At 50.7% G+C, this 70,700-nt stretch overlaps 1 protein-coding gene across 1 annotated transcript; it reads right to left on the bottom strand.

The window, feature by feature from the left end:
• Positions 1-7,414: 7,414 nt before the first annotated feature.
• On the bottom strand, positions 7,415-53,913 carry LOC116637044. The gene is made up of 5 exons (XM_032412239.1): positions 53,715-53,913; positions 31,110-31,249; positions 25,140-25,240; positions 18,377-18,484; positions 7,415-7,815 (listed from the first exon to the last, which is right to left on the bottom strand). The coding sequence occupies exons 1-5, from the start codon at positions 53,883-53,885 to the stop codon at positions 7,772-7,774; spliced, it is 564 nt and encodes a 187-aa protein (XP_032268130.1). The 5' UTR covers positions 53,886-53,913; the 3' UTR covers positions 7,415-7,771.
• Between the last annotated feature and the right edge of the window lie 16,787 nt (positions 53,914-70,700).

The following is a 70,700-nucleotide window of genomic DNA, read 5'->3' on the forward strand; positions in this document are numbered from 1 at the left end:
CAGACCAGAAAGCCGGCGAAAAGCTCCCAGCTCCGGGAGAAGCCCAGGGCCCCGGCATGCGGGGCCCCCTCTGTCTGCCAAGACCCTTGTGTGGGACTGTGCAGGGGGCTCACTCACGGGCCACTGGCTCACCACACCTGCAGAAGGGGCCCTCAGGTTCATGCACCTAAACTCCACATTCATCGGCAAAATCTGCGTTATTCCCCTGTTATTTGAAAATTATTGAGCTGGCAACTGCCCTGCCACCTTTCTTCCTTATTTTATTTTATTTTATTTTTTGTGGCAGGGGTAGGGGGCAGTGGGGAGGGGCAGAGGGAGAGGAAGAGAGAGATACTCCTAAGCGGACTCCCTGAGGATCACGGAGCCCAGTGTGGGGCTCAATCTCACAACCTTGAGATCATGGCCAGAGTGGAAACCGAGAGTCAGACGCTTAGCCGACGGAGCCACCCAGGCGCCCCTTCTCTGTCCCCTTCCTTATGGAAACGCAGCGGAAATACTGAGACTGATTGAAAGAAATCTGAATAGCCTGGGGTTGTTGCTATGGCTTCGGGCCGGCTGCTCCACCTGTCCTCCTCCCTTGATGCGTTTTCTCTTTGCTGAACTCTCTGAACGTGAGTGACAGACATCATGACACCCCAAACCCTTTAGCCTGCATCTTTGGGAACGGGTTTGGAGAAACTGGACACCTGCATGAATCTCCAGATTTGCAGACAACCTGTCGTAGGGTGGCACTGGCTCCCTGTTTTCCTTTGGAGAACAAAGTCGACCTGAGTGTCCCCCGGCCTCTGCTGGAAGTCCTGGGGGGGCCCCCTGGCTGCCTGCACTCCTAGAATGCAGACCCCCGGGAGCTAGAGGGGCCTGTGACAGCCTTGTTGCATCCTCTGGGTCCAGCCAGGCCCCGAGCCAAGAGAGTCAGTCTGGTTGTTTTTGGTTTTGTTTTGTTTTGCTTGAACCAGGTTGAGCTACATTCTCCTAAGTTATATCAGCATCTCATTAACACCCCGCCCCCCGTCCCCAGCCCAAATGGCCTCTGTTAAGTAAAGATGTTACATTAATGAGACTGTTGGTTGAAAATGGTTTGTGGGATCATTTTAAAATGACTTTGGCCATTAAAATAAACTCTACACTATAGTTACTTTAAGTGATCAGTGTGGCAATGTGAACTGTGAACCCACCTAGTATCTTTGTATCAAAGGGATGGTAAAACAAACAATTGTATTTCCTTGTGAGGAGGGCTGAGGATGTGTGTGTGTTGGGGAAGGTAGCTGCCCTTGGAGAGGGACCTCAGCGACTCCAGGAGACCATGGACCTTGAACTAGTTTGTTGGTGATTACAGTTGCCGGTGGTCTGCTTGGATCTGTCGAGACCTCTGCCTCCTTGCTTAGAAAGAGGAAAAGAACCCAGGAAAGAAATTCATCAGAAAGGAAAATAAAGAACAGAGAAATAGAGGATGGTGGTGAGAGGCTCTTCTAGGGGGCCCAGAGACGGCCAGTGCTAGGGGGTCCCTTTGGATGTCACTTTGCCTGTCTGATTCACATCTGTAAAATGGACGCAGAGGCCACTGGGCCTCACTCATTCCACGCACTCAGGACCTCTGGAAGGACGGTCCCCTGCAGAGCCCTCAAAAATGTCTCCTGAGATGAGGATGCTCTTCGACCAAGACTGGGGAGCTTTGTGTCCCCAATCCCAAAGGTTCTACCGTAGAGGAACATCTGTTGTGAGTCTCTGCAGCTACCCCTCCCTGCGACCTTAGTGGAGATTGTTTCTTTCTTTCTTTTTTTTCTTATTATAATAGCCTGCGTGTCTTTAAAAAATTAAAGAGCCCTGAATTTGAAGTGGGAAGACCTTCACATTTACAGAGTTTTCCTTGATTCGATTTATAGGAGGTTTTTTTTTTTCTATTTTATTAGTTTCTTTTCAAAAGAACCAGGCCTGTTATTTATTTATTATTTTCATGCTTTTATGTTCCCTAATTTATTTATTTGCTTTTATCTTTATTATTTCCTTTCTCCCATTTTTCCTTTGGGTTTGTTCTTTTCTTAAAAATCTGAGGTTGAAAGCCTCATCTGTTCATGTTCTCTTTGTGTGTGTGAGTGGATTTTTGACAATAAAAGCATTTAAAGTCACGGAGAAGCCTCTGAGGCCGGCGAGGACTGTCCCAGAGGTTTTGATATGTGGGGCTCTGTTTTCATTGTTTTCCAGGTAGTCTGTTGTGTGCTTGATTTCCTCCTTGACCTACATGTTATTTAGGAGAGGAGTTTTAAATCTCCAATTTTCTTTCTATATTTAGAAAGAATTTATTGCCAGCTTTATTTTATTGTGGTCAAGACTGTCAGCTCTAAAAGATCTGTTCAAACATCTTTTTTGACATTTGCACCGTGACTGACCAAAAGATCAGCTTTTAGAGCTGTTTCACGGAACTCACTCGCATGGCACGTTCCCTGTTGGGCATAATGATCGATGTTTATGTATTAATTCTGTCCTCTTAATTACAGAGCTCAGATCCTCCTTGCTCATTTTTTGTTTCCTTAATATTTCATAAAGGAGTATTAGTTAAAATGTCCCACCACAATTGAATTTCTCTATCTCCTTTGATATCTCACACGTAAGGTGTGTTTCGTAGCTATTTTGCATATAAAAGTGTGAGGAAAAGGAAAAGTCATGATTAATTGCATCTTCTCCTGATTCTCCGGGAGCGCGGACTCCGGCGGCTGAAACTCGGGGGTCACCCCATGCTGCTTCTGTGGCTCCCCGGTGTGCCTCTGTTTTCTCGTCTCGGGAGTGGGGTGGAGTAGTGTCCACTGCACGGAGCTGTGAGGAGGAAGTGGATAAGCCCGTGGAAAGCGGTTGGCCAGGGCTCCAGAAGTGAGTCCTGACCTCGTTAATGCCGTCAGACAGTCAGCCTCTGAACAATACTCTGTATGTTTGTTTCGTGGATATTACTAGGGCCAGCTTTGCTTTCTTTTGTTTAAATTTAAATTAAACACACGCATGCACATGCACCCCCTCCCACACACACGCATGCATGCAGGAGTCATAGACCCGTGTGGCTCTTCCTTGACCTTACCTTCCCCGCTCCCTTTCTGCACTTGATGTGGAAGCCTGAATCGTATCCTTCCCTTCTGCCATCCCTCTCTCCGATTTTGCTGTGCGCCCCATAAACAAAGGAAAGGTTCAGCCCGCTGACCTGCGTCCTCCCGCCTGGCCTCCTCCAGAGGCTCCTGGCACCGCCCCCTCCCCGACCAGGGTTGTTCTGGAGGCGTCTTTGATTCTCTCTGCTTTCTGTTCCTGGCCTGAGAGGTGCCACCTGGACCATTTCTCTTCATCTTCCTGACTTCCCTCCTTCCCGGGGAGGTTGTGCTGGTCCAGGGGTGTCCACCTCCTGCCAACCCTCCAGGAATTTTTCCGTCTTAGCAAGAGACAGATCAAAGTGCCTATGTTGTTCTGGACTTCTGATCTTTGCTTGAGGAGTTGTCCCCAGGGCTGAGGGCATTCTTGCTGGATCCGGGGAGCCTGCTGGCTTGGCTGTTCAGAGGCAGAAGCAAACCAATTTAAGAGACAGCCCCTCCTTCCCTTCCCTCCCTGTCTCCCACCTTCCCTCTCTCCTGTTCTGTCTCCTTCCCTCCTTGCTTCCCTCTCTCCTTGCTTTGACAAATACTTATTAAATGTCTGCCCATGGTGTCAGGCATGGAGATAAAGGGTGAGTACAAACTGATGTGATCCAGAGTGGCCACGACCACTCATCCGAACGGCTACGGCGAAGAGGACAGACCCCAAGGGGACAGTGTGGCCGAGAACGTGGAGCCCCCTGGCCCGGGCCGGCGGGAGTGTGACTCCGTGCAGCCACACGGGAACCCGTGTGGCAGTCGCTGTTTACTAAAGTGGAGCACACTTTTATCTCACCACCTGGCAATGGCACGCCTGAGTCTACACGCAACAGAAGCGTCTGCACACGCTTATCAGAAGACTTGTACTTGAACGTGCATGGCAGGGTAATCCGTAACGACCCTGGACCGGAAGCAGCTCACGGGCCCTTCGGCCGCAGATCAACTTCCGGATGTCCCTCCGGTGGACTCGCACCCGGTGCCGGGAGCGGGCCGCCCGGATCCGAGCTCGCACGGAGCAGCTGCTGTGTGACTAAACGTGTAGAAAGTTTAAAAGCTGGCAGCATGAATCTAAGTTGGTGGAAGTCGGGATGGTGGTCACACCGGGGGGGTGGGTGACGTGAGAAGTTGCTGGAGTGTGGTCATGTTCACACGGGTGTGTGCACTGTAGACATTCAGTGAGCTGCACTCTTGTGGCTTGTGCTTCTAAGTGTGTTAGAATAGAGTAAGATAGGATAGGATAAGATAGGATAGGATAGGATAGGATAGGATAGGATAGGATAGGATAGAATAGAATAGAATAGAATAGAATAGAATAGAATAAGATAGAATAAAAGCAGGGGCTCCCGGCCTTTCTGGAGCAAAGAGTTGTGTGTGGGGAGGCAGACATGGGTTCGAGGCTTGGACAAATGACCATCAGAGGCACCGGCAAGTGTGTCCGAGGTGAGTGCATGTGCTTGCGAGGGAGGCCACTTCCTGAGGCAGTGATGGCCAAGCTCCCATGGAAGATGAACAGGAGTTAACCAGGTGGGGTGGTGCCAGCGGAGACAGTGGGTGAAGAAAAGCCTCCCGGGGAGAGGCGACAGCCTGTGTGAGAGCCTGGGGTGGGAGGGACTTGGTGGGTTCCAGGCAGGTGAACCTGGGGCATATCCACAGGGAGGTGGGGGCTGGGGGTGGTGCTGTGGCCATAGGAGGGGCCAGGCCGACTACACAGGGCCCTGCAGACTATGGGAAGGGTTTTCATCTTTACTCTAAGATTGACGGGAAGCCCTTGACGTGCTTTAAGTAGAAGATGTGTGTGTGTGGCAGGGGCTATAACTTGGGGTCCTTGGGGTGCAATCCAATCCTTGGGCTCCCGTCTCCACCCCACCCCCTGTGGATCCTTCCAGGTCATCCCTTGGCACCTGCATCTGCTTCCCTCTGGTGGGGACCCTCTTGAGGGCTGGTCCCAGATGCCCACCCCTAACTGGGCTCAGTTCCAGCTGGTAGGAGCCGCTCCCCATCCCCCCTCTTCCCAGGCACCTGGGGGCAGCATGGTACCACTGCCCGTCCTCCTGCTGAATCAGGCCCAGGGCCCTCCTTGCTGCTTCCTGCTGCTGTGCTCTCCTCTCCTGGGTCTCAAACATCTGTTACTATTTTACACCGTTAAACTTTTTTTCTTGGAAAGGTCATATAAATGAGAGTCAAAATATAGTGCTAACTGTCTTCCAGCCTTGACAGCTAGTTCCTGTTCTCAGAGGCAGCGACTCATCAGTTTTATGAGCATCTTTCTGGAGATATTTTACACAGACACACAGACCTATTTCCCCCCTGCCAACAGTAGCATGGCATACAGAGCGTTCTGCCTCGTGCTTTTTTATTTTAATAGTCTTCTTGCCAGGTTATTCTGTATTCACACATATAGATCTGCTTCCCTCTTTTTAAAATGGCTGTGGAGGGCTCCACTGCAACTCACGTGGCCAGTCCCTTTGGATGGGCACTGAGATGGCTTCTCTGTCCTCTGCTGCCCTGCCACCTATGTACACACATCTCCGAGTTCAAGTCCTTGTACCACTGCAGGCGGGCTTCTCACAGGCGGATGCTGGATACAGGGCATGTGCGTCTATAGTGTGGGCAGACATTGCCAAGATGCCCTGCATGGAGGGTGGCATGTCTGTTTGCCTGCATCCTCATCAGTGTATTATCAAACTTTTTGGTATTCACCAATCTAATAGATGAAAATGGCAGCTTATTGCATGTGTGTGTATATTATTATAAGTGATAATGACCATCTTCTAATATGGTTGAAAACCTCTATTTCCTCCCCTGGGGTTGGAGCAGGGAAAAGCTCTGAAGAATAAATCTCACCAGAGTTGTCCTACCTTGAGGGGAGGGGGCTGGGCTTTTGTGCTCCCCTCCACCAGACGTGGCTGCCCACTCTCTTGGGGGTGTGGCAAAGTGGCACGTGTAACCTCCCAGGCGTCTCCACCAGGTGGTGTTCATCAGCCAAGGGACATTCTCTGTAGACCACCACAGGCGGGAGCCTGGGGATCCCCTGGGAGATGGTGTGCCAGCAGGGAAGGGTGCCAACAATGTTGAAGATGGTTTCCTTAATTCAGACACAGTTCAGGCCTCTGCAGCTGGCATGGAGGAGACTCCCCATGTAGGGACTGAGGCTGGCTCTTACTGCCTGGCTCTTGACCTCTAAGGTTCCTTCCCCCGGGGAATCTCTCCTGGGTTTCATCTGTCTCCATCATGGTACCCTCTGAGGAGCACTGGGTCCTGTCTGTGCTTTGCTTCATAGCCCCATGTGCTGGGGACTTCCGACAAGCGCTGAAGGAGATGGGCATGACACAGGGAAGTAAGCTCCAGCAAACACCGACAAGGCTAGCCCCTCTCCGGGGCTGTCTGTGGCCTTCGCACAGCCAGGGTACCGGTGGGCCTGGACTCCTCACACTACCACATCTGCGTCAAGGGCCCGCCCCCGCCAGGTCTGTTGTCAGGGCTGAGAGTCTGCGTCCCAGGCGGGGAGGTAGACAATACACGAGATAGGAGTTTGGTAGTGTGTTAGAGGGTCATATGTGCTCCGGAGGAAACCACAGCAGGGGAGGGAAAAGAGAATCCAGGCGGGGTGGGGTGGAGTGGTTGCCAATGACCTGATGGGCAGAGATCTCCAGGAGGAGGCCATGGGGATAACGATGTCTCTGTGCAGACAGTGGCAGGGCAAAGGCCCTGTGGTGGGAGTGCAGATGGGCTGAGTAGCTGGCAGCCGGGAGTGGGGTGGGGGAGGGTAGAGTACATGAAGGGAGAGAAGTGGGGGGCCAGGGTGGGAGCCACAGACCAGCTGGGCCTCTGTGGAAGCCTTAGCCTTGCAGACTCCAGCCAGATAACCACATTGGATGGATGCTATCAATTCACACACATAAAGGGGAGGGCACAGTGAGGGCCACTTTGAGACCCATTCTCCCTTTGGAGGGCTGATCCTGGGGGTCCTCTTTCAAAGATGCTTGGGTTCTGCTTTCTTGGCTGCTGGACTGTGTGCAAACACAAAGGGTCTGCATTAGCCAAGCTGTTGTCCTGCTGTCCCGCCCCTCTCTGCGTCCCCTCCCTGCCGTGCCATGTCGTCTCCCCCCCACCCACACACCCCTGCTGTCTCTGGTCTGTCTGTAGGCCCCAGCTGCCTGGCCTGGCTGATAGGACGCTGGTTCTCCACCTGTCAGGCCTAGGACCGCTCCATCCTTCTTATCCCCCTTATCCACGTAGCTAGAACCAGGCATGTTTCTTTCAGAAAAAGTAATTTATTTTCTAATTACAAAAGACGATGGGTTGAACAAAAGGAAGGCAGATCAGAGCTCAGTCAGAAGGGCCTTCTGCAGACCTTTCTCCCCCCCTCACCGACACAGGGGGGGATGCCGGGCTCTCTGGAAGGGGGAACTGAAGCTCAAGGCGTGGGGGGGGCGGGGGGTGTTGATCAGAGCCTCCGGCTAGGCTGGAGACCTGGGTTTTAAGCTTGGTCCCGTCATTTATTTGAGGACTTGGGGCCCACTTAGGAGCTCAGTTACCTTTCTGTGAAATGGGAGGTCGAGTCTGTGACTCCGGAGTCTTTCCAGCTGGGATAATCTGTAATTGTGGAGACTCATTCTGGGAATCACTTAATCATTCTTGCAGATTTATTTCTCTGTCTTCTGTTACGACTTTACTCCAAATACTGCCCCCGCTCCATAACTCCGTACTGTGAAGGAAATAGCCATGAAGTTGCCATGAGGTCTTTGACAAGCCATTTCCTGAAAGGGAAAGAACAAAATCCACCATGAGGGCTGCTGGGTGGGCATCGGAGGTAACACAGTGGTAAGCCTGGCATACAGAGGGCCGCTCAGGAAAGACTAACGCAGCCGCCCCCCCTCCTTCCCTCCTTCCCTGTCTCTTTGCTCTCTCCCTTAATTCTGAGCCACGTTGCTGGGCATCCTATACAGAGCCTTGAGGACATGATCATCAGTTTGAGCTGAACTTTGTTTTCCTTTATGTGTGCCTGCTATGAAACTTCCCCTTTCCTCTCCCCGCTCCTGCTGAGCTCACACCTCTCTCTGACACTCCTAAGCAAATGCACATTCAGGTGTGCCAAGCCTGTTGAGAAGGTGGAGTGAAAGAGCAATTGGAGATGGCTGGAGACCAGGCTCTGCCCCCAGGAGGTTCTCCTAGCCCAAAAGGTCTAACCCAGAGGGCACAAGACTGGGGCTTCCACAAGAAGCCCGCTTGTAATTGGGTTGAAGGAGGGGGACACACAGAGGAGGTGGTGGGGGTGGGGTGGGGAGGAAAGTGGACCTTGAGTCCTGGCCAGAGATCTCAACTCCGGCAGAATTCTTGGGTCTGATGTGCCTGGACTCTGATTGGTCCTGTTAGGATGACCCTCCTACCCCCTGAAGCAAGCACTGTGGCCAGGGGAACGTGGGGGCTGTCATTGGCCAGGGTCCACGTCACTCAGTGTTGCGTCACTGGGCATTGGGAGGCTGGGGATGGAAGGTGTTGTGTGTATGTGCAGACATCCCTCCAGCTCTGTGCTCCCTGCTTCCTTTCTTGGTGTGCCTACCCTCCCCCACCCCCACCCTGGCCTGTTTCGCATGCCCTGACCATGACCAGTGCTGCCTCTGACCTAAGCTCCAGTGTTCTCCTTCCTGACCCCCTGGATCCCTCATTGCTCTCCAGTCCTTGTCATCACAAGTCCTTCTTACGCTAAGCCCTAAAATGACCTAGTTAGGCTAAGCTTGGTTTGAGTGCCCACCCCTCTCATTGGCCAGGGACAGAATCCCAACTCAAACTGGCTTAAGCAAAAAGTTCAGATGGATCAGGCAGTGCAGCAACTAGGGGTTCAAACAAGGTCTTTGGATCTCAACATGGCTCCATTTCTTACCTCTGCTTTGCCCTGGATTTCTTTCATTCATTCATTCATTCATTCATTCCCTGGTGGTAACAAAGATGGCCACCATGATAGACCCTGTAGACACTGCACAGATCCCCCTTCGATGAAGGACTCATTGCCCCTTCATCTCCTGGAAGGGCAGTCAAGCAGACAGTTCTCAACTCTTGCTCTGCGTGCCAAGAACTGTGTTGCCTAAGGTCACATACTTTCCCTTGGTGGCCCAGACCCAGTGGCTGATAGATGGGGAGAAGAAAAGGCTTGGCTATCTCAGCCCAACTCAGGACAACCCTGAAGAGACCACTTGAGCTCCAGGGGTCCCCGTGGGGTGGCCAGGCCTGTTGTTTCTCCCTCTGCTCACCGCGCTGTCTTCACCAGCCTTCTGAGGGCCTGATCCCCAGGACTCTCTTTAATGAATGTCCCCTTCACTGAACTCTGAGAGTCAACTTCCTGGGGAACCCAACCTGCTTCAAACACCGACGATCTCCTTGTCATGTCCTACCAGCTTAGGGACCCCCAGTGAAAAGGAAGGACCTCCTCTTTCCCCAAAGTGTGGCAAAATCTTAGTCGGATACGCTCTGTCTCTGAATGGCTCTGTCTGGGTCACATGATCACTCCTTGACCCAATCGCAGTGACCAGGGACATACAGCACTCTCATTGGCCAGGCCTGGGCCATCTGGTCAACCTAGAGCCCCCGTCCATTAGCTCACCTGAGACCAGATTTAACCCGGGCAGGCTGAGGTCCCATTTCTAGAATGAGGGAATGGATGCCAGCAGAACCACAGCTGCCCCAGCACAAGCCCTGCTCTCAGAGGGCTCAGACAGAGGGTGACAGCAGCAGTGTGGGGCTTTACCAGGCGTCAGCAGGGCAGGGATCCCCCAGGGTTAGAGAGAGCTGCCCCTTGCCTGGCAGAGCAGAGTTGTTTGCCTTCAATTCCCTGTCCTTCGGGGGTGGGAGGGGGAAGCAGGGGAGAGTTTTAGGTGGGGCAGGAGCACAGCCAAACATTTTGCCAGCCTGTCCTTGAGTGGCTGCCACTCAGCCAGGAGCAGCAGTGCCCATTCCCACCATGGGCACAGACTCTGCATCCCCTGCCAGGAGACGCTGAAGCCACCTCTTGATCAGAGCTCGCGGCTTTTTCCAATTGATCACCCAGGTGACACACACCAAATCAAAGTTGACACTCCAAATGGGCCAATCAATAGCTCCATTTTCCCCTTCCCACCCTAGTGGGGGAGAGAAAGCTAATTTATGAAACTTTTCTCCCCCCTCCTCTAGCAAGGACCAGAAAGCTCAAAGAAATTTGTTTCTCAGTGGCCCTCTGAGCTGGAGGTTTCCTCTTCCCATCCACCTTGGAAATGTTTTGGGAAGCACCCATGGGGGCAGCCAGAATCCTACTTCCTGGTCCGAGCATCTACCTTTCCCGGGCACTGGGTAAGGTCCATGGTGGCGGCGGGGAGCGTTGTCTGCGCCTCTGCCTTTAAAGCAGATGGTGCCCTTGCTCTGCCAGAACTCGGGTCCCCTGTGGCACCTCGGCTGGATGGCAGTCCTTTTTCAGGCCCCTCGCTTTGTTCCTCTGCGTGATCAGACCGTGCCCTCTGCCCCCCAGGCTTGGCTGCTCACCTCTTCCCTGGCACCAATGGAGGCCTTGGCCCAGCAGGGCTGACACAGTCTCCTTGGACACAGGACATCTAGAGAGCCTGCCCTGCCCCACGGCCCATACATCTTGTGTGTGTGGCTGATGGGCCATCCACGCTTTCCCGTGCCTCCCCTGAGCTCTGGCCCCAAAGCTCCCCGACCTCTGACCATCTCACCAGGTATCCTGGAGCACCTCAAAGCCAGCAGGCCCCAGACCAGGCTCAGCATCCTCCCCACACCTGTCCTTTCTCCATGTCCTCACCAGGGGGATGGCCCAGCTTCTGCCTGGTCCCAGGGGCAGGAATCTGGATATCAGTCAGGTCCCCTCACCTGGCGATTCCCACCCCTCTGTCTCCTCTGTATGTCTGTGGCTGCTTCTTGCTTCAGGTCCATGTCTTCCACCAGGACCACGGCCATGTCCCGACTGCTTTCTGGCCTTTGGACCCCTGCCCCAAACCCAGCTCCTAGCCAGGACATCACAGCATCCTCAAGACCCTAACTGTGACCACACTGCCCCTTACTGAAGACGACCCATGGCCTGCTTGTCCTGGTCCATCTCAGTTTGGATCCCGCTGGTGACCCTCCAGTGAGAGAATTGCTTTCATGTGCTGTCCCTTCTGCCTGGAATCCCAGCTCCCACAGCCTCCTGAACCCACCTGTCCTGGAGAACTTACCGCAGGGACTTGGGACTGCTCCTTCCTGCCTCCCCAGACTGTGAACTCTTTGGGAGGGGCCTGGGCCCCCTTCCTCCTGGACCTGCCCAGGCAAGACTCAATCCACATTTGTGGGCCAGCAGGGGAGCTGCTTGGTCACGGATGCTGTAGAGCGAATTCTCCCATGGGGAGGGGCCTGGCCTACAGGCAGCTGGGATCATGGCCTTAGAGAGCCTGCAGCAGGCTGGAGCTCCCTGCCCTAGACGAGCCTGCCTACCCTGGGCTGGAGGTGGAGGAGCCCTGGTTACGAGTCCTGTCCTGTGGGCCCCCACCCCCTGCTTAATTAACGCCTGGAGCGGCCGTCTGCTTCTTTGCTTCATCTCATCTCCGACATTTTTCATGTCTAATCCACCGAGGAGATCTCCTGAAGGCTTTGAAGTCTCCGGGCGCACGAATAAAGATGTCACCCTGGCACACGCAGTGCTTCTTAATGAGGACGGGTGTGATGTGGAAGCTGTGGGCCTGGAGGCAAGCAGCTCTCCTTCCTACCCCTCTTCTGCACGAGGGCGGCCAGGCCTGCCTGCAGCAGGCGGGCAGGGGTGCAGAGCCCAGGTTTGCAGCACAGCAGGCTAAGTGGGCTCTGGTCCCAGCAGGTCCTGGGAGAAAAGGGAGGTAGACAGCACTCCGGATGTCTCTCTTCATCCCTTTGGGTCAGGGACCCCCAAGGCCAACGCCCAAACTCGGAGACCCAGCTTAGTCAGGGAGAGTTGGCTGCAGGGGGAGTGCATGTCAGGGAAAGATGCCGAGAATATGGGGTACTCCAGAGGAAAGGGGCTGCAGATGGAGCCTGGGGGTGAGATGGTGCTTTGGGGGACACAGGGGAGGAAAGGGACCCTGGGGGAGGGGACCAGGCAGGAGATGGAGCCTGGGTGGGTGCAGGGAGGAGATGGAGCCTAAGGGAGGGACTAGGGAGGAGATGCAGGATCCTGGGTTGAGGCAGTGGAGGGGAGAGCTTCTGGAAAATGCCCCCCCCCACCACCTTCCCAAAACAGTGGGTAAGAGGAGCACAGACTCAGGCAGGCTTGCTGGGAAGAACCATGGCTCTGCCCCCTGGGTGAGCACCTAATCTCTCTGTGCCTCAGTTTCTTTATCTGAAAGATGGACTGATTCTGGGCTCTACCTGATAGAACCTTGTGGGGACTAATGAAGTCACCTGTGTAAGGGACTAGACATTCCAGACACAGGACAAAGCTAACCAAGTTTGGGTCATATGCATATCTCAGAGCCTAGGCCTGCTTGGGGCTCAGAACACTCCCATCCTCCTTCCTCAGCTCACCTGTCAGCCGCTCATCAGCTGTGCCCCTGGGGCAGGCTCTGTTAGCTGCACCCTAACCTTCAGTTTGCTTGGACTGTCATGGGTATGGGAGGGGGCTCCCTAGTGTCTCTCATGAAGTCAGCCATGGGGATATTATCTATCCCCACCTGACTTTAAGCTCCTGCCCCTCAGTGGCCCTGACATCTGGGATGCTGACCATTCTTCCAGCCTAGCACTATCAGCCAGCATTTTCTGAGCACTTACTATATGCCTGGACCCTTTGCATGGATGAGCAGTCCTCCCCCGCCAACAAGCCAGAAGGTAGGTACTGTTGTTAGCCCCATTTTACAGATGCTGCAAAGGAGGCACAGAAGGGCTAAGGAAGTTGCTAAGGTCACAGGGCAACTGGTGGGGAAGCAAATGAGGAGTCATTCTCTGATTGACTGGAGTATTAGATGGACCCTGGGATTCTAAGCCCCTTGCCTAGGATGGGCCTGTGCCAAAGCCCAGATGGCTTCATGGCTATGCCCACTCAACCTTGGAGTACTCCTGGATTGGGGTGGTGTGGATTGCTGACCTTCACCCATGTGGAGTCCAAAAAGGCCAGCAGTGTTCAGAATGAAAAGCCCTCCTCTCCCCTGGTATCCACTGGGGGTTTCAAGGGGTCCTGGAGTCCCAATGGAAGATCATGTCCTTGGACCAGCATGGAGCCCAGAGGGCAGAATCCAGCCCCAGGCCTGGCAAGGGACAGCAACCTGCAGCCCTGCATACATGGGGTGTAGGTCTATCCTTTGCTCTGGGCCAGTGCTTGATGCTTAGAGGGTCCCCAGCACTGCAACGTAATGACCTATCCTGTTTTTGTCATCACTTCCCTTTAACCTCCTCCAAATCCTCTAAGAGAGATATTACTGTACCCAGTTCTACTGAGAAAGATCAGAGAGCTTAGGTGACTGGTTTGAGGCTGCATAGCATTGGTCTCCTTCCCTTCCTTGTCTCAGCCCCATTTCCCTACTGGTGCTACCTAGATCCACTTCCTAAATAAAGGACGTGAACTTGACCCTTGTCTCAGGATCGGCCCCACCCAAGAGAGACCTGGTCCGTGTCTTCATGAAGGCAGCTGACATTGCAATGGCCGTGGGATGTTGGCTTAACAGAATGCTAACCTTGGTCTTCCAGGGGACCTGATCATTCTTGTCCAGCCCGGCTGGGGCTGAGCTCAGACACCCCAGAACTCTGCATGCAGTCTGTGTGATGGAATGGCACTTTGGAAGTAATTGCTAAGCACCTGCCGTGTGCTGGGGCCTCACCCCCTTGTTTGGTAGGTGTGGTGCCACTAAAGGGTGCTGCCCTCTCTGATGACCACAGAACCATCTGGGAGGACGGGGGTGACTCTTGGGGAGAGCTGGGGCCTGCAGGGGCCCCTGGAGTTGATGCCCACTGGCATCAAAGCAATTCCACCACACTCCTGGAAGAGCCCCACAAACCACTAGACTCAAGGAAAAGTCAAGAGGATTAGAGCCGAGGAAACGGGGGCAGAGGACATCCACCCTGTACCATGCACCTGTCTCTGCAGAAGTGCTGGAAGGCTCTTTTCCCTGTGGCCCCCTGGAACGGAGCTCTGCCCCAGCCCCCTCAGGTGGAGACACTCCTCAGAGATAGCTGCCTCCACCCCCTTCCTCATCTGGAGAAATCCTCCCTGAGTCCAGCTCGCTCAGCTCACCGCCCTGTGCCCGCACCTCCGTAGCTCCTGGAGGATGCAGGACGGAGCCTGTGCTATTACTGCATATGGCTCTCAGACCCTACGCCTTGGCTCCCACTGACCTGCACGCTTCTGCCTTGTTCCCTCTCTCAGGTCTGGCAAACTCCCTGGCACCCGTTCAGTTCTGCTCCTCTGCACCTCCAAGCCATGTCCCTTCCGGCCACACCTCCCCTTTCCTGCCCGTCCAGCTCCTTGCTCTGACCTTTCGGAGAGGCTTATGGAATTGAGCCTGGCATGCTGGCCTCCCTGATTTCGCCTCTGACCACCCACTCTTTCCAAGCTCCTCTTTCTCCCTGCTTTATGTCCCCGATACTGAATCACTTAGAATTTCCAGAATGTGCCTCCTTGCCTTCTGCCATCCTGTCTTGGCACACACTTTTGGCCCTTCAGGGAGATGCACTTAGTGACCCAGAGGCCACTTTAGCGTTTCTAGTCTCAGGGATGCCAATGTTTGGAAAGGGCTGTCCCTCTTCTGTTACTCAACGCTGCCCTGACTGAGCCCCAGGCTGATCCCTGAATGCGGGGCAGAGATACTCTCCCTTCACCAGTGAAGCCCCCTCTCGAGAGCTAATCCTCCACATGCCTTAGGGATGACTCCGAATTCTGTTGGGTGCACAGGGTGAGGCAGGAAGGAAAGGCCCACAGCCCACACAGGCTTGGGGACCGGTCAGAGCAGGGAGCCAAGGTTTCTGACTGTCCGCAGCGTCTCTGAAGACACCCGGGGATGATCCATTAAGGGTCCCCAGGTATATGGGAAAGGCTGAGCAGTTGGTTGGGGGCAGATAAAGTGCGGGGAGGGGCTTCTGATGGCAAAGTGGCCTCAAGTTCAAAGATATGGGCAACAAAGGGAAAATCCTGATTCTAAGAAAAGAACTTGGAGTGGATTAAGATGGCTGGGCTACTTTTGCAAAGGCAAAAAACCTAAACCACCCCCCCCAAAAAAACCAACAAAATCCAGAACACTCCATACACAGATGCTGTGAGAGGCAGCATAGCACTGTGGTTGAGAGCAGGAACTTCGGAGCAAGACTACATAGGCTCAAGTCCTGGCCTTGCCCCTTATTTGCTGTGACCTTACCTAGGTCACCTACCCTCTCTGTGCCATGGTTTCTTCAAAACTGCAAAATGGAAATAATGGTAATGTCTATCTCATGGTTGGTTCATGTGAGGGATTAAGTGAGTTAATCCCTATTCTAAACACTTGTTTAGGAGACTGCTGTGGTGAGTATTTAATTATCAACTAGGGAATGGGTGGATAAAATATGGTCCATTCATACTACAGAATACTATACAACATTTAAACAGAGTGAACCAGATCTATATGCATCCATAGAGATAGATATTTACAGTTTAGGTGAAAAAGAATGTTGCAAATTAATATATACTTCCCACTAGATGTCTTACTTCTCTGGGAACATATATATTACATGTAAATTAATGGGAACTGATTAAATTAATGTATATGTTAATTAAGAGGAAGAGGTCTGGAAAGATGTGAAATGTGCCGGCATTTGTGGTGGTCTGGGGGAGGTGAAGATGACATCTGTGGTGGGGCCTGGGGGAAGGATTTGCAATGGGGGATGGTGGGCATGCAGGACTCTACCTTCTCGGCAGTGTTCATTTAAAAAAATATTTTATTTATTTGAGAGAGAGAGAGAATGAGAAAGAGAGAGAGGGCATGAACAGGGGCAGAGGGAGAAGCAGACTCCCCACTGAGCAAGGAGCCTGATGCGGGGCTCGATGCGGGGCTCAATCCCGGGACTCCAAGATCATGACCTGAGCCAAAGGCAGATGCTTAACTGACTGAGCCACTCAGGCGCCCCTTTCTCTGCAGTGTTCAAAAGGAGAGTACAATTACTTGTGTAATGACAACTGAATTTATGGAAAGAAATTGTGACCACTGGAGAAGGGTATGAGGGCATGGTCCTGCCTGGGGGTATGGGTCGGGGGCAAGATGGCCTGGTGGAGCAGGGAATGCACCAGAATCTCTGTGAAGAAATACCCAGTTTGAAAAAGCATTCCTGTATTATAGAATACTGTAATATTTGGAAAAAGAAAGGAAATCAGTTGCTCTTCTTGTAATGGAAGCAACAGGAAATACAGCTATACAAAACCCTCTGGGCAGTGGGGCTTAGATTTGAAAAGACAGAGCAGTGCCTGGGTGACTCAGTTGGTTAAGCATCCAAGTCTTGGTTTTGACTCAGGTCATGATCTCAGGGTTGTGAGAGCGAGCCCCGCACCCGGCTCTGTGCTCATCGGGGAATCCACTTGGGATTCTCTCTTCCTCTCCCTCTTCCCCACCACCCTGCTTGCCCGAGTGCATGCTCTCTTTCTTTCTCTCTCTCAAATAAATAAATCTTTAAAAAAAAGAGAGAGAGAGAGAGAAAAGCAGCCAGGGGGCTGGGGGCCAGCTTTGTCGTGGCATGCAGTGTGTCCCTCTGACCCTCATGCTGCTCCTGTGGAGTGGGGTCACCCCACTTGGTGCCACAGACACCCATGCATTGAGTGGGGAGTGAGTTGCCCAGGTCACACAGCAAGAGGTAGGCAGGACAGGGACTCACATCCCCGTCTGTGCTAGGCGTTTCCACTGCACCGTCGTCTCTGTGCAGGGGAAGGCCAGCGGCTTGGATGTTCGGCACCAGGAGTCCATCCCCTTCCCTGACACTAGCCTCCTTCTATTATTATTCGCAATAATAAGCAGACCTCCACTTTACCGAACACTTACGTGTGCAAGGAACCTCATGAGCTCCATCTCACAAATCTTGCAATAACGCCATAAGGCAGGCCGTGGTAGATTGATTACCAAGGTGGGTCCAATCTCTCATCCCTCCCTGTATTCATGCCCTTTGCCGATGCGATGCAGGCCCTCCCATCAAGAGGTGCAGTCCATTTCTCCACCCTGGACTCCGGGCTGTCCTGGGACCTGCTTTGGCTGGTAGAATGTGGCCAGAAGTGACGGTGTTCTCATTCCCAGCCTGGGTCTCAAGAGGCCCTGTACATTTCCACTGTGGCTCTTGGAGCTGTCCAGCTGCCACGTGACCAAGCCCAGGCTCCCCTGCTGGAGGACCAGAGGCATGTGGTCCAGTCACCTGTTGCCCCAGCTGACAGCCATGTCACCAGGCATGTGAGTGAGTCACAGCTTTAGCCAAGCTACCGGCTTACTGCCAAAGCATGAGCAATAAATGGTGGCTTTTTAAAAGCCTCTGTGTTTTGGAGTATTTGTTAGGCAGTACTATTTGTGGTAACGCACACCGATGCAGTGTGGCTCAGCCCCCTTTGACTGATAAAGAAGTTGGTCTCAGAGAGGTTGGGATGCCCTGAGTTTGAACCCCAGCCTGGATGACCACACTGAAGAGCTGATTTGCCTGGGGATAGGGAAGATTTCTCCCTTTGTGTCTGTTTCATCTTCAGCATATTAAAGCACTTTCTATTTCCTGCCCTGCCTATTTCTCCTGTTGTATTTCGAGGCTCCAAGGACAATTCACATGTAAAGATGCTCTGGGAAACCCCATCAACCCCCTGCCCCTGCCTGGAATTTCCATCTTGGGCAAGAGCTCCTGCTTGATTTGGTTCTGCAGGTCAGGCTGGCCCTAGGGAATCAAGTTGGCGGGAATACGGGACTTTACTGAGTAATTATAGGATTAGGCATCCCCCTCGAAATTAAATGCTACCTCTTTACCTTCCAGAGAAGAATCCCACCCCCCACCCGCTACCATGTAATTATCTGGTGAATTACTCTACGGAGGTCTCATGGTAATTATGCGAGGAGTCAGAAGCCAGCAGTTCTTCCAGTCATTACAACCGAGGAATTAGCTTTCATTGTGTAAGCCTGCCTGCTGCCCAGCCAGCGTCGGTGCCAGAGCACGCAGTTCTCCAGCGCACGGCCGGAGGCTCCCTGCACCTTCCTTCCCGACCGCCCAAGGACAGGCTCCGTGCAGGAGAGGGGAAACCCAGTTCACAGCCCCGAGCCCTCCAGGTGGAAGGGTACCTTGAGCATCCAGAATCACAGGCTCACCTGTCACCAAGAGACAGCAGGGTGTTAAGAGCACAGAGCTTGGGGTCACGCTGCCTGGGTCTAGCCACTCACAAGTACGGTGTCTGCTTTCCGCCTCAGTTTTCTCATCTGTAATATGGGGTAGTTGTCAGTATTAAATAAACAAATAGACATGAGGGTCTTGCAAGAACATCTGGTATGGAGTGGGTCCGAGGAAGGGTTTGCTTCTAAGATGATGATGTGTGGGGCCAGAGGCTAGATCCCTGAAATGCTCAGCGAGAGGCAGAGAAGTGTGTCCAGGGCAGGTCAGGGCCAGGAGGGGTGGTACCCAGAGCGAGGTGACAAATGGGGCAAGAAGAGGATTTGAGGCTAGAAATGCTGGAGGTGGGCTTATGCCTGGAGCCAGCCTGTCACTTTCTCCCAATGGATGTCTGGCTCATTCGGACCAAGAGGGACAGGATTCTCCCATTTCCCAGCAGAACCTACGGCCGAGACCCCAAATGCCCAGAACCCAGCCCCACTGAGAAGGTCGGCAGTGCTTGATTCACAGTGGTCGCAGCTCTCTCTCAAGCAGGAAGCCAGTCCTCGAAGGCAAGGAGCTGGAGAAGGGGAAGAACAGAGGAGAGTCTGGAATGTGGGTAGAGAGCAGGGCAGATGCACTCTGATCCATTTGCCTGTGTCTGGCACATTCTGTAACAGTCCCAGCTCCCTTGCTAATTTGCTGGTGGCCTTGGGCAACTTGCTTTGCCTCTCTGAGCTCTGGGGCAAAGAGCTGTATAACAGCTGCACCCACCTCTGATGGCTGTTGAGAGCATGAATTCAGGCCACTGACGTGCGTAACGGGCACACAGAGAAAGTGCTCAGCCAATGCTGTGTAAAAACAAAATGAGCCAGACATCTCCTCTCTCCATGGCCTTGAGATATGACTCATTTCCTCTCCGTCTCAGCTGAGACCAGCTGGGGCACCCCCATTTCCCAAATCCTTGGCCATGGAGGAGTGGCTGCCTCAAGCTACGCGGGACCAGGGCTAGCAAAGCCCGGCTGTGGAGTGGACTCCAAGAACCTGGTTTCTCTTCATCCTTTGGCACCCCTCCACACACATACACACTCACACACACACACACACACACTCACACACACACACACACAATGAATGTCTCTGGTGGTGGGGACCTCACCTTGTGATAGCCTGGTGCACAACTGGGCAACTCCAGCCACCAGATTTGGTCCCAAAATGTGCTTTCGAACAAGGAGTGACAAAAGCCTGTTGGTCATCTAAGACCAGGTTCTTTCCCAAGGCTGGGGATCCTCCAAGCAGGCTGTAAGTGACACTCAAAAACCTCGGAGGTTTTGTCTGGCTGTGTTTCTGACTGGTGTTGTCCTCTGGCTCCTGCCAATATGCGGTTCACATCTCTTCCTTCACACACACTGCCCTTTCTGCCTTGGGGCCCTGTGCCTGCCTGGTGAGCTCTTGCACATCCTTCTTGGAGCACTGATGGCCCTGGCTGGTCTGTCTACTCCTCTGCCAGGCTCTCCCCAGTCTGCCAGCCTGGCTTTGTGTCTCAGCCTCTTCCAGCGGCTGCCCCCTCCCCTTCTATCTCCTCACCTGTCAATCTTGTTCCTCTGCTCTCCTCCGGAGCAGGGACTCCTTCTGAGCTCGCCAGCCCGTGGTCCGAGAATGGCAGTCTGAGGTGCCCCGCTGAGCCTTGTTCCTTTTCAACCCACTCTCCCCTCCATCGCTTCATCATTCTAGTCAGGCCGAGACATGGACTGAATGAAGCAGGGCTCAATTTGAGCCTGGTACAAAGAGTATTTTGATGTTTTCATTTCTTTCTAGTTCAATACTTCCAGAACACACATAGATTTGGCACCGCTTCCAACAGGCTCTCTAACTACTTTTTAAAACTTTGTGCTGGCTAAAAAGTGTATATGAGGTGGGGTGTGATTGATGGGAGGACCCTGGGGTGGGGATGCAGCTCTGCCCAAGGGACTGGCTTATTCTAGCCCTCAGATTCCTCTTCTTCCCCCTCTGCCCTGAGGTATTCCCCACTCAGACAAACCAGCTAAGTTTTCATGCCTTGAGAGTCCTGGCCAGGACAGAGCTCAGAGCCACCAGAGAACAAAGAAGCAAACCCAGAGACCCTTGGCCAAGCCGCAGGAGGCTGGCCGAGGAGCTCTCTGTGGTGCTGAAAGGGGCTCAAACAAGACTCCCCTCAGGCGGCCGCCCCCCGCCCCAATATGTGGAGCAAGCAAATCCTAGCCTATGTGAAGTACTAATAGTCACTCGTTTATCCAGCACACATTGACTGAGCTCCTAACACAAGCTTTGTTTGTGCTAGGTACTTGGGACCCATCTTCAAAAGAGTAAACTAAGGCCCCCACCTGCAAGGAGCTCATAGGCTGGTAATGATGTTCAGCAACCCTAGAAGAGCATGAGATGTGGGGCGCCTGGGTGGCTCAGATGGTTAAGCGTCTGCCTTCGGCTCAGATCATGATCCCAGGGTCCTGGGATCGAGTCCCGCATCGGGCTCCCTGCTCCTTGGGAGCCTGCTTCTCCCTCTGCTTCTCTCTCTCATGGATAAATAAATAAAATCTTAAAAAAAAAAAAAAAAAAGAGCATGAGATGTGCTATGATTGAGGAATGACTGGGCTATGGGAAAGAACATCAAAAGAATGTCTAGCCCAGATTTGGGGGGTCTGAGAAGTCTTCCTGGAGGAAGCAATATGTCAGTTGAGATCTAGTGGTGATCAGGATTTAGCCAAGTGAAGACAGAAACTAAAGAGAGTTCCATACAGAGGGAACAGCGTGTTCAAAGGCATAAGGAGAGGGTGCAGTGGTCCAGGAGCCTTGGCTACAGGACCACTTTCACCACTAACTAGTTGTGCGACCTTAGGCAAATTACTTACATTTTTGTGTTTCAGCTTTCCATCCTACAAAATATAATACAACCAAAAATATTACACGCTTTTACAGGGCTGTTGTGAGGATTAAATGCTTTTAATAAATGCTGAGTGCTCAGAACTGTGACTGGAATATAGCAAATAGCAACAAAGTTTGTGCTGAATGGTGTAAAGGTGAGGTGAGAGAAATACAGTGGTTGGGAGCATGGGCTACTTGGCAGTGGACAGGGGAGCAATGAGATTTGAGTCTGCAGCGGTGACAAGGCCAGCTGAGTAGGAGCTTGGGAGCCATTCTGGGGGCTGGGCTTTGCTCTCAGAGCAATTGGGACCATGAGAGGGTTAGCTGTGTGGAGAACGGGCTGGGTGGGAGAACCCAAAATTAAACATAGTGTGTGTGTTTCAGGGGACCTGGAGGGCAGGTGGGAAGATGTCCCTGTCATCCAGACAGGAGTAGACATGTGGGGTGAAGAGCAGGGACGGGCTGAGGCCACCCCCACATGTCCAGCTTTGGTGATGGGTGGATGACGGGGACATGCATCATAACTGCGGTCATACATCTTCTGAAAGGCAGTCTGGATTTTTTATATCCTTTTTTTCTTGGTTCTCCTTCCCCCACAAAAGGTTTTCCAGAAGAAAACCCATGTTAACAGCCCAGTATGTAGCCTTCTGGATTTTTCTTCTGTGTTAATAAAATCCTATACAGACATGTACAGTTGTCTGTGTGTGCTCACAGGGTATTTTGGCCATTGTTTTATAAAAATGGGATCGTATTATACATACTTATCTTCAAATTGCTTTTCTCATTCAACAATACTGTATAGAAATCCCTTTACGTCTATTGGTGGAGAGTTAATTAAATTTTGTATAGGTTGTCTAATATTCCGTGGCCGTACCAGGGTGCCACTGCGTGCCTGCCCCTCGCACCCACTGTCTCATCCACCTCCCGGTCTCTGCCCCAGTCCTCGGGCTTCACCAAGTCCCGGAACACGACATGCTGTTTCACACCTCCACGCCTCGGTGCAGCCTGTTCCCTTCGCCCAGTCTGATTCACACGGCTAACTCCTACTCACATTCTCAAGATCCATCTGCAGCCTGTTCACCAGGAGAGCAGGCCAGCGGGGCTGGGGTTGGGGGGTGGGGAGCACGGAGGTCCCAGGGCCAGTGAGTGGACAGTTACTGTGGGGCCTCCTAAGCACGCAGAGTTTGGTCTTGGTCCCAGAGTTGGGGTGCTCCTGGAAGGTTTGAAGCAGAGGAATGACTTGTGTAAAGAAGCCACTTTGCTGGAGATCCTCCCTCCTGGTCCACACACCATCCATTTGCTTCTCCTCCTACAGGATGGGCCCTAGCTCCCCTCTTCCCTCTGCTTCCTGCTATGCCCTGACTGGCATTTCCCAAATGATGGGAGCTTCACTGCTGAGCCTTACAGGAAGGATCAGGCTCCTTCCTTGCTAGGAAGGAACAAGGTCATCAGCCTCCACGGTGGGAATCACTGAGAAGGCTCTAGTTTGATCCAAGTCTCAGGCACTGTCTCTGAGCTGTCTCCCTACTTCCTTTCGGGCAAGCCCTGCTGCCTTCTGTGCTTTAATCTCTGAGGGCAGCGCCCCTCCCCCGCCTTCCACTTTGGTGGCTCTGAGAGTGACAGTGACAGTGACACAGATGGAAGAGCCTCTCTCGGTTCCCAGACTCCCAGAGGCCACTGCGAGGGTCCCGGAAAGATCCCTTTTTTGGGCCCATCGCCACCGACCCTGAGGTCCTGTGGTTCATGACATCAGCAGTTCGCAGGTGAGGCTGTCCACCCAATGTGGTAATGTGAGAGGAACCGGACCAAACTTTTAGTTTTAATGGTCCTATTTTCCCTTCTAAGGTTACCTGGCTTATATGGCAAGCAGGATACTGGGTTTCTAATTATAATAGAGATATAGAGTTTCCTTTTTCCATAAATGTATTTAAGTGAAGAAAACTCTTAAGGACACAGCCACAGAAGGCCCGAGTCAGAGGGGCGGCTGAAGTCTGAGAAAGAGCACTTTAGGACGCTCCTCACTGCCGTTGCCTGTGGGTGGCCTGTGGGCCAAATGCATTTTTTTCCCTTACCCTGTTTTGAAAAGCTATTGAATTGTGTGCATTCCCATAAAAATCCAAATTTTCTGGCTTTTTTGGGAAAAATCTGAAAACTGGGCAAAGCTGGGTGTGGTGGGCTCTTCCCCGGAGGGGTTCGCTGGGTGAAAGCCGTGTCCCCTCGCCAAGGCCACAAGCCAACCCAGTGCCTGGCGGCTCTGCTTACCGATTGTGTTGCTTGCCTTCCGCGTGGCCAGCTGAGTTTTGCACAGGAGAGGGGGCGTGGATGGTGGAGGCAGGGCTGTGGGCGTCCTCCTGGGGTGGGGGGACCTCACTCTGCAGCACCTCTAGGACTCAGACTGTCCCCTGCGAGAGCCGGCAGGCATCAGCGCAAGAAGCACCAAACCAGAGGCTTAGAGTTCGGTCCTAATAGAGGCGCCGGCCGGCTGAGGTTCCCTCCTGTCCTCTCGCTGGGCCTGTTCCCCTCGTGCACAGCGAGTGGACGCCCAGGGCGGCGGGGCTCTGGGCGCCAGGTTTGAGTGCTCTCTGCCGTCCGACCCTCTATGGACGGCAGGGGGCGCTCCCGGCCCACGGGAACGCGCTCCAGCCACAGGACAAAGGCTGGGGGAGCGGCGGGCAGGCGGCCGGGGGCTCTGACCTGGGCCACCAGCCCGAGCGCAGGTGTGCGCAGCCCCGCCCCCTGAGCCGGCCCGCGCCCGCCCCTGCCGCGCCCCCGCCCCTGGCACCGGCTTTCTCCCTGTCTCCTCTCTCTCTGCCATTCCTTTCATCCCCTTCCCCCATTTCTCTGCGTCTCTCAGTCTCTGCCGCTCCATCTGTTTTGTACCTCATCCTCTCCACCCTGGGTCTCTCTGTGTCTTGTGCTGTCTCCAAGTCACTCTACCTACCTCATGTCTGTTGTCTTCGTCTTTAACTCAGACAGGGGTGATCCTGTGTCTTTGTCTTTGTGTCCCAGAGGTCTCGGGAGGTATTCCTAGCTTTGTGTCTCTGGTTGTTCTAACTTCTAGAGAGGTGGCCCAGAGATCTCCTTAGCAGTGGAGGTGGGCACAGCCTCAGCCTCCTCCTCCCACTGCCTCTGTGGTGGGCATCTCCTGGAAACAAAGCCTCCGAACAGCCCTCTGGCTATCCACCATCTTCATGAAAGCACCAAGGCTTACTTGGGTTTCCCTCTCCCCCAACCAAGTCCCCAGGGTTGCCCAGGGACAGGGTGAGAGCAGGGGGCTTGGGCACACCCGGGGCACCCTTTGACTAGTTCTAACACACACATTTCGGGTTGCCCGTAGCTGAAGGCAAAGGTGGTGCTGCTTGGCAATGGAAGTCATTCAGGACTCTGGGGCGGGGCCAAGGGACACGAGTCCACCTCTGCTAGGGCCTCGAGGCTCCTTCCTGCCTCCTTCCCCCTTTCTGTCCCCAGTTCTCCACCTGATAATAAAAGTGTAGGGCTCTGTGACTTTTCCCAATTCAGATCATCTAGCTTCTAATGAAATGGACCTAAAATCCCACACTCCTGGTTACCACCTCTGAAAAGCAGGTGCTTTCCGCAGTTCTCAAGATGATGTGGCGGCAGAGGCATCAGCGGGCCTGTTTTACAGATGGGGGCACTGAGGCCCAGACAGTTCAGGCGCTGGTACAAGGACACCAGCTCTGTCTGGTTCTCAGTCTGTCGCCCGCCCCTGAGGAAGGGGAAAGGCTGCTGTATTAATGGCCAGAGGGCTCCAGACCCCAGCCCTCAGGGGAGCCCTCCACTCCTGGAGGTCATAGAAGCCCTGCGTTGCCGCCCACACCTGCAGGGCCCTGCAGGACTCCATACCTGAGAAGTCTTCCTGGCAGTTGGGATGAAACATGATGCATGCTGTCACCTGGGGTCCCTGGAAACCAGCTGCCAAGATGAGAATTGCGAGGGATGTATGCCTGTGAAGAGTCAAGGAAGGAAGGGCTCCTGACCTCAGTGCAGGGCTGATCCTTCTGAAAGGAGGGAGTGAAGGAAGGACTGAGGCCTCAGCCTATGGCACAGCTCTGGGAAAGTCTTGCCAGCCCAGAGCTGTGGAGCAGAAACGGCCAGGCCCTCGTACCACCGCCGCACTCAGTTTCTGGCTTGTGAAGAATGTGGCGTCGTCCTACTGCCTTGGTGGGTTCTGAAGGCAAAGAGGCTAGAGGCTGTTGACTCACTGCTTCCCTCTGGACAGGTCCTCCCTGGAAGGGAGAGCCAAGCATGGTGTGCAGCTCTGTGGCTGGGACATTATTGCAGAAAGACCTCAGGATCTGGAGCCAGCAGACCTGACCATTCCTAGCTGGGCGAGCTCAGGCAAGTCTCTGTGGCCTCGATGACCTCATCTATAAATGATCAGATGGTTACCTTGAGGATCTGAGGTCCTGCAGCTAAAGCGTCTGGCAGAAACTTGGCAGTTGGCACATTGAAAAGGTAACTGCTTTTAGATAATTTTTCTTCCTCTGAGGCCGCCCTTCTCGGCAGAGAGCTGAGAAGACCCCAAGTGCAGCCTTGTACCTCTGTTTCCTTACCTGGAAACTGGGAGCACTAGTAGTATCCTCTTCACTGGGCTGCTGAGTGGGTCAGAATGGGATGGTGTGTGTGGAGCACTCAGCACACAGGGGCATAACTGTACCCAGTGGTGATCCCTCCCCTTCCTTCCCTTACTTATGTCTTCTAGCATTTGGTTGCTTATTATGACCCGGCACTAGTCGGGCCAGGCACACGCTCATTTTGTCTCCTGACCATCCTTAGAAAAAGGGAGTGATAGTATACTCATTTTACAGATGGGGAGACTGAGCACAGGGAGGTCAGGTGACTTCCCCAAGGTTGTCAGCTAGGAGATGGCAGAGCTGGGACTTGAACCCGAGCTGTCAGGCTCAGCACTGTCTGGTCGAGCTAGGATTATTGCTACCAATGTTGTTGTGTGGGCTTCCCTGGGATGGGCGTGGCATTCTGGCTGGGGCACAGCATGTGTGTGGGCTCAGGGGCAGGGAGTCACAGGCTTCCTCTCAGGCCCCGCAAGATGTGGGCCGAGCTCTAGGCTTACCCAGGAGTACTGAGACCCTAGAGAAGGTGAGGGACAGGTGCAGAGGCTCTGAAGGCTAAGGACTTGGGACCTGATCCAGAGGGCAACGAGCAGCCAAGGAAGGATCTCAAGGTAGCAGACTGGGCCTGTGGACTTGATTCAGGCGACAGAGATGGGGAGTGTAGGCTGCAGTGTTGGTCAGCAGGGGTCCAGCAGCAGGGGGTGAGAGTAGAACTACTAAACTGCCCCTCCCCCATCTCAGCCGGGGTTGCTGCTTCAAAAGGAGGAAGTGCCAGGAAGCTGGGCCTGGGAGCTCTGTGGCCTGGCAGACAGGGCAGGTGTCGGCTTCCTTTCCCCAGGAGGATGCCCTCATGCCTGCACTTGGTGAGCCTCCTCCCTGGTGGCCACCTCCTCCTTGCTGAGTCAGTCCCCATGCATGGAGAAACCCAGCTCCTGACCCTCGGTTGGAGAGGAGGAAGGAGAAGTTGAGACACAGCAGTTCCTCTGGCCCCCAGGGGGTTCCAGTCCCAGCTTGGCGCACAGCTCTTGCTGGGTTGGGGCAGCTTCCTCCCTGCCTGGGCCCCTCTGTTGTCTGTCTCATCATTAAGATCAGTTATGTTTCCAGCATTGCTCTATGGAGTTTCTGTGGGCCAGGCACTGTGTTAGATGTGAGGATGAACGAATCAGATAGAATTCCCTGGTCTAGTGGGAACGCCAAAAGATAAACAAGATAAGATAGTCAAATATATAAAAGATTGGAAGGTGATAGCCACTAAGAAGGAAGTCTAAAGCAGGGGTAGAGTAGAAAGTGGCAGGGGGTGCTGGCATTTCAGATAGCGGTAAGGGCAGGCCTCACTGAGGAGATGACACTTGAGCAAACCCTTGGAAGGACACTTGAGCAAACACTTTCCTCGAAGGCAGGAGCTGTGTGAGTATCTGAGGGGAAAGCATTCCAGGCAGAGATATCACATGTGCAAAGGTCCTGAGGCAGAAGTGTTTCTGGCATTTCCGGGAACAGCAAGGAGACCACTGGCACTGGAGCAGAGCGAGGAAGGGAAGAGGAGGAGGCGATGGGGGTCAGATCATATGAGGCCTTCTAAGTAAGACATAGGACGACCTTGGCTTTCATTCAGAATGACATGAGGACTAGTAGGGTTTTTCATAGATGAATGGTGCTCTGACTTACATTCTAAAAGGATAATTGTGGCTACTGCGTTGGCAGTTGACTACAGAGGGGTCAATGGCAGAATTGGGGATAGCAATCACGAGGCTGTTAGCAGTAATGCAGGCAAGAGAGGAGGAGGGCTTGGTCCAGGGAGGTAGCAGTGGAGGTGGGCACGGGGGCCAAATTCTGGATAAAAAGAGTTCATTGAACCATTAAACTTGAAGATTCAGTTCTTCACTGAGCCTTGTTCACTTTTCTTCCTATTTGGAAGATTCCTGTGTGGTTGAACCGAAATTTCCATTCTTACTCATTCACTCACTCACTTGCTGGTCTGGCACATCACCTTGTTTTCCCCTCTTCATCTTAAGTGTTAATTGTTCATCTCTCCCACTAGAACATCAGCTCTGGGAAGGCTTGGCCCTTGTCAAGATTGTTCACAGCTATGTCCCTAGAGCCTAGACTCAAGTCCTGTTTGTTGAATGATTGTAACTACCCAGAGCCGACCTCTGCTCATGTAGAGATATAACATGGCCCCTGACCTCTAGGTGCTCCCAGCTGAGCGGGAAACTGGATGTGGTCTGGCCATGTCGTCAGAGCTGGGATGGAGAAGACATAGGGTTTTGCCTGGGAGCGGGAGAGGATGTGGGCAAGACTCTCATCTTTTTGAGCTAGCAGGAAAGAATCCCTCCAGGGCTGCCAAGTCAAGAGATGCACACAAATGAAGCAGCTGGCTGTGAGCATGCGTGGAGCAGTGGGTACGGGACCCACGGGGGCTCAGGCCTTGTCCAGAGTGCCTTCAAATTACATTTGAAAAACAGCATGTGAAGGTCTGCAAACATGTATGTGGCTGAGCAAGGCCCTTGAGCCCCTGTTTTGTGCTTGCTGGTCTAAGCCTCTGCTGCCTTTTTGGTGTAGAGAGCTGCCTTGGGCTGGGACATGGCAGGCACACGTTCGCGCATCAGCCCCCCAAACCAACTCTGCTTGATCAATACTGTGAATCACACTGGCCAGATGCAGGATCAGAAACACTGAGAGGTTGAAACAGCTCACCGAGTTTGCCCAGCAAAGAAGGAATTTGAACTGATAGCTGTCTGCGTTCATAAATAATGCTCCGTCCGCGTACAGTGGCACCCACACATTGCCCCGTGGCTTCCCTCCAACCAGCCCTTCTTCATCAAAAGGCTGCAGAGGCACATTAGGCCAGGGCTGGAGCCCATGCAAGCCGCTCTGCCTGCCCCACCGGGCACCCTCCCCACCTCTGGCCCATGGACGGCAGTCTTGGTTGCCGGCAAAGGCCCTTGGCACCCGTGTCGCACAGCTCAGCTGCCGCAGATGGCTGCTCAGTGGGTCTGTGCCCACTGTCCTGGTTACCGAGGCACAGATCTCCAGCCTCAGAGGAGGGTCTCTGCAGGCCCCTTGTCCAGCACAAGGACCCCTGGTAGGTAGCGCTTGCAAACACAGCAGCCCTGCAGGGCGGGCAGCACCCCAGATGGCCTGAGTGCTGATATGTAGAAGGAATGCACCGCTTTTGTTTCCCCCGGAACAACCAGCTGCTGCATGGAGGCCACTGGAGCCTGCAGGCGTCAGTCAGCCTTGGATCTGCCTCCGAGGCTTGGGCAACCTTCAGCGGGAGTCACTTAACCTCTCTGGGCTTCAGTGTCCTCATCCGTGAAATGAGGAAGGGGTCTGGCTGCACAAGCTCTGAGATGAGCCTCTGGCTCTGACTTTCTGACACCATCCCTGCCCTTATGCTGGTTTCATTGGTCCTCTTGTGTGTGTGTGTGTGTGTGTGTGTGTGTGTATGTGTGTGTGTGTATATATATAGGTATATATTCATTCTTTTTGTTACCACATCAGAGTGAAATTAGCAACGTTTAGCAATTAATGCATTTTCTCCCCAAGACTCAACTCTTAAACAAAATTCTGAGTGTTTGACTTTCATTTTAAATAGGTGGCTGTCAGGAGGAATTACATGGCTCCTAAAGAAACACACAGACGTTATAATTAAAGAGATGCCAATCTTGACAGGTAGTAGGAGAAGAGAGGGGATGCAACAATGAGAATAGAGAAGGGGATAGGGGAGCTCAGGCCCAGTGGGATGAGAGGATAAGCCAGCGAAGTGTCCCTATCAGGGTGGAGAGCTTGGTTTCAGCGTCAGCACCCGGATGCTCACTGCTAATCAAAATGATAACAAGGCCGGTTTTGGGCACCTTACAGTTGGCAAAGCGATTTCATGACTCCTTTCAGGATCCCACGACGTTCCAGAAGGGCAGATTTTATCAATCCCATTCACAGTGGAAAAACGAAGACCGATGGTCAGAGTCCTTATTTCTCCTAATTTCACCCACAGATGGTACTCTGAACCCCAGACTGACAATCTTCTGGATCCAGGTTGAGTCCCGCCCCTTGACGCAGCCTGAGCCACCCCCCTAGCCCAACCGGAGCCCCGCCTCCGACCGAGGTTGAGCCCCGCCCCTGACCCTGACCCAGCCTGAGCCCAGTTAAACTGCCGTCAAATCCATTCCTCCATCTATGGTAGATGGGCTGCGAGAGTGTGGAACATGCAGAGCAAACTCCTTCTCCTGCTGGGTGGAGACTCAGGGCCACCTGGCCTTAGGGAAGGAGGGCCCTGAGGGGTGGCTGGGAGAACCTGGGCTCACGGGGAATCGCCCCCCAGGGAGCAAGGTGTGTGAACTCTGGAGTAGAAGAGGTGAGGGGAGGGGGACGGGAAGAGGGGGGACAACCCTCTTGAGCGGATCTCGTAAGTCCAGACGCACTTGGGGCGCCGCGTGGGCGTGGCCTCCTTCCCACGGACCTTATGCTCCTCTTGGCACCTCGGGGTGGTTCTGGGTGGACCTGCCTTCTGCCTGCGACAGGTCCCTGAGGGGTTGGCTGGTTGAGGAGCAGCCTGGACTGGATTCCATGTGTGGCTTTGGCATGTTCCTTTCCCTGCGCACCTCACGCCTACCTCCCGGGTCGCTGGCGATGTGTGAGATCACCTGGAAAAAGGGTCTCTGGCCCAGTAGCTCAGCAAAGGTGAGCTTCATTCCCTCTTCCCTTTGAGTCTTGCCTCTTCCCTCAAGCTGGGCCGCCTTCCCTCCCCTGCCCCCATCGAGGGCTCCCCCTCTGACAGGCACCTCATTAGCAGAATCTCTGTAAATAACGCCAACCAGTTAGAGTTACAACAAGGTAGCTCATTAAAGGCACTCTGCTTGTCTCACTTCCCAATTAGTGTTTCTGCGGGTGCAGCCGCCAGGACTGTGTGTGACAGGGCACCCTTGGCATGTTGGGGGCCTGGGCTGCCCTGGATCACCCCCAGGGAGCAGTATTGACAGCCCCAGGACTTGATAAGGCAGCACCTTCCCCGCTGTGGCCCAGGAGCCCTGGTAGTTAGCCTTGAAGAGAACCAGGAGCAGACAGGCACCAGCACCCACGGCGGGGGAGGGAGAAGCTGCTCCAGGCACCAGCGAAGGACGCACACCGGGGTTTGTCTGGGTTGGCGAGTCGGTCCCCTAACCCTGACCCTTCTATGGTCCGTTTCCCCTACAGCACTCTTGTTTCCAGATTTCCACTCCAGATGGCTCCATCAAAAACTTACCTGTCCCGTGTCCTCCTCAGAGTCTTCCTCTTCCCTTCTTTCATGGGCAAACTCAGACATTCCCACAGGAACTTCTGGGGAAAACATTCTCCTCCTTGGGTGCCAAAGTCATTGGTGACAACAATGGGAGGGATTTCAGGCTAGAAAGGGAGAGAGCAGGCCAGAAGAGGTTGTGGGATGCAGGGGTGATGATGTCCCCAAGGCAAGTCTATTGGGCTGCAGTTTTTGTCAACTTTTTTTTTTACACATGAAGAAACAGGCTCAGAGAAGTTCATCCACTTGCCCCAGATCACACAGCTGGTAGCCTAGAGCTTGTCTTGGGAGCTGGGGTCTGATGCCTCGAGTGTTGCTTACATGAGACATTGAGTTAATGGGAGCGGAGAGCCCCTCCATCGCCTCTGCCACCCCGCTGGTAGGTGAGCGCCGCCTACCCCTGCTCCATCTTTTCTCCAGATAGGTTTCGCTCCACCTGATCATGCTTCCTTCCATTTTCACTTTGGGTCTGCACTTTGTGTTTCACTTTGGGAAGGAACCTGCTCCCAATTTCTCTCCCTCTTGCCGAATCGATAGCTTAGCTGGCCAAGGCAGAAAATGAAATTTACATTCAATGGTTTCCATGGTAACCACAGCCTGGACCAGCTTCTCCTGCTCTTGGGGCACTGTCTTCTGAGAAGAGCCAGGTATCAAAACCTCGGCTCCCGGAGAATGTGGCAAGGGTTTTAAACAGAACTAGAAAAGGCTCGAGTCCCCTTGACTACCACTTTCTCTGGCTGTGTGTGATATGGGGGGAGGAAGAGGAGCCCTCCTTTCCCACAGTCTATCAGAGGATCAAATTGCTTGTAACATTGTCTTCGACATCACCAGGCTAACATTTTGGAAGCTCTGCTACATGCCAGACTTTGTGCTAAGTGCTAAAGTATTATCTCCTTCCATCGTTGCTTCAACCCTACAAGGTAGGTACTATTGTTCTCCCATTTTACAGATGAGGAAATTGACTGAGGGAATATTATGAACTGTGCTCAGTGGTTCAAAGAGTCAGAGCCCCCAGACCCTTGAACCTGTGGTCTTTGGCATTCAATGGAAGAGTGGCATTCAGAGCTCACACTGGGGACCCAGAGGTGCACCAAACCCACTTTCTGTTCCCCTGTGGTCTATAGAGAGGGCCGCAGCATAAAGGTGGAGAGCGTAAGCCTATACCTGGTAGGCTGGGTTCACTTGAACATCTTGTCTGTGACTTGGTCTTTAGCCCTGAGCTAGGGTTTCCTCTTAGGGGTGGTGAATGAGTTAAATAAGCTAAAAACCCATGAAGCTCTGTGGGTAGTGCTGGTCAGTGTTAGTAACTGTCAGATTTGCTGTTGGGGGGCAGACAGACCAGCTGGAGTTAACCACTACCACGCGGTGTCAGCGTGCGCTGGAGAGATGGGGAAAAGCCCAGGGCTGCGGGACCCCCAAAGAGGTGGCTCACCACGTCTGAGGGCCAGAGGGGCTTCGTGGAGAAGGCATGCCACGTGGGGAGGGGAGGCAATGGACATTTGAGGCAGAAAGATGACAGGGTGGAAGGAGGCTATGTGGTATATTAGTTAGGAAGTGTGACAATGTGTGGTCACTTGTCATTCCTGCCCCCTCGGCATCTATTCCGGCTTTCCTTTTGGAGCCTGCTCTTCTCTTACTCTACCCCCAGGGTCCATGTATGGGCATATGACTCCGTCCTAGCCAGTGAGAGAGGCGCACCAGAGGCGCACCAAACCCACTTTCTGTTCCCCTGTGGTCTATAGAGAGGGCCGCAGCATAAAGGTGGAGAGCGTATCCAGAATTGGGAGATAATAAATTTGTGCTGTTTCAGCCCACCGAGTTTGTGATGATTTGTTTTAGCTTCTCCCTAGCTATAGTGTTTGGTTGGGAGGTGGGCACATGGCTCAAGGAGAGCCAATTATAGTCAATGCATTTCGGAGCTGAGATTTTTTGCTAGCGCCATGGTGAAAAAGACTCCTTCCACTGGGGGTGGCTAAGCTGGTAGAATGCAAGTTTGAATCTGCTGGGGCCTGCGTTTGCCACACAAGGGGAGAGCCTGCCTGAAAATGGAGCCAATGCAGGAAGGTGTAGCTCAAAAGTGGTAAGAGATGGATTCCTGGCAGTGCTCCTTGATCCAGATGTGCCTGAAGTCCCACAACTTCCCTGGCGCATGAGCCAGCAGAGTTTCTTTTTATTTAAGCTCATGTGAAATGGCGTTATGTCCTTTGCCATCGCAAGGGTCCTCCTTAATACACGACTAGTGACAAGCAATGGACTGAGAGGATAGCAGGTGCCAGGTCACAAAGTCCTAAATGCCATATTGCAGAACTGAAGCTTGAAGGTCATGGGGCCATTGATCAGAAGCAGAGTGTTGATGTGATCAGTCTGGGCTTTTTTTTTTTAAAGATAGATTTATTTATTTATTTATTTATTTATTTATTTATTTATTTGTGAGAGAGAGGAGGGGCGGGGCAGAAGGAGAGAGAGTCTTAAACAGACTCCCCACTGAGCGTGGAGCCCGCCGTGGGGCTGGATCTCATGACCTTGAGATCACGAGCTGAGCCAAAACCAGGAGTTGGACGCTTGACTGACGGAGCCACCCAGCGCCCGGTCTGGGCTTCTGAAAGACCCTCTGGCAGCAGTGTACCAACCAAAGCAGCTTCTCACAGGCTGGTGTGGCAGATCAGCCGAGAGAACTGGGTCAGGCAGGATGTGTTAGTTTCTTTTTGTTGCTAAAACAAATCATCACAAACTCGGTGGGCTGAAACGGCACAAATTTATTATCTCCCAATTCTGGAGGTCAGGGGTTTGAAATGGGTCTCACTGGAGACTCTAGGGAAGAATCGGTTTCTTTGCCTGTTCCAGCTCCCACAGGCTCCTTGCATTGTCTTGGTGTGTGTCCTCTTCCTTCATTTTGGAAGCTTCAGCCTCTGCTTCTGTCATTTCATCACCTCTCTGACTCTGACCCTCATGCCTCACTGTTTATATAAAGACCCTATGATGACACCGGATGCACCTGGGTGGTCCAGGATATACTCCCACCTTCAGATCCTTAACTTAATCACACCTGCAGTTTCAGGTGATATTCCCAGGTTCTGGAGATTAGGACATGGACATCTCTGGGGCCATTATCCAGCCCACCACAGGAGAGGCAGTGGGGATGGAAGGGAGCAATGGATCAGAGACATGTCAAGGAGGCCAGGACCCTGTGGGTGTTTGGGTATGGGTGGCGAGGGAGAGCCTACTATTTCCCAGGGCACCCATGGTGGCACCTGTCTGTGGGTGTCTGATGTTTCCAATAATTTCCAGTGGCCTGGACACAGGCACGGGGAAGGCAGGCAGACAGGTGAGTCAAGGGTGACTAGACTGCCAGAGAGGGGGTGCAAGAGCTGGATGATGGGGCAGGGGCAAGAGAGGGGTTGAAACCATGAATTCTAGAATGTAAGCAGGGAAGAGAGGACAGTGAAGACAGCACTAACAGGTAAGAAGGTGGAATCAGTAACAGAACGTCTCACCTCGGCTGAGTGCTGGCCGTGTGCTGGCCCCTGCTAGGAGCTGAGCCCGCAGGCTCTCTTTTGAGTGGCCCTGCCTCCTGCTTATCACACAGTTCTGTTGGGAGCCTCAGACTCAACAGGCGCCAAAGCCAGCTGCAGGCTCTCCCCCACTGCTCCTTCTGCAGCGATCCCCATCCACAGAGGCCTGGGCGGGAAGCTGGGTGTCCTTCTTGGTTCCCGTCTTTCTCTCACATTCCCACACCCAAGCCTGTTGCCTCCACCTTCAACATACTGGCAGAATCGGACCACTTCTGGACCGCCACTCGGGACCAGGTGACATTGCATCTTGCCTGGACTGTCACAACAGCCTGCTGAGGGGTGTCCTCTCCCCTAGGTCTGTGCCCCGCCCCTCCTTCCTCTGCTCCAAACTCCACCATGAATCTCACCTCATTTGGGGTAAAAGCTGGTCCTGACTCCTGACGCTGGCCCCAAGGCCCAGCAGGCTTGGGCCCCTGATATTGCTCAGCATGCTCTCCCCATCTCTCCCTCTTGACCCTACCCCAGCCACTGTGGTTTCTTTCTTTTCCACAGACGTGCCAGTCTTCCTCCTACCTCAGGGCCTTTGCATCTGCCTGGGACCCTTTTCCTCTAGACATCTGCATAATTTGCTTCTTCTGCGATGTGGGCCTCTACTCAAATGTTACCCTTTCAGTCAGGCCTTTGCTGACCATCCTATATAAACCGACAGCCCTCTCCTGCATCACCTCAGCATGGCTCTACCATTGGCGCCTATCTGCAGAGGCCACCCAGGTGCAGGCTTGAACCGCACCCTAGAACGATGGCCTGTGGTCCTCCTGGAACACAGGAGGATGAGGCTCTCTCCCCTGGGAGCTTTGTATCGCCTCCCGGTTCCCACGATGCGTGGGGCCCCATCAGAACAGAGCTGCAGAATGGAAAAGCCCTCAGTTGCGGTCAAGATCTGGCTCCTCAGAGAGGGATGCCCCACATCTCACACTGCGGCCATCAGGCCCTCTGGTTTGGGTGTCATGGTTTCCGTGCAGGGCAAGGCCCTGGGGACCTGGCACCTTCAGTGCCTCTTCCTTTTGCTGTATGTAGGTCACAGACTGTCTGAATCTAAAACTGGCCTGGTGTGTTTACCGGGTGACCCAGTCAGGCCTTGCTGGGTATGCTTGGCAATCACCGTTGTCACACTACGCATTTTAATTCTTATGTTTTATTATTTCTCCCTCTGTGAGGGCAGAGATTTTGGCCTCTTTTTACATGGCTCTATGCCCTGTTCCTAGACCTGGGGCTGGTACCCAGTAGGCACTCAGTAAGTATTTGTTGAATGAATGAAGAGAAGTCATCATTAGGCCCATTTTGCAGATAAGGAAACTGAGGCACAGAAAGGTCACAGCCAGTCAGTGGCAGAGGTGGGATGTGAGCCCAACTCCACAGCCTAAGCCCTCGGGCTCCCCAGTTCACAGCTCCCTGTTGGTGGGGCATTTCTGAAAAGGTTGGAGGAACAGGTGTGGCAAAGCTGTGAAGACAACAGTCAAAAAGAACTGGGATTTGGACCCCAGGTTTAGTGGCGCTGACTGTAAGGGTGTGGCAAGGGGCTGGTGGCTGAGAGGGAAGCCAGAGTGCCAAATGATGGGCTGTCCACATGGCCACTGAGTCACCGGGTGGAAAGAGGGTCTGGGTGGAGAGGAAGTCTACAGGCTGGGGCCAGCCAGAGCCTTCAGCAGGAGGGCCTGGAGTGGAGGCGGTGGGCAAAGGCCCCAGGGAGGGGCAGAGAGGAGTGACATTGTGGCCCCTAGTTGGGATGGTGCCGGAGAGCGCATTCTCTTTCTGGGGCCCCTTAAATTAGCTACTGCGGGGCCAGGCAGGTACTGGCGAGGGGGACACGGTGCCCCATCTACAGGGGCTGCTGCCTCTAAGCTCCTGCTAACTGGTTCCAGGCAAGAGCCCCATCCCGGTGTTTCAGACTTAGATTTTTCAAGAAAACTGAGAAGTCTGAATGTTTAATGTGACATCTTCTATTTTCTGAACATTGACAACAAAATCGATTTTACTCCTAAATGTTTGACTTGCACATCCGCTCATGGGGGACAGTCTCCCTCCCTCCTGCCCCGTGTGCCCAGTGTCGGCCTCTTCACCGCCCCAGCCCAGGGCACCTTGGTCATTAGTTTCTCTGTCTCCTTTCGGAGTGTTGTTAGTGCAAACGAACAAGTATAAATATGAGTTCCTGGTCCTCTTGTATTACATAGAATGTGGCACACATGTGTTGCCCTGTGCTTACTTCACCGAGGAATAGCCCGGAGACCTTGTCCTGTTGGTCCACAGAGAGCTGCTGCTTGCCTTTCCCCCCAACACCTGCAGAGTATCTACTGTGCGGATGGAAGTGCCATAGTTTATGCAGCCCAGTGGCTCTCATCTAGGGGTCAGTTTGTCCTGACAATGTCTGGAGACAGTTTTAATTGTCACCAATAGAGTATGTGTGTGTGCGAGCACGTGTGTGCACAGATGCATGTGTATATGTGTGTGCATGTGCGCATGTATGTGTGTTTGCATGTGTATATGTCTACTTGCGTGTGTGCCTACGGGTTTGTGCATATGGGCGCGTGTGTGCATGTGTATGGGTATACGTGTGTGTTTGCATATGAGTGGGTGTATGTGTTGTGGGTGTGTTTGTGTGCATGTGTTACTGTCATCTAGAGGTTAGAAGTCAGGGATGCTGCTCAACATCCTACAATGCAAGAACAGCCCCCACCACAAAGAATTACCGTGTCCAGGTATGGTCGGCAGGATCGATGGTAGAGTAAGAAGCTGCTGAGCTCGCCTCTAACAGACACACCAAAACTACAACTACATATGGAAAAACTATGAGAACAAAATGAAGACTAGTAGAACAGATTTTTCACAACTAAGGATATAAAGAAAAGTCACATGGAACCAGGTAGGAGGGGCAGAAATATGATCTACTCAGGACCCACACCCCCAGTGTGGTGCCCACAAGTAGGAGGGATATCACAACTATAGAGGCTCTCCCTGAGGAACAAGGTATCCAAGCCCCACATCAGTCTCCCCAGTCCGGGGGAGCTGCACTGGCAAGATGAGCCCCCATAATGTCTGGCTTGGAAAACTAGTAGAACTTATGTCTAGGAGAGCTGGGGGGTGGTAGGAAAGTGAGACCCCACTCTTAAGGGATCTCACACTCTCACACACTCCAAGACCCAGCACAGAGGCAGCTTAGGTAGAAAAGCACCTGGGTTACATGGGAAGGAGATTCATTGACTGATTTTAGGGTGTGTGCATGAGGGGCAGAGATCTTCTGGAATGTTCACCAGGGCTGCAAGAACTGGTGGGCACAAGTTTTTTCAATCTCCTATTTAGCTGGCCTGGCACCATCTCTGACACTCTGCATCTACCACACTATCACCACTTGCCTCGCCGTGATATTTCCGTGTGGACTTGCCCTGCCCAAGTAGTTCCTACCCGGCAGGGCCAGCCCCACACACTACAGCGCCTGCAGCAGTCACGGCTGGGCTTCTGAACCGGATGGGCCCAGGACTGCCCTGCTCACCATGAGTCCACACCAACTGTGGCCCACCCACAACAGGAGCGTTCATGTAGCCCTCACAGGGGGCACCCCTGAGACATCTAGCTCAGGTGACCAAGGGGGTTGCCCTACTGGGCCCCATAGGACCTCTTTTACACAAAGACACCCCTTTAAGACCAGAAGACGTAACTGATCTACCTAATCCATAGAAACGAACACAGAGAGTTAGGCAAAATGAGGACACAGAGGACTATATTCCAAATGAAAGAACAAGACAAAACCTCAGAAAAAGAACTAAATGAAATGGAGATAAACAATGTACCTGAAAAAGAGTTTAAAGTGATGGTCATAAAGATATCACCAGACTCAGAAGAAGAATGGATAAACCCAGTGAAAATTTCAACAAAGAAATAGAAAATGTAAAAAACAACCAGAGCTGAAGAACTCAATAAGTTAAAAAATACATGAAAGGGAATAAACAGCAGATTAGATGATGCAGAAGAATGATCAGTGATCTGGAGGACAGTGTAGAGGAACTCACATAATTGGAACTACAAAAAGAAAAAATAATTTAAAAAATGAGGCTAATCAAAAAAAAAAAAAAGAAATCGTGCCATTTGCAATGACGTGGATGGAACTAGAGGGTATTATGCTAACTGAAATAAGTCAATCAGAGAAAGACAATTATCTCACTGATATGAAGAATTTGAGAAACAAGACAGAGGATCATAGGGGAAGGGAGGAAAAAATGAAACAAGATGAAACCAGAGAGGGAGACAAACCATAAGAAACTCTTAATCTCAGGAAACAAACTGAGGGTTGCTGGAGTGGTGGGGGGTGGGAGAAATGGGGTGGCTGGGTGATGGACACTGGGGAGGGTATGTGTTGTGGTGAGTGCTATGAATTGTGTAAGACTGATGAATCACAGACCTGTACCCCTGAAACAAATAACACATTATATTTTAATTAAAAAAAATAAAAAATAAAAAATGAGGCTAGTTTGAGGAACCTTTGGGCCAACATCAAATGTACTCACATTTGCATTCATTATAGGAGTTCCAGAAGGAGAAAGGAGAGAAAGGAGCAGAAAACCTATTTGAAGAAATAATGGCTGAAAACTTCCCTCATCTGGTGAAGAAAACAGACATCCAAGTTGAGGAAGCAAGGAGAGTCCCTAATAAGATGTACCCAAAGAGACCCAGACTAAGACACATTATAGTAAAAATGTCAACTATTTCAAACAACATGGATGACCTAGAGGGTTATCACGCTAAGTGAAATAAGCCAGACGGAGAAAAGCAAATACCATATGATTTCCCTTACATGTGGAATCTAAAAAAACAAAACAGATGAACAAACAAAACCAAACAGGACCAGATTCATAGAGACAGAGAACAATCTCGTGGTCACCAGAGGGGAGGGGGGTGGGGATGGACAAAACAGGGGAAGAGGATTAAAAGGTAAACACTTCCAGTTATAAAAGAAATAAGTCACAGGATGTAATGTACAGCATAGAGAATATGGTTGATAATATTGCAACAACTTTGGTGACAGTTGGTAGCTAGATTTATACTGGTGATCACTTTGTAATGTATATAAACATTGGATCACTATGTTGTACACCTGAAACTAGTATAATGTTGTACGTCAACGACACTTCATTAAAAAAAAATTATATTGCTCTAAGTGTTAATAGTGCTGAGGTTAAAAAATGCTGATTTGACCTATCTGGGGTTGCTGTATTTAGCAAATGATATTACAGGACATACTGTCTGCATATGTATACCAAAAGGGCATTTATTGTTTATCTGAAATTCCAATTTAAAGAAGCATCCTGCATTTTGTCTGGCAACCCTGAACCCATCCTCTATTGATGAAGGCATTGGCCGTTTACAGTCTTTCACTGTTACAAATAGTATAACATTGACTGTCACTGCACATCTTATTTTGTTCATGGGCAAGTATATCATCTCTAGGATAAATTCCTTCAAGTGGAACCATTATATCAAAGGTCAAAGGTTTTAGTTGTGTAACTTTTCAATTTTTGTCCGATTTCTTTTCATTTGGATTGTATGAATTTACATTACCACTGGCAATGTATGAGAGTACCTGTTTCCCCACAGCTTTGCGAACAGAGTGTATTATTAAACTTTAGGATTTTTGCCATTTTGATTGGTGGGAAATGTGAATATTTTCAAAACATTATGAGTGAATTCAGGCGGAAATTGCAAATAAGAAAAATTAGCTCGATTCAGCCCATGGGAAACCAATTTGTTGTGTCCACTGTCTGCCTTTTATGTCTAACCTTCACTGTAGGTATGTGAAGTGAAACTTCCAGACCAGAGAGGTGCATTAACCTGCCCGAGGTCACACAGCTGCTGAGGGGTAGAACCAGTCTAGGATCTTCCAGCCACACTCACAGTGCCTTTGTACTAAGGTGGTCTAGGATGAGCAGGGCAAGCCTACCCTCTCCTCCCAAGCCTCACCTGAAACTCCTTCTTGTCCCATTATTGATCACCCGTTTAGCTGGGCCACTTGTCTAATGCACAGGGCATTAGCAGCAACTCTGGGCCAAGAGGGAGTGCAGAGGGACTTGTTGAAGGCTGGACGGTCATGTTCGACTCAGCTAATTGGTTAAATAGATTCTTCTACATGTGCAGCGTTGAGCTTTCTGCTTCGATAAGGCATAGTATTAATTTTAATTAAATCTCTGAAGGCTTGGCCAGATATTTCCATTTTCTGAGCATGTCCCTTGATCATGGAGTTTTATTCCCCTGAGGCAAGGCCACTGGGAAGTGCTGCCCCCCCCCAGGACTCCGCCTCTGCTTCCCCTCTGAGGGCAGGGGAAAGAGGTCAGAAGAGGGGTAGGTGTCCAGTGAGAAGCGGGAGGAAACACACAGAATCGAGGACCCACTATGTGCTGGGCACTGTGCTTGGGACTTTCCACATTTTGTTTAATTTAAAAACACAAAATGGAGATTTAAATCCCTGTAAAAATTGTATCAGAAAATGAAGAGGTTTGTTCAGGGTACATAACTGCTAAGTGTGGGGTCAGGAATGCCCGACCTTCAAGGTCATGGTGGTGACATCTGCAGTTTTGGACCACCTAGCATCCACTCTTGTCTTCTGCTAATGGCATTGTGATTTTCCTTTTTTTTTTTTTTTAAGATTTTTTATTTATTTATTTGACAGAGAAATAGACAGCGAGAGAGGGAACACAAGCAGGGGGAGTGGGAGAGGGAGAAGCAGGCTTCCCGGTGAGCAGGGAGCTGGATGCGGGGTTCGATCCCAGGACCCTGGGATCATGACCTGCGCTGAAGGCAGACGCTTAACGACTGAGGCACCCAGGCACCCCAGCACTGTGATTTTCCTTTAGGGAACCACCCCTCCCTGCTCAATGCAATTCTGGTTGAGCTGACCCAGTCCTGACCCTTCAGAGCACGTCATCCTCTGCCAGGTGACCTGCGCCTGCCCTGAGGTTTAATCTTGAGACTCTGGTTCCAAGAGTTGGGGAAAAAAATCGCTCTCTTCCTAGTTGAGTCTGGAACTGGCAGAGGCTACCATATGGAGAGTGAAGCCAACACTGGGGAAGAGAGAGCCAAGAGATGGAGGAATGAGTGGGGAGAAGAGAGGAAATGAAATGCACAGCATAGTATCCCGGAGCCCCGAGATTCAGCCATGCCTGAAAGCCATGTCAGGGCTACCCTTGACATTTTGAGTTATTTATTCCTGTAAAGTATTGCACTATTTCTTTCCCCACCACCCACCTCCTCCCCCTCTCCTTCTTCCTCTCCTCTCCTTCTTTTTGTATAAGCCATTTTGCGGAGCTTAAACACATTCTTTTCAACTTTAACTCCAGCTACTAAGAGGTGGAACACAATTAAGAAGAACCTTCCAGTCAGCTCTCTCAGATCCAGCTTCCTGCCGTACTCGGCCCCCTGGCTCTGACCTGTCTTTCTGAGATGGCCCAGTCCCTCCCAGTATTTTCACTGCTGACTTCTCACCAGTGTGTGTGCTCGCGCATGGGAGGGCTCTGGCACACACCTCTGGCCTCCTTTTTATGCAGCCCATTAGCTCATGTTCTGGGGCCCTTGGTAGCTGATTCTCCCAGCTGCCTTTGGGCCCCCGGCTCCTCCGCCCATGAGGCTGGGAGTCACCGCATCCTGGAGCTTTGGCACTGAGCCCAGACCCAAGGCTGAGGGAGGCGGTCCAGCTGCCCAGAGACCCCAACAGTGAGAAGAAATGGAACACTCACACATGGGCATGTGAACACACTGTGCACACGCACGCACATGTCCCCTGTACATCCATGTGTGCATGTACCCGAAGGGAGAAATCTGGAGGACACACTCAGAAAATAGTGGTGATTGATTGCTCTGGGTGGTGTGACCTTTGCTTGCAGAGTATCTTCCCAAATTACCTGAGTTTTCTAAAATGAGCATGCATTATCTTTGCAAATGGAAGAAAATATATATTCATCATTTTGTTTAAAAATTAATTGCAAATGTAATACATGTGAACAGTTGCAAAAAAAGAAGATAAAAAGTTTCAAAGAAAATATAATCAATATTCCCCAGAGCAAATGGAAGTGCTCATTTTATCCCAGCTTTTCCAAAATGAGAACTAATCAATTCTTATAATTTTTACCAATCCAATGGGCAAAACCTAGAATCCAATTTTTTTTATTTAATTTGTAGTTTTCTGATTAGTGAGATTGAGCATCTTTTCACATGTTTATGGGGTGTTTGTTTTTCTCTGTGTGTGAATTTCCTGTTTATATTCTTAGCCATTGTTTCTTCTGGGCTGTTTGTGTTTTGCTTATTATGTTAGGAGCTCTTTATCTCTTGTGGATATTAGTGCTTTTCCTGTAATAAATGTAAGTGTTGTCTCCCAGCCTGACATTTGTGTTTGAAATCTGTTGATGGTGTCTTTTCCCACGTCGTCGTATGTTCTCGAAAGGGCTTCCTTTACAGTCCCCCGTCTTTGGTTTTGCTTAGAAAGTCCCAAGTTCAGACAATGTGTGCCACAATTTTTCCTCATGCTTTTATAGATTCTTTATGTCTGGAATTTTGATCTATCTGACATTTATTGTTGTGTGTGCCGTGAGGTAGAATGCCAATTTGTGGTGTTCAAGATTCCCATTTATTCAGCTCTTCAGAAAAATTCTGTTGGGTTTTTGCTTGCTGTTACATTGAATTAATTTATTAATGACTGTACTTAGTTATTGAACGCCAGGCAGGGGTAAGACATTGAGTTAATTATTAATCCCTCACCTCACCATCTACTATCATTCCTCCATGCACTGTCTTTTTCTTATTTTATAGTAATTATTTTTCCCTTTCTTTCTTGATCCCATCGCCTACGTAGGCACCTACTAATTTGTTTGCTCAGTGTCTTTGGATAGTTCTTAATCCTTGTAAAATATTCAGTATTGTTTTGTGTCAAAATACTATACATTTTTTTCCAATCATCATGATGTTTTAAAATATGTCCACGTGGCTGGCTGGCTGTATATCAAACCCATTGCTTCTAGCAGGTGCATAGTATTTCTTTGGCAGCAGAGAACCATTTTCTTTTTCTTTTTTCCTTTTTTTTAAAAAAGATTTTATTTATTTAAGAGAGAGATGGCATGCATGATGGGGGGAGGGGCAGGCTCCCCGCTGAGCAGGGAGCCGGCTGCGGGGCTGGATCCCAGGACCCTGGAATGATAAGCTGAGCCCAAAGCAGACGCTTAACCAACTGAGCCACCCAGGCGCCCCTAGCACAGTTTTCTTAAACAGTCTCCTAGTGGTGGGTACCGAGGATGCCTCCAGCCCTCTAATTCCATAAGTGATACTCAGATGAACCTCCTGGTACGTGTCCTCCTGTGGGTATCTGCTCACGTTTTTCGAGGGCCTGTAATCGGGAAAAGCTTTACTGACTATATCACTTAATTTTCAGTAAACGCTGTCTGATTGCTCTTCAGAATGGCTGCACCCGTTTTTACTCCCACCCAATGCGTGAGTCTTCCTGATTCTCTGTATCTTTGCCAATGCAGGATATTTTCTGACTTCCTAATTTTTGCCTCTGTGATGGGGTAATTGTTGGAACGTGCATGCTCTGATTACGAGTGAAGTTAAGCGTCTCTCTGTGCACTTAAGAACTATTTGGGTTTCCCCTGCTAGGAGCTGCCTCATCATATCCCTTATCCTTTTGCTATTCGGTTGATTACCTTGTTGTTAGTTTGAAGGAGTTCCTTGCATATTCCTGGGTTTTAGATATTCCTCAATCTATCTCTTGGCTGTATCTTGGCCTACGTGTCCTTATGGAACAAAAATGCTTCATTTTGATATAGTTGAATGCATCTTTTTTTCTACTTTTGATTTATACTTTTCTATCTTGTTTAAGAAGTCTTCCTTCATCCTTAGGTCACAAATACATTCTCTTGCATTGCTTTTTCTATTAGCTTGACAGTTTTAGCATTCGTGTTCAAGTTCACCTTAGTAAACAATCAATATATACTTCGAATATGAAGTTCTCTTTAGTATATAGCCCAAGGTAGAGATTCAATTTTATTTTGCCACATGTAACGAGCCCATTTCCCCCACTACTGTCTTCAGTAGTGCTTGGGCGAAGTTGAACAAAGTGCTCAGACAGGCATCCATGACTGTTTTCTCATCTTAAAGAGAATATATCTACCATGTTTGTGTCCAGAGGATGGTGGCCTGGGGGTCTGGGTGCACAGCCTTTACCAGGCTGAGGAAGTTCCTGTGTATGACCCTACTTCTTGGAGTTCTTGTAATGCATAAATAGGTATTGGACATTAATAAATGCCATTTCTGTGTCTGTCGAGATAATTCTGTGATTTTCCCCTTAGGCCATAAATGGGTGGAGTTCATTGATAGATATTCTTATTTTATTTTATATTTTATTTTATATTTTATTTTATTTTTGTTTTAAAAAGATTTATCTATTTATTTTAGAGAGAGAGAGCGTGGGGGGAAGGGCCGGAGTGTCTTAAGCAGACTCTAAGCTGAGTTGAGCGTGGAGGTCCATGCAGGGCTTGACCTCACAATCCTGAGATCAAGGCCCTGAGATCATAACCCTAGCCAAAACCAAGAATTGGACGCTTAACCAATTGCACCACCAGGCGCCTCTAGATATTCTAATTTTAAACCATCCTTCCCTTCCTTGTATAAATCCTGCTAGGTATGTTACTTTTTTTAAAAAAAAAGAATAGTTCAGGGGCTCCTGGATGGCTCAGTCGCTTAAGCATCCATCTTGATTTCGGCTCAGGTTGTGATTTCAGGGTCATGAGATCGAGCGCTGTGGCAGGCTCTGCGCTCAGTGGGGAGTCCGCTCGAGATTCTCTCTCCCTCTCTGCCCCTCCCCCCACACGCTCTCTCTCTTTCTAAAATAAATAAATAAATAAACAAACAAACAAATAAATAAATCTTTAAAAAAATAAAAGAGAATTGTTCCTTGAAATGTAACTTGCATACAGAAGAGAGAAAGAATAAGTGAGCCAATCATGGGAGCAGAAACAGAACAATGATCATCTGTCCCCTCCTGGTCCTCATCCGGCAAGGGTGACCACATCCTGATTTCTGACACCACTGATTAGTGTTGTCCGCTTTAAAACTTCATATAAATGGAATGGTAAGATGGATTACATTTGAAAATACACTGTTGGGTTTGATTAGCAGGTGTCAGATTTCAAATCTCTGCAGCTATATTTGTAAGTGGCACGGCTCTGAGATTTTCTTTCCTTGTCTTGTCGTCCCCCAGTTTTGGAGCCATTATCATTCTTTGTAAAATGACCAGGGCAGCTTTCTCTCTTTCCTTAGTTTCTGGAACAACTTGCTTCTTACTGAGATCTGTCCCTTGAAAGTTTGGTTGAACTCACTTGTAAAATGAGTTTGGCCCTGAGGTTTTTGCGAAAGTGGGTATTTGAGACTATTTGGGCTTCTTTAATGGTTATTGATCTATTCAAGCCTTCTATTTCTTCTTGCTCCAATTTTGGCATTTTATGCTTTGCCAGACATTTATCTGTTCTGTCCCGGTTCTCAAATATATTAGACATACGGTTGTTTGTAATATTCATTTACTTGGAACATTTTTTCTTGTGTCTGTGATTATTTTCTTTTTTTGTTGTTGTTCTGTATTTTATTTATTTGCAATTTTCTCCCCTTTTCAGGTATGTGAGGAATTTAAAAAAGTTCTCCCTTTGTTCCTGATTTCATTTTATCACATTATGGTTAGAGAATGGATTCATATGATATTGATTTCTTTTTTAATTTAGAGAGGCTCCATTTGTGCTTTACTACATGGTTGATTTTGTGACAGTTCCATGTGCCCTCAAAAATAACACATTTTCTCTTTGTTGGAATATCTCTGCTTCTGTTTGTTGTTTGGCTGATCTGTTTGTTCTTGTGAGAGATGTGTGAAAATTGTCAACCACAGTTTTGGTGTAATCTGTTTTCTCCATAGTTCTTTCAGTTGTTATATATTTTGAGGTTATATTTTAGGTGAACACATGCTCACTGTTATTATTATAGAGTCCAATCCATTGTCCTTTTTAATAAAATAAAATGTCTCTTTTTGTCCCTTATGAAGTTTTGGCCTTGAATCCTGTTGTTTTCTCCTTCTGAGGCTAATGTTGCTGTGCTGGTTCTCTTTTCTTCCTTATTTGCCTGTTTCTTTTTTTCCCCTATTTCTTTTATTTTCATCTCTTTAAGTGTGTCTCTGCCAGAATCATATTACTAGATTCTTTTTAAAAAATTCCTCTAAGACTTCCTGCCTTCTGTTTGGTGCAGTTATCCCACTTATACTTAGTTTAATCCCTGTTCTATCAGCATCTATTTCTCCTGAATTCTTTTTTGTTTCCTATTTATCATACTTTATTTTTACAAATTTTGCCATATTTCCACAGACAGATCTTATCTTCCACTGCTGGTGAGAAAGTTGGGCATTCCATTTTAATTTTCTAGTGCTTACCCCTGACACATTTAGACTCTGACTTAGGAGCGTTTTTATTCATTGCACATTATCAAAATAGCTTCACCTTCTGATGGGAACTAGGAACTCCAGAGGGGACAAAGGCAGCATCCTGGGAGCCAGAAGACTCGGGGAGATGAGCAAAGGTAAACAAAGATCCTTCCTCGCTGTACTTGCCTGCTCTCACTCCTCGTGGTTCATAAGATAGGGCAGGAATGACAGTCTGGGCCAGGTCGTGAGAAAACTTCAAGCATCCCTGAGGCTTTTGGAATTCTAGCGCTCCATCCCTCTCTGGCCCTCGCTGTCCTGAAGGGAGAAGCCAAGCCCCACGGAGAGGAGGCACCTGCAGGCACTGGACCGGCCTCCCAGCTGACCTGCCAGCCCACAGTCACTTTGAGTGTCCGGTCCAGGCTTCTGTGGCCGGAGCCACCACCGGTGGGCAGCTGCATGAGAACCCCTCCGACGGGGACGGCGATGGCTACCCAGCGGAGCCCAGTGAGTGCACGAGTAAATCTTTACTTTAAGGCTCTGAGCTCTCGGTGGTTTGTTACCCAGCATTAGATACCCAGAACAAGTGCAACTAAGAACCAACCATTGAAACCCTTCTATTAGGGGCTCTTGGGTGGCTCAGTCATTGGGCGTCTGCTTTCAGCTCAGGTCATGATCCCAGGGTCCTGGGATCGAGCCACACATCGGGCTCCTTGCTGGGCGGGAAGCCTGCTTCTCCCTCTCCCACTCCCCCTGCTTGTGTTCCCTCTCTCGCTGTGTCTCTCTCTGTCAAATACATAAATAAAATCTTTTAAAAAAATAAAATAAAAAATAAACCCTTCTATTATAAAGACCTTGTCCTGAGGCGCGAAGGGGGAGGGGCAGGGGGATGTCCGGGACTGAGCCCTCCTTTTGTCATCTGCCCCACACTGCAGCCAGGAGGGAGAGCGGCTTCACTGCTGTTTCCCCGGATGGTGACGCTGGCCTTTCCTTCCTCAGAGAGGGGGTGAGTTTTCAAAGGTCCCCAGAGACAGAGAGAGAGAAAACAGCCAGTACAAAAGCATTTCCTGTCCTCAGCCACTGCCACAATACCTGTCTTTTCCACTCCGGAGAGTCATCCTTCCCCCTCCCTACACGCACCACTCACACACACACAGCCACACACTCACACACAGACTCACACACACCACACACTCACTGTCACACACACAATCATTCATACACACAGACTGTCACAACCACTCACGCACACAGATGCACACACACCACACACTCACACACAGACTGTCACACACACATTCACACACACAGAGTGTCACACACGCAGTCATACACACACAGACTCTCACACAATCATTCACGCACAGACTCTCACATGCACACACAGATCACACACACTTTCACACTCCACACACTCACACGCACACTCCCACACACACACCGGCACTCAAATGCCTTCTGTCTCACAGTTTTCCGCTAGCTTCTCGGATCCGTCACCCTCCCTTCCTCCTCTGTGGCGTCACCGGTGTTGGGTGTTGGGCGGGGAGCCAGCAATCTGTGCTGGGTATCTTGTTTGCACTGAATTTGTAGACTCTTTGGGGGGAGAATTGATCTCTTTGTGTCCAAGAACCTAGTATGTCTTTCTACTCAAGTTTTCCTTTATGTAAAGTTTGATTATTTCTTTCATATGGATCGTGTTACATTTATTACTAATGACTTTTTAGTTTTTGTTTCTTTTGTGAATGGGATACGATTTTTGCCCAAATATTTTCTAATTGGTCATGGCTATTGAGTCTGAGACTTGCTTTACTCTTTTATCCATTGGGCAACCGTATCATTTGCAGATAATGACAGTTTAATTTTTTTTTTCCTTCCAGAGACCCCTTTTTCTTGTTCTTATTGCAGAGCCTTAGGACCCAGCCTTCGGGATTCCAGAACATTAGTTTTGCTGGTCCACCCCCCCAACCCCAGCCTCCTGCAAGCCTCTAGGGCTAGCCCAGACCCTAGGGGGTCAAGCCTGGGTACACTATCTTGTGCTGCGCCTCCTGGGATCTCTGCGGCTGGTTGAGTAGTTGGATGGAAGTGGCATCCTTGTTTTGTTCTGGACCCTGACAGGAATGCTTCTCAAGATCCACTTTAGGTATCAGGTTTGCTCAAAGTTTATAATACGCAGTCTTCATTAAATCAGGGAATTTCCCTTCTGTATCTAGCTTGCTAATGGTTTTATAAGTCAGAAATGAATGTCAAATTTTATCAAATGCTTCTTTGGGGGTATCCATGTAACTGGTCACATGAGTTTCTGTTTTCATCTGTTAATATGGTGGATAATATTACATTCATGTTGTTGAGCTATCCCTCAACCCCTGGATTGATCATGATCTGTTCATCTTTTGATTATGTTGTGGCTGTAATCCATTAAAATTTTATTTAGGCTTTTGGAGAATTTTTAATGTGTGAAACGGGTTTACATATTTCCATTTTTAAACTATCTTTTCTTAGTTCTCTCGGAAATAGGTAGAACGTTTTCCATCTTCCTCTGCCTTCTCAAAACTACGTGTACAATTGGAAAAAATTTAAAACTCCCTTTCATAAACAACTCTTGAGTCAAAAGGTAAATCAAAAGAAAAGTTGCTTAAAAGTGAACAGCAATGAGAGCACGATATCAAAATTTGTGGGCTGTTGTCGAATTAAAGCAAACACTTATTTGAACACAAAAGTGCATTTATTTGGAAGCAAAAATGCCTGGAAGTAACTAAGCATTAGCTGAGAATTCTCCAAGACACACTTTAAAGGAAAAATAATTTTTTAAACTCTAGGGACGAGTATATGAATACATATGTATGTGTAAAACCATGAAAAATACCCCCCAAACTATCCACAGAGATTAGCTCAAGGAGGAAAATGAAGTTGGAGAGAATGACAATGATTAAATGATTAATGATTATTTTCATGTTTGATTCTATAAACATCTGTGCTGTCTGACTCTTTTACAGGCAGAGTATATTTTCACATCACCTTTGCTTTTTAAAACCAAATTAATAAAAAAAAATTAAACAGATCATGCCAGCCACTTTGTCCAACCACAGTTCAGATAAAACGAACTGAACAAGAGGCTATTATCCCCAAATCTATCTGCTTGGAAATTTAAAAACAAATCTAAGTAACATGAATTAAATAATAAATCAAAACTGAATTACCAACTATTTTAATAAAGGCACTACATATAAAAACCCACAGGATACTGCCCCAGACCTGTGTACATAGAGGAAAATAAATAGCTTAAATGTAGTCATTAGAAGAAAGATTGAAAAGACAAGGGAACTAAGTGTTTACTTCAATAAGCTAGGAAATGAACATCAAAATAAATTTGAAGAAAGCAGGCAGAAGAAATTAATGAAGAACAGGAGCAGAAATTAATGAAATAGAATAAAACAACAGTAGACTTGAGCTATAAAAATGAAAAATAATTCTTTGAAAAAATTGAGAAACTAGACAAATCTAGCAAGCCTGATCAAGAAAACACATCAGTAACCATAAAAATGAAGAAGGGTGTGACAGATACACAGATACATGAGATTATAGGAAAATGCAAATTTTATACCAATTCATTTGACAATCTAAAGTAAAATGCACAATTTTTAGGGAAAAAACATATATATACCAAGTCGCAGATGTTGCAACCTGGCTAACCTGACATCCACCCCAGTTCCCTCTGAGCTGCCTCTCTCCACTCCAGAAACTACATTTCCCATGTGCCCTTGCAGCTGGACTTGAGCATGGGACCTGGACCCAGACAAGGGGATGCACCAAAGCAGGACTCCAGAGGTGAAAGTGAGGAGCAGTGGGTGGAGGGGGTGGGGTGGGGTGGGGGTGGGGGTGGGGCTGCTTGTGCAGAGACCAGCTCTTGTGGCAAAGGCATTGGGTCCCACTGCGGAAGCTGTGGCAGAGGTGGTGGCTGGTGGCGGGTGGCGGAGGCAGTGGGGTTTCCGCTAAGACAGTCTCTTGGAGGGGGTGGGAATTTCTTCTCTTGTCTGTGTCTCTCATCCTCCCAGAAATTCAGGAAATTGTCTAAACCCTGTAGTATATTAGTTTTCTGCCTTACTTAACCAGTTGTGGTCTACAACCAGGCACTTTGACCGATATACCAAAATTGATTCAAGAAGAGGAAAGGAAAAAAAAAAGATCTATCCAAAAAAAGAAATTAAATCTAGCCTAATGCAAACCAGGAGGAGGAGGGGGTGGAGGGGGAGAAGAGGGAGGAGGAGGAGGTAAAGAGGAGGCATCAGATCCAGACAGTTTGATGGGAAAGTTCTACCGAACCTTTAAAGGGGGATAGCTTCTATGGTGGTATGTTCAATCTCCCAATTTTTATATGTTGTTAATGAATTCAAGTTTACAATTCAAGTTTACATGTGTTGCATTCCAACACAGTGTATACTGAACAAAACCGACTTCCAGACTGGAATTTGCTTGTGTGGGCCTCTAGTTTGTCCTTCTAATGTGGTCCAGACCCTCATGGTAAAGGTGGGAAAAATGGGGCCCAGAAGATGGGGAATGGTTCCTGAGCACCCTGCCCTCCCTGAGCACCCCGCAGACCCGTGCCGTTCCAGGCATGAAGATTACAGCAGCGTGCAAAGCAGACAGATCCCTGCCATCACAGAGATCTGGGGATGCTCTCTTAGCAGAGGGAACAGCCAGTGCAAAGGCCCTGAGGCAAGAGCGTGCCTGTCAAATTCAGGGAACAGCCAGAAGACCAGGGTGGCTGCAGTGAAGGCCGGCCCAGGGGGAAGTAGGGGGAGATGAGTCACAGAGGAATGAGGTCAGACCTGAGCAAGCATGGGAAGCCACCCGAGGGGTCTGGCTTTTTCTTTGTGGTGCCATTGTCCAGATGAGGAGCTGGGGCCACGGAGGTAGTTGTAGTGGTGGGAGGGGGGGTCTCACCCCAGATGTCTAAAGGTAGGGCTCACAGCATTTGTAAATGGTTCCATGTGGGGCTGAGAGAAAGAGATGTTGAGGATGGTGCCCAAGAGATGTATGCCAGGTCCGGTGCCTGAGCTTGGAAGCCCAGGCCCCCACACTGGGTTGTGGGGAAGGGTTTCCCTGGGTCAGGACAGGAGTGTGCGGCAGGGCTGCGGTGCATGACTCTCCGCAGCCAGAGGGGCAAGAGGGGACGGGGGGCGAGGGGGAGGTGATGAGTGGATGGCAGAATCAGGACCGTTTCTGGCCTTGATCATGCTTCTAACTGCATTTCTAAGCACATCTTTTTTTTTTTTTAATTCGCGTGCTCGGAAGTGCAATTTTGCTGCTATTGAAATACAATGTGCCTTCTCTTTCCTCGGTCTCTCTGCTTTAATTGTATACCCCTGGCTCTGCGCCTCTGTGCTGGCCGGCTTGGAGATTCATAATTTCAGGCTGACACCATAGTAACCACTTAGTTTGATTCAAGATTCCAGTGTCATCCCTGGCTGCGCTTGAATAGGACAGGGGGGAGGGGGGAGGAGAGAGGGGGGCCATCTGAAGACGGCTCCTTACAGCAAGAGCAATTATTTCTTCGTTTCCAAGGAAAATGTAAACAGAAGGTCAGCTTTGGCCAGGCCTCTTAATTTCCCTCCCTTTGTGGCGACAGGTTGATTTGGGGAAACTGGGTCTGTTTGTTATTTCTCCTCCTGGCTTCCCCTCCCCCCTCCGGTGACAGAGGCAGTGGCAGCTGCAGTGACAGAGAAGGGACAGGGCACTGCGGGGTAATGCGGGTCGTTGCAGCTGCAAAAGCTGCCGGAGCCTGCCTGGTGTCCCCAGCAGCCCCACCCCATGCTGTCCCCACCCTAGCTGCGCGGCCACGAGCAGGCAGCAAGGCTGGCTAACGTTCAGGGAGTGGCCTGGAGTGGGCCCTGCCTGCCTACCTGCTCAGCAAAGGCCTGGAGCTGCCACCTGTGTGCCCCAGGACCCAGTCCCTGTGTTTGCAAGTCCTCTGCAGCTGAGATTCCGAAGTCCCCTCCCCAGCAGCTGGGGCAGGAGCCCAGGTAGCCACGATACCCCCGCCCCTCCCGTCCCCGCCTCTGGCCTTAGGAGTGCCTCCCTGCCTCAGCCGCAGCTCTGCTTCTCCAGGCCTCCTGTGGGCTCCGACCCCCTTGGCAGGACCGGGCTCTCTGGAGTCTGCATTTGACCCCATCTGTTCTGTGAGCCCCTCCAAACCTTGACACCGCCAAGGCTCCCCGTGGTTCTGATGCTTGCACCTGTCTGAGACTGTTTCCTCATCTGTTAAATGGAGACTATAATAGCACCTCCTTCCAGGGATGTTGAGAAGGTTTCAAGCTTCGCACGGCACTCAGAAAGGGTGTCTCTAAACAAAGCTGCAGCCTCTTCCTTCTGGAGGTCAAGTGGGTCAGCCTGCTTCCCCCAGCGTGCTGAACTGAAGGGGGCAGGAGTGGCCAACACTCAGCGTTTTCTCCCCCAGCGCCCCCACCCCTCAGCGTGGAAGCATGCAGCCCGGGTCCCAAGACGCAGCCCCTGATGGCACTGCTTGCCGTTGATGCATGACAGGTCAGGGGCTGGGGCACTGCATGGCCTCCTTACCTCGTGACTCAGCCAGCTCCGCATCGTGGGGTCTGTCTCTCGTGACATCCCCTCTTTCCAGGCAGCAGTGTCTGTGTTAATGAAGCCTCTTTTGGTTGTAAGTGGCAGAGCCTGGCAAGGCCAAGGGAAGTCCTTCAGGCACAGCGGGATCCAGGGCTCAGGTGATAACATCAGCTCCCCTTCTGTGTGTCTAGCTTTATCTCCCTCTAGCTGTCAGCTTCCTTCTGCGGCTCTCTACGGAGGGAGAGATGTGGCTGTTGGCTGTTCCAGATTTACTTCCTGCCAGTTTAGCAGAAAGAAAACTTCTCTGCCTCAGCATTTGTAGGTCAGTCCCAGGGAGGGCTCTGAGCGACCTGATGGGTCCTGTGCCCCCAGCTTGCTCTGCTGGGACCAGTCTGTTTCCAGGGGGTAGCGGTCCAAAGTTGGCCAGTCCTGGGTGGCGCGCCTCTGCCAGGGCTGGGGCGTGTGCATGTGTGCATGCATGTGTGTGCATCTGTGTGTGTGTGTTTGCACGCACGCGCAGCTTTCCCGGGGCTGCAGGCAGTGGAGATCGTTTTCCTTGAGGCAGGGAAGGGATGTGACCAGAGGAAGAAGGGCAGACATGGGGGCCCTTTGTCCTGGCTGCCCAGAGCCCTCAAGGCCACTCTCTGCCCAGGGCACCAGCCCCAACACCCTGAAACAAAGAGCTAATATGCCTCTCACTGGTCCCAAGTCCACCCATGACTTTCCGGCTAGCCCAGCACAGGAAGCTCCCTATGGACTGACTTCGCCAACCCCCACATGCCCCAGTCTGGTGCATGTTCCCCAGACACGCAGGCCCCCTCACCCTTATACTCTCCTGGAGTTACTCTCTCTCCCCTCCTCCTCGCCCTTCCTGCCTTCCTTCCTGTCTACCTCCCTCCTTCCTACCTTCAGCAAACGTTTGCTGAGCATGTACGGTGTGCTAGCACTCTGCTCTAGGCCCTGGGTGCCCACCCAGGAGCCCCAGACACCTGTCCCTGCATTCCTTGCACTTACGGGCTGGTGTGGAGGAGAGAGACATGAATGGGATGGTCACACAATTATAGGATTATAAACTCTGGAAAGTTCTAGGAAGAAGGAAATTGCTGGGAGAGCATCCAGCAGGGGCCCTGGCCTGGCTTGTGGTGAGGGAAGATCTCCAGAGGAGAGAGCTAAAGTGTGAGTAAGAACTGGTTCTTCAGGGACAGTGGGGACGCAGGACTGCTCCAGGCAAAAGGGACAGCGTGGGCAGAAGTCCTGAGTTTTAGGGACGCACAGCCTGTGTGAGTATGGTGAGGGGGAAGGGGCAGCGGGTGATGGGGTGGAGCGTGGTGAGGCTGGGGCCAGGCATCTGGCCAGCTACTGCTCCTTCAGGAGGCGGCTGAGGTTTCACCTCCTCCAGGAAGCCCTCAATGACTTCCCCAGTCCTTGCTGTCCGAGCATTTGCATGCCGAATGGTGTTTAGTTGTACACTTGTCCATTTTCTTCTCTAGGCATTGCGCTCTTTAAGGAAGGGGGAAGTCTGTATTATCTCAGAGTCCCTCGCACCTGGTAGGAGTCCTGTCGCAGAGTAGGGGCTCAGGAAATGTTAGGGGGGATCTGGAAAGGTTTCTTTCAAGTGGCAGCCGAGTCCTAGAGCACAAGCCAAAAGGACAGGAGCACTGGCAGTGGCCCTCTGGTTGAAGGACGTTTCCTTCCTCAACTCTTCTAGACTGTCATGTCAACGGGGCAGGGGCCAGTTTTAGGTCCAGGCTGGGGAACTCAGAGCCACAGTTTCATTGAAATAGTCAGGACAAAGCAACTCAAAAATCCTGTGTGTCATTTGCTTCCACCAAGAGCTGATGAACGACTAGGAAGCTGTGGCTTCTGCGTTTGGCTGAGCGGTAGACGAAAGTGATCCCAGTTTCCAACCGCTGAAGGAGGGGTGCTGATGGGGGCTCCTCTCAGGAAAACAGCCAGGTTTAGTCTTTCTTGATTCTATTAAAAAACTGACCTCCTCACTACAGAACATTGGAAAATACTCAAAAGTAGAAAGGAGGTGGGGGTGAGGTACGGAGAGAGGAAGGGAGAAAGAGATGAATGTCTGTTGCTACGGCTCACGGATGATAGCGTCTTCCAGAAAGACTAAAGCAGTGACTTGAAATTCCAGCTTTGTCACCCGCCAGTTTCAGGGCTTGGGAAACTCCTCCCCCTCTCTGGGCACAGGTCCTTGCCCATGGGGCGTGGGGTGGGTGCAAGGGTGGTCACATGGAGGCCCCGCAGCCTGCAGCCAGGAGCCTGGCTCAGGAAGGGCTCCAGGGGCCTTAGCTGTTGGTATTCAGCACTCTCCCTGTTGCTAAAAAACACGTTTTAGCTACGTTTTAAAAAAGTCTTTCTATCGTGGAGATTCTGAGACCCCAAATTAACTGCATTCTGCTGCTTCATCGAGGCAGGCTGAGGGGCTGTGCCTTTGAGTAAGTTGGGCGCCTTTAGGGTCCCCGGATCCTCACTCCCCGGGGGTACTCAGCCAGCAGTGGCGGCAGCCTGGGGTCTGGGCTGAGCTCACCGGGCCTCCTGCCCCCACTTCTGGAGGAGCAAAGCAGCGCTCATTGCTCACACCGCAGAAGGAGGTGTGTGGGGGAGGGGCTGCCTGTGGCAGGATGCACTTGGCCCGTTTCCTAGGAAACCCAGCCTCCAGTGAGAAGGGACTGTTGGCCGCTCCCCGGACTCTCAGGGCACCAGAGAAGGCCCCATAGCCAGCCCCATGGCTGGCCCGGAGTGCTGCCAGCTCACTGGGGTTCCAGCACCCATGCCTCCTCTGCGTCTTAGTTCCTACGAGGTGTGCATGGGTGGAGGGTGGAGGGTGGAGGGTGAAGGAACCTCTGATGCTGTGATTTCCGAATGCACTGTGGGTCCTGCCTACCTGTGTTCCACGCTTAGTCTTGAGCCTGCAGAGGCACCGCCCCCGCAGCCTCCTCCTCCAGGAGGCCCTCGCTCCGGTGGACTGGCTGGATCTTGTCCCTAGTGACTCCTCAGCCCCAGCCTGCATCCCCTGTGCCACAGATCTGCCCCTGCTGGGGTTCCTGGCAGCAGCCAGGGGCAGGTGGTCTTTCTCTGCTCAGGGTAACTTCCTTACCACTCCAGGACACCCCCTGCGAGGTCAAGGGAGCCCTTGTGCCATGCCTGGTCAGGGGCGGGGGCACTGTCGGCCCTCACCTTTAACCATGCTCATAATCTCATCATCTCCTACCTCGCCTAGCCTGATCTCTTTCCCAGAGCCCCTGGCACACAGCACCCTTTTCTGCCCACAATTTGGAATAATAAGAGTAGGTACCACTTTTACGCTCCTGCTGTGTGCCGTGTGCATTACACCCATCACCTCTGACTTCACGGCAACTGGAAAGGAGGACATGAACCCCATTGTGCAGATGGTGAAACTGAGGCTTGGAGAGACTTCGACTCTGGCAGAGCTGTGGTGCACATCAAGTTTTGGGAACAGACCACACAGACACCGGGGCCAGGCCACAAGAAACAGGTGCAGTGGGGCGGCGGCGGGGGGAGGCGTGTACAAAACCAATGCCCTTTCACATCTCGAACTTCAACTCAAGGCTCTGATCCCCTGAGAGACCACTGTGAGCACCCAGGTTTGTTCAGGGAGAAAAATAAACCCCAGGTTGTCAGCTGCAATTACTGAAAGCTACTGCCTTGTGCTGGTTGCTATCTTTGGTGATCTCTGTGACCAGCTTCTGCAGAGAAGGCATTTTAAGACTATGTTTGAAGAAATTGTCATGACTTGTATAAATGTGCATTAATGAGCTATGTCCTGGCTAAGACACGGGTTTTTCCTTAACGTTCAGCTAATTTGCAGGAAGCACCTATACATTGGGAGCCTGGGTCCGGTTCACTCATTGCTGTTCCTCTTCGACGTGAGGGACAGGGAGTTTTACTGTCCTGTGCTTCACTAGGAGCCATCAAAGCCTGCCCTCTGCTCCCACCTGCTCCGGGGCCTCTCCCAGGGGCTCACGGGAGCGTGGGCAATGAGGGCTCTGCCAGAGCCAGGTGGGACGGCCTGCGTGTGGATGCTGGCTCTGCCACTTAGGAGCTATGTGGCTGTGCAAAGCCGCTTAAACTTTCTGTGGTGTCTCGGCTTCCCCATCTGTTAAATGGGGAAAATGATAGCGCCTACTTTAGAAATAGTGTTCTTAGGAAGATTAAAAGAGTTAATATATGTCAGGTGTTTAGAACCATGCCTGGCACTATGGAGGTGTTTATAACCAAAGTCAGTAAGCAGGTAGAGATGTACTGGGCAGGCAGCATGCCCCGAGGGGGGGCTACAGCCACAGCCTCCTGCAGAACCCTCCTGGGTTTTTTGCTTAAGGTGGCTGAGTCTCTGGCCATGCGCCAGCCCTCTGTCCTGGTGCCGCTGACTGCACCCCGGAGCTACGTGTGAGCCTAGGGTCCCCCTAGGTGAGGCGGCCATCCAGGCCGGTGCCCTGTTGGATGGTTGGTGACACACAGAGGCAGAGGGAAGAGGAGCCCCACTCCCGTCCCTGCCCTTGTCCGGTAGCGGTGGCGGGGTGCTATCAGAATCTCAGGGTGCTTACAGCTTTCACACTGGCTGTCATCCTCTTCCCACTTCTCCGCCCAGGGCATTCTGGCATTTCCCCTACGGAGTACTTCGCCGGATCCCACGGAAGTGGCCTGGAATGTGTAGTTGGAAAAAAGCATCTCAAGGAATTCTGATACATTTCCTCCCCTACTGAGAGCCACTGACATGGAAACAAGTTGACACTAGAGAAAAAGCGTTTGCCAAGACTTTTGACACAAACACGGCCTGAGGTCTTAGACATGAGAAGAGCCTCAAGCTCTGGGAAAGGATGGGCAAGAGAGTGGAGTGGGGCAGCCTGAGCAGGGCACCCACTTCCCAGGCCCTGCTGGGCAGGTCTGGCCTAACCTGTTCAGGCAAAGGCAGGTGGAAGCTCGGCTGGTCACCCGCCCATCCCCTGGGCACTGGAATCAGACGGCAGGTGCAGCCCCGGGCCTCAGCAGCATGGCTCCAGCCACGTCCCCTGCACTGCGAGGCAGACCCAGGGCGTGATGCCGGCACTGAGCGGGCGCATGGCCAACTCCCCTTACCTGTTTCCCAGGCAGGACCTGAATCCTGAGTTCTGCTTGTGGTCCAGCTAGTCTTAGGGGAGTACCAGGAGAGGTCAGTGGGGCCAGACGGTGAGGACCTTGAATGCTGGGGAGCAGAGCCAGGTGGGCAGTGCGTGGCCAGGTTTAGGGAATTCTCCCCTCAGCCGGTGTGGGGAAAGCAGTGAGGGTCGGGACATGGAGGGGGCAGCCCGGCGCTCTTGGCATTTGAGGGTAACCCCTCTCTTCTACTTTAGCTGGGGTATCTACCTGGGGCAGTGGGGGCATTGATGGGGATTATGGAGAGGTGAGTTCCCCTCCAGGGGAGATGTTAAAAGCATTTATAACTGGTGCGGCAGGGTCACAGTGGATCGGAAGTGGTTGTGGGCCCTATGCTGGAGCAGGGCCTTTTGGGCCAGACATCAATGTACTGGTGCCTCCTGGAGAGACCAGGGGTCCCAGGCTTCACGGGCAGCTGGGTGATCAGGGGGTACAAACAGGGGTCATTTGCTAACCAGCTCTGAAGTGTTTCTGTGTTGTATTGTATTTTTTTTTTTTTTAAAGATTTTTATTTATTTATTTGACAGAGAGAGACACAGCAAGAGAGCGAACGCAAGCAGGGGGAGCGGGAGAGGGAGAAGCAGGCTTCCCGCCAAGCAGGGAGCCCGATGTGGGGCTCGATTCCAGGACCCTAGGATCATGACCTGAGCCGAAGGCAGACGCTTAACGACTGAGCCATGCAGACGCCCCTATGTTTTAAACAACTGGTATATAGCTATACTGGTGTGTACAACTGGAGACCAGCTCTGACCCCCAAGCCCCCACCTTGGGGCCGCTGCTGGGTGAGGCGATCTTCATGGCAATTCACATGAGGGAGGGTGGGGCTGAAAGAGGGGAGGCAGTGGGGCTGGAGAAGAGGGTTCAGGTGGGAGAGTGCTTTAGGAAGCTGATCTCACCAGACTTGTGAAGATGTGGGTTTGCTGGGAGGCCCAGATCCTTAACTGGGGCTCCTGGGCCATTCACTGAGGACTTCCAAGAGCTTCACAGTGTCCACAGGGCTGGGAGTAGGGTACGGATGCCAGACCCTCCCGGCAGCTAGTTGGGGCATGGCCCATCCACACTGTACCACCTGGGTGCTTCGTGTTCATCTAGAGAGAAGGGAGGTGGGAGCCCCCAAGGCTGGGCAGGTGTGATATGGGAGGTGGCCCTCTTAGGGAGGCATCTTTCTCTTTATTCTTTATCCCTCTTTCAGGCCCTGGTGCCTCTCCCCACCCCCACCCCCAACCCACCATAGGGATCAGCCTCTTGACAACCTTTAGCTCTGCCGAGTGGAGGGAATTTATCTGCTTGGCTGGGCCTGTTCCCAGCCCCAGAGGACCATGGTGCCTTCAATTACTCCAGGTGCAAATTCATTTTGTCCAGATTCACAGAACGGCTGCGGAGGGCTGTGCTCTGGCTTTATTGCAAAATGCATTACTCTCCCTCCTCTCTCAAAAATATTTATCTATGCTAATTTAGCACAGGAGCCAGCTAAGTTCTGCATGGGGAATTGCCCTATTAATTCTGCCGCCTGAAAATACTGCGTCCGGCTACAGAGATGTTCCTGCTGCTTCTGGCTGGAGGGTAAGGCTGGGCTGCCTCCTCTCTCAGATTGGACCCCCAGGCCAGAACAGGAGCCGGCTGCCTGGCTGACCATTTGCAGAGGTGCTGGGGAGCCCGTGTCTCCAGCATAACTCGTACAGACTGAAAAAAAAAAAAAAAAGAACCCTTTGCACTGGGGAGGCAAGGTGGGAAGGGCCCAACTTTTCGGGTAGCCAGAGATGAGTTCCGTTCTGGGGCAGGCTCCACCGCTTACCCACTGGGTGACCTTGGCCACATGACGCGACTTCCCTGAGCCTCAGTTTCAGCATCTCTAAAATGCAATGATGACCTTGCAGGGAGACCAGGCAGGCTATTCCGCAAAGCCGCGGGCACGAAGCAGGTGGCCGTGAAGGGAGGTTAGTGACGCTGCTCGCTTGCGCAATTGCATTGTCCAGAGATTGTTTTCGCCATTTGCCCATGAGTTAGGTGTCACGTTTCCTGCCTCACGGAGGCACAAACTGCCTGAGACCCCCCAGGTGGGTGTCTCCGGGACACCTGAGCAGACCTGATGTGCAGCCCTGGCCCCACCTCATCTGAGCGATGCCACCAGGTTCCCAGATCAGAGCCCTAGGGTCACCCTGGATGCCTCCTTGCCCCCCACCCTCTCCCACATCCATCCAGCCAGCCCCCCAGCCCGTGACCTAGCCTGCTGCCTCTGGGGTCTTTCTCTTCACGCTGTCTCTCACTGGGAGAATGCAGTCTCCCGTTGCATTTTTTGCAATTCCAGTCCATTTCCCAACAGCTGTGATCCTCTTAAAATATAATGGGGATCATGTCATCCCACTGCTCAAAGGCTTTGTGTGGTTTTTGTGGCACTCGGGGCAAAGCCAGGCCCCCGACCTTGCCCGCTGCTTGCTTCTTCCTGTGTCTTAGGCACTTGCCCCTTTGCCCCCTCTCTTCCTCCATAGGAGAGGGGCCTTGCCCTTGACTCCCAGCCTTTGCCATGCTCTTCCCTCTGCCTGGGGCATTCACCTTCTGCTCTTCATGCCCTAGGACTTGTCCCCTCATTTGGGTCTGGGCTCCAAGGTCACCTCTACAGAGAGGCCCCCTGGCCAGTCCCGCTCTCTTTCCTTGTGCAGTGCACACCCCACCCTGAGCATTTCCCTTTACCTGTCCATTTGGGGTCTGTCTCTTCCCAGGTAGCAGCCCACCTAACACTAGTGTCTCCTACCTCCTTTCTTCCTAACAAGACCCAGGTTTGGCTCTGTTGCCCACCCTCTGGGTGCTCCCAGTCCCGCAGCTGCTGATGGGTCTAAACCAATTGCCATGACTCTGTTCCTCTCACCCCTGATTGCTTTTGAAACCACAGGAGGCCCAGGTCCAGCCCGAGGTGTGAGGTTGTTTCTGGGAAAGGTTGTATTGCTCTTATTTTTTCTTTTTTTTGTTAAGGTATAACGTACACAAAGCAAAACTCACTCCTTTTAGTGGACAGTTCGGTGGGTTTTGACACATGCATACAGCCATGGAACCACCACTACAATCAAACTGTAAAACAATGCGTCACCCCCAGACTCCCCTGTGTCCTCTGTAGCTGCCCCCCTCATCCTGCTCCTGGCAACCACTGAGCTGAGTTCTGTCCCTATAGCTTTTGCCTTCTCTAAAAGCTGCAGAAATGGAATCACACAATATGCAGCTTTGTGAATCTGGTTTCTTTGACTGGAATTTGAGATTCATCCATGTCATTATATACACCTTCCTTTTTATGGCAGAATGGCGCACCATTGCACAGATGTACCCGAGTTGGTTTATTTATTTCCCGGTTGAGGGATATTTGGGTCGTCTCCAGGTTTTGGTCATTAGGAACAAAGCTTCCATAAACATTCCTGTAGAGTTTGTGTGGACACGTTTCTGCTAACTTAGGTCAATACCTAGGAGTGGGATTACTGGGGCATATGGTAGACGTATGTTTAGCTTTACGAGAAGCTGCCAAACCCTTTTCTGAAGTAGCTGTCCTACTTTGCACGCCTCCGGTGAGGTATGGGGGTTTAGTTCCACATCCTCATGGACACTTGTTGTAAGTTTTTAAAAAATAGAAATAGATGTGTAGTGTTATCTCATTGTGGTTTTAACTTATATCTCCTTAATGACAAAAGATCCTGAGCATCTTTTCAGGTGTTATTTACCATCTGCATGTCTTTTTCATTGAAGTGTCTGTTCAAATCTTGTGTGCATTTTCAAATTAGATTATTTTTTCCTTTTATTGAGTTTTGAGAGTTTTTTATATAGTCTGGACACGGGCTCTTTATCAGACACATGATTTGCACATATATTCTTTGAGTCCTTGCTGCTCTTAACAGTGTCTCTGAAAGAGCAGAAGTTCTTATTTTGAGCAAATCCAATCCACCCTTTTTATCTTTCATGAAATGAATTGTGATTTTGGTATTGAATCTAAGGACTCTTTGCTCAACTTAGGTCACAAAGATTCTTCTTATGTTTTCTTTTAGAAGTTTTATTGTTTTAGGTTTTCATTTAGGTCTCTGTTCCATTGTAAGTTATTTTTTCATGTGGTTCAAGATATGGATTGAAGTTGTAATTTTTTTCTTCCCCCATCCCCCTTCTTCTTCCTCTTCTTCCTCCTCCTCTTCTTCTTCTATTTCCTCTCCTCCCTCCACCCCCTCCTCCTTCTTCTCCTTCTCCTCCTCCTCCTTCTTCTTTCATATGATATATAATTGTTTCAGCCCCATCTGCTGAAAAGACTATCCTTCCTCCGTTGGATGGACTTGGAAACTGTCAAAAATCAATTGATCATAAATGTGTGGGTCTATTTCTAGACTCTGTTCTGATCCATTGATCTATGTGTCTATCCTTTCTCTGATACCTCACTTCTCGATGATGGTGCCTTTATAATAATTCCTGAAATCAAGTAGTGCAAATCCTCCAACTATGTTCCTCTTCAAAAAATTTTCTCAATTATTCTAGTTTCTTTGCCTTCTCATATCAAGTGTAGAATCAGATTGCCAGTTTCTACAACAATCCCTCTGGGATTTTGATTGGAACTGCATTGTATATATGGATGAGTTGAGGGAGAATTAACATCTTGAATCTTCCAATCCAGGAATATGGCATATCTTTCCATTTTTTTCAGTCTTTGATTTTTTTTAAAGATTTTATTTATTTACTTGAGAGAGAGTGAGAGCGAGAGAGCATAGAGGGAGAGAGAGAGCAGAGAGGGAGAGGGAGAAGCAGACTCCCTGCTGGGCAGGGAGCCCAATATGGGACTCAATCCCAGGACCCTGCGATTATGACCTGAGCTGAAGGCAGATGCTTAACTGACTCAGCCACCTAGGCATCCCTCAGTCTTTGATTCCTTTTATCAGTGTTTTTAGTTTTTAGCAGGGAAATTTTGAACATATTTTATAAGATTTATGATTTATATATAAGTATTTCATAATTTTTGATGTTATTGTAAGTGGTACTTCTTTTTTTAAATTTTATTTTATTTATTTATTTGAGAGAGAGAATGAGATAGAGAGAGCATGAGATGGGGGAGGGTCAGAGGGAGAAGCAGACTCCCCGCTGAGCAGGGAGCCCGATGCGGGACTCGATCCTGGGACTCCAGGATCATGACCTGAGCCGAAGGCAGTCGCTTAACCAACTGAGCCACCCAGGCGACCGTAAGTGGTACTTCTTAATATCAATTTCAATTGTTCATTTCTAGTATATAAAAATATAATTGATATTTGTGTATTGGCCTTGGGTCCTATACTATTGTCAAGGTCACTCATTAGTTCTGTCAACTCCTTTTTAGATTCTTTAGGATGTTCTACATCAATAATTATATCATCTGTATTTTTTCAATTTGTATGCCTTTTATTTGTGTTTCTTGCTTTATTGCATTGGCTAGGATCTCCAGGACAATGTTGAATAGAAGCACTGAGGGTAGACATCCTTGTTTTTTCTTGATCTTAGGGGAAAGCATTCAGTCTTTCACCAATTTGTATGAGGTTAGCTGGAGGTTTTTCATCGATGCCCTTTATCAGGTTAAGTTTTTAATCATGCATGGATGTTTTACTGTTCTTAAAAGGAGTCAGAAGGAAGAAACTCCCGTTTCTTCCGAACAGTTTTGTATCTGGCTATGATGCCTCGAACTGTGGCAGCCATTTTGTGGTCATGAGGAGAGCTATTTTGAGGAGCAAAGCCAACCCACTGACAATGGGAGTGTGGAGAGATGGAAATAACCTGGGTCCCTTCCATCACCAGGCCACTGAACTAGCTGGTCTTGGACCCTCTCCTACCACTAGAATTCTTGCTTTGGAGGGAAACAGTAAATTAAAAGCCTTATTGTTTAAGGCTTTGAGTGTTTGGGATTTTCTTTCTTTAATCCAAGAGCCATTAAATGAATACATACCAACACTTGAGGATAGAGACTTTTTCTTTTTCACTGTTTCATGCCCCATGCCTAGAATGGTGCCTGGAATATAACAGACACTTGCTAAAAATTTGCTGCTTAGACCAATGAAGGCCAGGACCTGGAGTATTCTCATTTGGATAATCATTTTTGCTTCAATCTAGTGGGAAAGCCCTGGGGAGAGAGCAAGAACATTAAGAATATGGCAGGTGAAAAAAGGATGAGGATGACTGCTCTGAACTTTGGAAAAGAGACATCAGAAACACAAGTAAGAATGAAACAACAGGTGTTGGCGAGGATGTGGAGAAAGAGGAACTTTGTGCACTGTTGGAGGGAATGCAAAGTGGTGCAACCACTGTGGAAAACAGTATGGAAGTTCCTCAAAAAATTAAAAATAGAGCTACCCTGTGATTCAGTAATGGCACTACTGGGTATTTACCCAAAAATACAAAAGTAAATCAAAGGTATGCATCTCTATGTTTATAACAGAATTATCAATGATAGCCAAATTATGGAAAGAGCCCAAATGTCCATCGACTGATGAATGGATAAAGAAGAGGTGGTGTATATATATATATATATATATATATATATATATATATGATGGGGAATATTACTCAGCCATCAAAAAGAATGAAATCTTGCCATTTGCAATGATGTGGTTGGAGCTAGAGGGCATTATGCTAAGCAAAAGAAGTCAGGCAGAAAAAGACAAATACCATATGATTTCATTCATATGTGGAATTTAAGAAACAAAACAAACGAGCAAAGGGGAAAAACAGTGAGAGAGGCAAACCAGGAAACAGACTCTTAACTACAGAGAACAAACTGATGGTTACCAGAGGGGAGGGGCGTAGGGGGATGGGTGAGATAGGTGATGAGGTCTAAGGAATGCACTTGTCATGATGAAAAAAAAAGTGATTAAAAAAAGAAATAAAATAATTTTATAAAAAAGAAACCCAAGTAAGAATGGACAGGGGTTAAAATCAGGTCTCAGTGTGGACGTGTGAAAGGGAAAAGAAGAGGAGAAAGCAGCAGTTAATCCAGGGGAAGACAGGGACAGCTCCACAGAGCCCTGCTCAGATCCCCTGTACGGGTCTAAAAGCCGGATATCTGCCATGTAAAGAATGGCATTTTTTCCCCCCTTTTGGAGCAACAACCAGTGAGACTTGGTCTTCAGTCATGAGCCCTGTTATTCGGAAGATAAACTATACAGATTGCAACAGGGAAAGAGAACATGTAATGCTTGCAAAATTCCTGTGCGGAGTTGCTCTCTGCCTAGAATTTATGCTCGCTTGCAGTTTCATGTTTCAGTTAGATGTACCTCAGTTGAGGTAATGGCATTGTGACTGTCTGTCACCTCCCATCAGTCCATCACTCCTGGCCCCCAGGGAGGTGATAGATGGGGTCAGAACACGCCTCCCACACCGGCTTGTCGTGCCCGCTGGCAAAGACTACTGTGTGTGCTGGGCTGGGGGTGGGCAGTTCCTTCTCTGTCACCACCCTCTTCCCCCCACCCCACCATGACAGCAATTGACTCAGGCTACCTTGGAATGTTCCGGACTATTTGGATTTATACTTTTGGTTGTACAGTACAGGGGTTAACGTTGGAAGCACAAGGCAGAGTGTTTGAGTTCAACTCTTGTCTCTGCCACGTACTAGCCTCTCCATGCCTCTGTTTCCTCATCCATAAGAAAGGGGGTGCCATCTGTATGTACCCCAGATGCCCGTGTGAGGATTAATCCACACACATAGGCCTTGGCACAGATCAACTATCAGTAGGTGTTAGCTACTATTCTCCCTGGTGGAGGGTGACCGGGCCAAAGGATACTGTGTAGGGGAGGAGAGGGTGTGATTCCAGAAGGTGACAAGAATGAGTCCCACAGAGGTGCCAGAATCCCACAGTGGCCCCAGCATCTCAGCCCGGAAGCCAGGGAGGACACCCCCTTGGTGACACTCAAGAACTGATGGGCATTCAGACAAATGTGGGTTGGAGGGGTGGGGGGGATCCCAGACCATCGGCAGAGTCACATGTGGGCATTAAGGTGGGAATCTCAAGGTGACAAGGCGACTCCAGCGGGGAGCAGGCATGGTCTGTGCTCCGAGGTGACACGAAGCTGAGGAGATGTGTGAAGTCAGGGCACGTGAAGCCTGTAATGGGGAGTCGGGCAGGACCACGGCAGTCAGCTTCAGGCTCAGCCTCGATGTTGGATGTGGGGGAACGCCTCATGGGGAGGGCCTTGGGGCACAGGTCAGAGGGACGCAGAGAGGGTGATTCTTCAAGTGGGGTAGGGTCGGCAGTGGAGGATGGACCCCAGAACTCACAGGCCCCTGGCCATCCTGACTGTGGGCAGGGAAGCCAGCAGCCCCATGGCCCAGAATAAAGATGCTTTGAATTCCTCTGGGGCTGTTGACAAGTGGAGAGAGGAATGGGAGATTGGGGCAGCAGAAGATGGGGACTGCCTGGCCAGTGCCGTTAGACTGGAAGGGCTCCTGCTTCCAAGGAGGGGCAAGGCACAGGCCACTTCCAGACTAAAGGGCTGGGTTATGGATGGCTCCCCTCATCCAGCTTGTCACCCAGCTGCAGATGCAGGAATGTCATAAGCTGAATAACCTGTTTATTTGAGAATAGCTTTGAATTGACAGAAAGGTTGCAGAGAGAGCGTAGAGAGTTCTGTATGCCCTCACCCCGTTTCCTCCGTTGTTACCTACACACCAGTGAGGTACGCTGTTACAGCGAATGAACCAGCGCTCATATGCTATCATTAATGAATGTCCACAGAGGATTCAGGTCTCCTTAGTTTTTACCTGATGTCCTTGTTTTGTCCTGGGACCCCATTCACGACAGACACCACATTACATGTGTCCATCATGTCTCCTTAAGCTCCTCGTGGCTCTGACAATCTCCCTCACTTCCCCTGTTTTTGATGACCTTATCAGTTTTGGGAAGCGCTGGTCAGGCATCTTGTAGAATTCTCCTCAACTGAGATTTGTCTGACGTCTTTCCTCATGACAATACTGGGGTTATAGGTTTGGGGAGGAAGACCCCAGAGGTACAGGGTCATTCTCATCATATCAGATCACAGGAGCACGCTGTCAACATGATGTATCACTGTGGGTGTTGACCTTGAGCACCTGGCTGAGGTCAGGCTTGTCGGGTGTCTCCACTGTGAAGTTACTCTTTCTCCCCTTTTCTGCACTGAACTATTTGGAAGGAAGGGCAAATATTTTTAATGCCCATTTCATGGGGAGGGGGAAAGCAAAGCACAGGGGCACGAAGTTTCTTGCTCAGCGGCCAAGCTGGGATTTAAACCAGACAGTTCTCTTGAGTCTTTCTGAAAGTGCCACACAATATTGCCTCGAGAAGGCACCAAAGAGCTTTAGATAGGCAGGGTGGGTGCTAAGGAGAGACGGAAGCTTAGGAAGCCCCTTGCTTCTTTGACAAAGGAGTGCACACAGGCAAAGCTTATACCTGTGAGACAGGGGACTTCACAGGTAACTTCTTCATGGATTTAGGGGAAGCCTGTGCTTTTTGCCTGCTTTGCGTTGCTTTTCCCTATTTTGGGAAAAGTTCTTGATTTCCCTTTGGGGAAGCACCCTCCCCCCATGAAGTCAGCCGTGGTGGGTCTCTCCATTAGCATCATGCTCCTCTGTCCATAGGGTGGACACAAGATTCAAGACAAGCCAGTCATACCTTCCTTCCCCCCAGGATTTTAGAGCATCAGGTGCTGGGTTGGCACTAATGCTGGGTTGGCATTAGTCGCCCACTCTGCTCTCCACGGGACGGATGCCTTCCCAGGCTTTCTTGCTCTCTGACTTCCAGTAGATTCCACCAGTGGGAAGCATACATAGATTAGCAAAGACGAGGAAAGGCAGAACCTCCCCCTTGCTGTAGTGCCTCCCATGGTGGCCCTAGCTTCCAGGTGGAGACTCTTGTCTCCTGCTATTGCTGGGGTTCTAGCTCCCTGGGCAGCCCCAGACTCCAAGCCAGCACCAGCCCCTTCTTTTGTCACCTCTCTACTCTTAGGAGTGGCAGGTTGTTTGGCTTGTCCGTGCGCCATCAGCTACATAACCAACCCCCTGTACTAAATGCCTTTCTTCAGTAGACCTGGAGTGGTTTCTGTTTTTCATACTGATACATGTGAGAGCCAGTGACGTGGATGCTTCGCTGGGAGCATATGCTAAAGGCTGCCTGCCCGTTCTTATAGCCTCGGACTCCACTCTTCTGTGGCTCCTGGCCTTCCTGAAGCCTGGCTGTCCAGCTGCCCTAGATCCTTCTGTTATGTTCCTTTTGTCATATCTGTTTCTGCTGCTTTGGCCTGAAGACTGTAATGTATATGAGGAAAGGGCTTTTCCGGTTGGATCATGGTCTATGATTGATGGTTTCCTGGTGAAAATAACACCTTGAAGCTATCTTCTTTCTCTAATTTTCTCTCTCCCGGCCCCTTCCCAGAGTCATAGCATTGCTTTTGATCTGGAAGTGTTACAGGTAGTACTAGATTGATCCCAAATGTTCTTGCATATGGGGTTGGGGCTGGGAGCCTTGGGAGTTGTTTGCATCTTTGGGGAAATGGGCACACAAGAGACAGAGGCTGGAATCCCTTATCTCTGAAGGGGCCGGCTCCAGCATGAGTATCCTGGGGAAGGCTTTGGATGAGGGTGACTTGGGCCCTGTGCTCATCAGACACCGTGGCCATGTGAGTGGTTGGGCCAGCTACCAAGGAAGGGTAGCTGCATGGACATGGCCCCTGAGGAAGCCAGCTGGTTAGTGTCTAGGCAGCAGGTAGGGAGAAATGCCCTTTGGACCACATTTAGCCAGGGCTGCCAGAGTTCTAACAATAAAGTGGCATTTTATTTCCATTTGCCTATGTTTCCCCTTGTACCTCTTCCTCAGGGACATTATTCCATGCTCGGACATCAGAGCCGCTCAGGGTTGCATGGGATAACTGATAGGTAGGGGGCCCTGTGCTCCAGATGCCCTGCCATCATAGGCTTGCGTGCCTGGGATGCCGTGCCGGCAGCCTCTTCCAGGTCTTTGCAATTCCCCACCCTCTGATTCTGGAACAGCGTTCCTTCTGTCGCTGCACTGTGCAGGCAGCGTGCTCCCCAGGGAGGCACCATTGTCATTTCAAGGGGACAAAATGAGCAAGGTCTCCGGAGCTCCATCTACACTTTGCTGTATTCCCAGAGCTCTCTCTGGAACTCACTCCTCTGCCAGCTGTCATCTTTCCCCAGGAACGGCCAGAACCCTGCTGAACTTGCTCAGGAGTCTAGGTGGATCTGCCCAGGGTAAGGCTGTAGAGGCGTGTGGTCCCTCCTGTGGTTCTACTTCTGTACCAGCAGCCTGGGCTGAGAGCAGTGAGGATGATAGCATGGGAGCTTGGGCAGCCGAGAGCACCTTGTGTTTATTCTGAGCACCCACCAACTTCTTACCTCAACTTTACCTGGACAAGAGCCCACAAAGGCAGGTGCCAAGATGCTTGCGGTTGTCCTCTATGCAGGAGGATGTCAGCCCAGAGTGGGCCGTGGCCACCTCACCGTAATACTGTGGGTCAGAGACATGCCTTCTGCTCCATGCCCCTCCCTCCGATGGCGAAGGCCGGCTCCCTGTTTCTTCTCCAGTGGGGAGTGTCTAGAACTGTGCCAGTAAGATCCCTGCCCCCAAACAGAAGCCACCCTAGGTCTTATAAACAAAGAGAATTTAATACGGGGAATTCATTAGAGAAATGATAGAATCCCTAAGAAGCCAAACAATGGCTGGCAAATCAAATAAAGCCAGAGATTAGTGACTACCATCCCCAAGAGAGAAGGTAATGTCACCACAGCCTAGAAGCCAGGCCTGGCAGGATCTGGAGCCATGGTGGGGGCTTCCTAGCAGCAGCTGG

The sequence above is a fragment of the Phoca vitulina genome, unplaced genomic scaffold, assembly GCF_004348235.1.
Source record: "Phoca vitulina isolate PV1807 unplaced genomic scaffold, GSC_HSeal_1.0 scaffold13, whole genome shotgun sequence".
Lineage (NCBI taxonomy): Eukaryota > Metazoa > Chordata > Mammalia > Carnivora > Phocidae > Phoca > Phoca vitulina.

Excerpts from the sequence above, each read along its gene's own strand:
- LOC116637044 (XM_032412239.1), bottom strand. The coding sequence starts at position 53,885 with ATGTTATCACCTGAGCCCTGGATCCCGCTGTGCCTGAAGGACTTCCCT. Across the intron at positions 25,241-31,109 it reads CTGAGGAGGACACGGGACAG|GCATACATCCCTCGCAATTC; the intron begins GTAAGTTTTTGA and ends GACTCTTCACAG. Across the intron at positions 18,485-25,139 it reads CTGCCAGGAAGACTTCTCAG|ATGAGAAAACTGAGGCGGAA; the intron begins GTATGGAGTCCT and ends CCCATATTACAG.